Source organism: Ornithodoros turicata, chromosome 1 (genome assembly GCF_037126465.1).
Source record: "Ornithodoros turicata isolate Travis chromosome 1, ASM3712646v1, whole genome shotgun sequence".
NCBI lineage: Eukaryota > Metazoa > Arthropoda > Arachnida > Ixodida > Argasidae > Ornithodoros > Ornithodoros turicata.
This window is the reverse complement of record NC_088201.1, coordinates 163645199-163717287: the sequence shown is the minus strand read 5'-3', so window position 1 is coordinate 163717287 and position 72089 is coordinate 163645199. Positions and strand designations below refer to the sequence as shown.

At 45.5% G+C, this 72089-nt stretch overlaps 1 protein-coding gene across 1 annotated transcript; it reads right to left on the bottom strand.

Moving 5' to 3' along the window:
- Window positions 1-16752: 16752 nt before the first annotated feature.
- On the bottom strand, window positions 16753-43986 carry LOC135372330 (uncharacterized). The gene is made up of 3 exons (XM_064605969.1): window positions 43892-43986; window positions 18841-19245; window positions 16753-17171 (listed from the first exon to the last, which is right to left on the bottom strand). The coding sequence occupies exons 1-3, from the start codon at window positions 43983-43985 to the stop codon at window positions 16969-16971; spliced, it is 702 nt and encodes a 233-aa protein (XP_064462039.1). The 5' UTR covers window position 43986; the 3' UTR covers window positions 16753-16968.
- Between the last annotated feature and the right edge of the window lie 28103 nt (window positions 43987-72089).

The window sequence follows — 72089 nt, the reverse complement described above, 5'->3', positions numbered from 1 at the left end:
GGGCCCCTTGATAACGGGGTCCGCTCCCTAGTGGGCCGTGTCGTCGGGGCAGCATCGCTTGCGGAGCTGTTGCCAGGAAGATTTTTGTTAAAATCTGCATATATTCTCTTTCAAGATACTTCTATTTAGTTTCAATGTTAGCTTAACTTTGCTCACCAACGTATATTACTGGTGTAACGCGCACCACCTAAAATTAGCGGAAATTAGAAAGAGTTCAATGTATAAATAGGGTTGTCAATCGGGGTATCTCGAATCCCGAAATCCCGGGATCTCGGCCAATTTTTGACGTCCCGAAGTACCCGGATTCCTTCCGTTAAATTTGTGAGAGCCGATATGACAGAAAAATCCAACACCTGTAGGCCATCAGGCACAGACTCACTCCTTCAAAGGAAATGACACTTCTTATGGCTGGAGGTGGCAGAGGACCGCTGCCTACACATGCGTACAGGTATCTGCTGTCTGTCGTTTCTTCCGGTGCAGAAGCTGATCAGACCTTCAGTTCAGCAGCCAGTATTTGCACAAACGTTCGCTCCGAACTGGGGGACACCACCCTCGAAGCTCTGTACTTTCTCAGGTCGTGTGTTAATCGTTGTACAATGGGATAAGCACGCAGCGACGGTGTTGTAAACCGTTTAATGTTTTGTTTCTTTACATTCGTCTTTATTGTTGATTTTTATTTTTTATTTTTGTTGCTGTTCGTCATTCAAGTGGAATGTGATACTGTTTGAGGAAATTATAAAGTAATATTTTCTGTTACTTCAAGTGTAGTGAGACTCACCTTCTTTTCAATTGCAAAAGGGAAATGCGAATTTATAAAAAAGGAGTGGAAAAAAAAAGGAAGAGAAAAAAGAAACCATTTCGCCGTTACTGCCTTACATGCTTAAATGCTTTCCTTCAGGAAAAGGTAGAATTGACAAACCGCACATGAACTGCGCACAACATGGCGATATAGTCAATTGAGGTAGATGGACTTGGAAGTAGACTTCCGCACGGCCCGCGGGATCTGCGTGCACCCACGGGTGACCCGCGGCGGCGGGTCTACGTTTTCGGTGTCGTGCGAGCAGCGGATCGGCTGAGGTCGTCGCATCTTAACAAACACTATTAGAAAGCACACCGAGTTGCTCAATCTCTTACGCGTCTGTACTGCAGTCGAAATATGACGTAGAACGCCGCTAACAAAGGTGGAACAAACGGTCACACTGTTAAGGTGCAACAGCGCCTGTGTGGCCTTCCTTCGTGTGGCGTTTCGTATGATCATGCCTCAAGTCACAAGCCAACACGCATTTGCACCTTTTTGCCTCCTGCGCTGATGTCGTATACAATAAACTATGCACACAGACACATCTAATCATAAGGCGTTGACCAGGGAGTACTCTCAGTTTACTCGTGAACGTTCATCGTGTTGCGGGTAGTGGGTCGGCTGCGGCTGAACTTCTGAAAAAGAGAACAAAAAAAGAACATGGGGCCTGCGGGCGGATGCTGGTCTCAATTTGTAAAGGGTTGCGTGTCGGGTGCGGATTTGAACCTGCGGGTCAGATAATTCTGACCCGCACAGGACTGTACTTGGAAGCACCACCTGAGCTCGTCAGAATCCCGAAATCCCGTCCCGGGATCCCGGAACTGCAAAAATGGCTCGGGATTGACAACCCTATGTATAACGTACACTGAAGGATAACGCCCACCAGAGACCAGATGATCCCTACGATGTACTATTGAGCAGGAACTGAGTTCTACATCGCCCTTCATGTATACAGTAATCAAAATGTGTTATTGTTTCAAATCAAATCGTTTATTGCGTCTTAGCCGCAAATCACACTTTACCTCACCCTACGCTAACTCACATATGCCATGTCGCCCTCAGTCAAGAACAATAGCTCTGCTGCAGAAAAATATCGCTAAAGTCGCTACCCATGAAAGCCCAGTGTCGTTTTCTGTCAGAGGTAAACCTCCTCATAACCTCCTAAAAGATTGACGCAATTAACTCGTTGAAAAAGAGTAAGGAACCGATCTATTTTGTAGTCCATGATAAAAGCGTTAAAACTCGGTGCAGGGGAACTTAAAAAACCATGTCGTGTCGTCTTTTTGATATTCCCCTGCACTGAGTTTTAACGCTTTTATATATAGTTTACGTTGCCCGGCATCCTCGCGGAAAAACTCCGATGTATACATAATACGCAACGGTTGCTAATGAGCACTGCCCTTCGGTTTTTTCGAGGAAACATATCGCAAACCGATGTTCTAGTCGTTACAATATTCAAGACGGATTCTATCTATTCTTGACAACAAGACCACGGGGTGAGGTGTTGAGCATGGCGATGGGGTAGAGCACTGGGCTGTTATGTATGTTTCGCGACTCGAAGGCTTGAAGTGAACTTATGCTTTATTGACTAATCGATAGCTTTGAACTGGCACATGAATTTTGCGAACTAGCTCTGGGGGAATGGAATATTTTAAATGTGAAATTGTTTGGTTTAGTGAGCGATAATTTCAAACTGATATACCAGTTTTCTTAACTAAGCCGTAATTTTGCGATAATTTTGGTACTGTGCCTTCATCCTTTGGTGTGATGTGCAAGAAGTTAAAGCGATATATCGAAAATTTGAATTTATTGACTACAAGTGTCGCAGTACTACAACCGAGTCTTTCACGAAAATGCCCCAGCTGACGCTACCGATTTCTTCTTAGTAAGCATATTAGAGTCGTCGGTCAAGAGTTGTCCAATGAGATCCATATTTGAACATGCTCGTTAATTCAATAAAATTCTTCAGTTTTAAAGTAGCACAGTAGTCTTTTTTAACACCCAGTTTTCATCCTATAAAACTGTTATGTAGGCCAGTAAGATGCACCATGCGAAGTAATTTACACCACAGTGTCATAATTATCGAAGAAATTGAATTTAAAATACGCCGCAATAAGCGACCGCGCGCAACGGTGGTGAAGAGCAGTACCAGCCTGTGATCTGCCTGGAACCTCGCGCTGACGCTATAAGGGGAACGCTCGCTGATTGGCCTAGAGAAATGTTGTCTGCTACTCCGCTGCCGTCTGCTACTCAGCTGTTCGGGGTTCTGATAAAGCCTTCTTCCTTGCTCGGTAAGCTTCGGCCCCTCCTTCTATCCCCAATTCTCCCGGAGAACTGGCAAAACAGGTTTACGGCGGCAAAGGGACAAGGCGCTGACCCCCACTGACCGGTGAACCAGAACGAGTCTCCTTATACAGTCATCGGTGACGTGGCATCATACCTCCTCATCCTCGTTATAGCTGGAGTGGCGAGTTAAGGGTGAACGCGCGGAGCTATGTTTATGTGAGTTTTTTTTTCTGGGAAACAAATTGCTCACATCAAAAGCTTTCGCGCTATTCGGTATAATGACACACACACTTTGATCAGATGTCTTAATATGATTTTTTTTTTGATGGCCCTCTGTACTCCTTTAAAGTTTACAGCTGACGCCTCCTGCAAATCGGACGTTTAGCGAAACCTATTCCAGGAAAAAAAAAACGTTGCCACATGCCACAAATTCTTCACCGAGATGATTATTAACAATGGGAATGAATCATATCTCGCTATTCAGGATAAGGCCCACCATGCATTCACTCTATGCGGGTATTTCCCCTTATCTACCTTGAGTGAAGCACATCGCCCGCTTATCTTTCGAAGGAAGCGTGCCTAGCGGGTCGTGACCAGTGAGATTTCCGGTCATGGCGCGCTTAAGTTGTTCTACGCTGGCATATCAATGCATCCGCGTGTAACCTAAGATAAATTTCTGAATACCTTGCTGCTTTGTAGACATAGAGTGTAGTAGTAGATATCAGTCTATGCTATTTGTGCAACATCCCATCTTGATGGTGCTTCACAGTTTGTAAATCCTTTCCAGCGGATCTCTGCGGTATTCCGTTGACCAGGAAAATGAGCTTGGAGCAGCGCCTTCCTTCTATAGATATCCATTCCCGTTGCAAGGAAGAACATTATAATCACAGAAACATTGGCAATATTGGCGCAAAATGGGCTTGCCAATATAGGCAGCCCATATTGGTCTAATATGGAGCCTGGTTGCACTCCCCATATTGGTCCAATATTGGCAGCTTTGGCTATCTTGGCTATTGCAATCTTGACAAATATGACTACTGCTAATGTGGCAATGAACTTTTGTCATCACATACTGTATGTTTAATACCCCCAGCTTGATGAAATTCTACACGCAGGGTATACCATTTAAATATTGGTTATAAAGTGCCTGAAAGGTTTTTTTTTAAATGCAGTTATAGTCTGAACATTCGTCAATGGCTATGAATGAACATGAACGGTACAGGACTAAGTTACTTATAAACACAAGCTGTCCATATTCTAAGTCCACTTTTTCGTAAATAGGAACGAAATGAGGGAAATTATGGTAAGACGTACCTCCACCTAGTATCCTGGGTATTTAAAGCCTGTAGTAGTTTCTGGGGGAAAGGCTTGGCGTATTCTATTGGTCGCACGGGCCGGTATAACCACTTTCTTGTTTTTTTCAAGTTTGTGCCGCACCCATCTCACAAACTGTTGGTATGCAGTGTATCTGTATTTCCCGTATGAGACAACGCAAGCTTTGAGCAAAGCTAACGCTGGTAGGACGCCGAGTATTATTTCAGCTGCACTCTTTCTGAATCAGTGACGAACAATGACGAAAAGTTGAGAATAACTATCTTGTATTGAAACCCACCAGCATAAATGTGCATGAGACACGCTTCTTACTTGTGAATATGAGCGCTCATAGGTTCGTGCAGCCCTGTAAATATGGTACTTTGAGGACAGCTCCTTGCAGCATAAGCATAAGCACTCGACCTCTTTTGACATTATTATGCATGAACCACACCGGCACCTTAAAACGACGGAGCCGTCAAACGCGAATTTTACACAAACTGTTTATGTGTTTCATCATGATAAATGCTGAAAGCTCGTCTAATAGATTGTTGTTTGTTGTTTACGTTGTCTACTTCTTACGTGCCCGATGCGTATGAAACTTCTTCATGCTTAAGTCGACTCTTGACTCAACATTTCAAGAGCAAGGCTTCCGAACTCTGCTTCACGTAGCAACACTTCCCTCTGAGTTGCTGAAAAGTGCCTGAAAATCTGCCTTGTTGACTCCGCTGTGCTTCCACCTTCGACGTCTATGTTGAAAAAAGCACCCAGAAATACGGAAGTTGCGGAAACCACCCGAACTTCCGGTGTGGACTTTCCTCCAATAAACGTCGGGGGGTGGTTTAAGTCATACACTAAGGAAGACCTATGCATAATAGCTCGACTTTTGGGCTGATCGGACGAATTAGAGTTGAAAGCGAAACCGCTTTTCTGTTCCTTGTTTAGAATAGTTCGCGGCTCCGCAGAGACGAAACGTTTCAATTGTAACTTGGAGGCACCATATATAGGTCCGTTATCCTTGCAAACAAAAACATTTACCAGGTTCTGGTAAGAGACCCTGTAACACACGAATATTCCTTGCGGGACGAAGACCCTCCCGAATGCAGTCACTGTGGGGAACAACTCTCAATCTTTCATATCCTCATTGTATGCCCACCATATCAGCATCTTCTTCAACGTCATTTTGTATTATTCCTTAGAAACTTCTTACCACTGCACCCGGCGCCTTTGCTGGATGAATTAAATTTTGTACCCTCCGAAAGGTCTACATGTTTCTTCGAGATGCCGGGTTTTTAAAGGATTTGTGATTTTAATGGTTTTAGGGGTGCGACACAAAGACAAGTTTGGGAGACGGCGGCCTAATGGAACTGCGCACACTGGGCAACTATGGCTGCTACCCGACCGGTATTTGTAATGTAATGTAATGTGAATTTATTTCCACAAAGAAAACTTGTGGTGGAAGCTGTGAAAAAAAGTCACTATAGTGACATCAGGGATTCACAGCTCCCAGCGACATATAATTGGCAATGATGATACACTGCAACATTCGTAGGAAACGCGCATCACTGCATAACATATATGCCGGTCAAAAAAAAAAAAGACAAATGTAAGTCAGTATAAAACATCAACATAGCTACAGAAACCAAAATAAAGTTAGTTCTACACCACACAATAGTACACACCAAAAACAAAAAACCGTACTCTTGACACCTTTACCCCTACTATTGATCATTGATAACTACTGGACAAAAGAATTAACTACAGAAATCACGAATGCATGTACGGGACACATTTAAGGGATTGAAAGGGCATTCATTTAATGACTGCGGCAAGCGATGACTGACCCGCTGTTCCTCGTAATTCGTCCTACAACGGGGAATGTTCCACTGCTGATGAGCGCGCGAAGCATAGTGGCGTGAAAGCTCTGTGAGATCGAACATTGACAAGACACCAACCAGTGATTTCTTTACAGCCAATTTATAATAACTGAGAAGTCTGTACTTATACAGATTGTGTATGGGAACCAAACCGTTCCTTTCGAAACGACCATTTGTCTTGTGGCATTAAGGGAGGCGGTCCAGAATTCGTATGAATCTTTTTTGCAGACTAAATAACCTATCCAGATTCGTACTTGTTGTGGTACCCCATACCAAAAAGCAATAATTGAAGTGTGCATATATGAGTGCATAGTAAAACATCATGACAGTTGCCCTTCACATATAACTGCGATATTTGAATAAAAAGCAAAAAGCACAAGATGCATTGGTGTGTACATGACCTATGTGCAACGACCAAGAAAGGTTCGAGGTAAAGGTTACTCCAATAATTCTAACACTATCAACAATGCTGATGACTCAGTTACTGAGCAATAGATTAATTGTGGATGTCACAGGTTCATTTTTAGCAGAAAAGAAAAGGGCTTTGGTCTTATTGGCATTAATTCTCAAGCGATTTACATCGGCCCATGAGTTGATTTTTTGAAGTACATGGTTAGCGACTGCAATTAGTGTGTCAGGGTGGGAGCCGGAGAAAAGAAGACTGGTGTCATCAGCATAAATGATAAAGTCAGCCTCCTTAGTAGAGACAATATCATTTATGTAGATCGAAAAAAGGAGTGGTCCCAGAAGACTTCCTTGCGGTACACCACTTTTAATTTTGCTAAGGGTGGAGGAATAGCCATTGACAACGACCTTCTGATGACGACAAGACAGATAGGAAGCGAACAACGACAGTGCGATACCACGAACACCGTAGCCAGCGAGTTTTTGCAGAAGTACAGCGTGGAAAATCGAGTCAAAGGCCTTGCTAAAGTCAATTAACACGCCTAAGGTTAGTAGCTTATTCTCAATGTTTTTCAGGATGATTTCTTTCTGCGTTAAGAGAGCGAGTTCAGTGGAGCTATTCTTCCGAAAGCCGAATTGGCGTTCAGAGAGCAAGCTATATTTTTCAAAGTAAGTCACGAGCGTCTTGTGTATTATATGTTCAAAACCCTTTGGAAAGACAGGTAATATTGATATTGGTCGGTAATTAGAACGGCAGGTCGCGTCACCACTTTTATGTACCATGATGACCTTGGCGCACTGCATGCCGTCAGGAAAGGATCCTGTTAGCAAAACATAAATTGAAGATATGCACTAGACAAGGTGTGATAACGTCCATTATCGTTTTAAAGGGTCCAATTTGCATGTCGTAGACATCCAACACTTTACTGTTCTTAAGCCGCATAAAACTATGGTAAACTTCAACCTCATCAGTAGGGGAGAGGAACAATGAGTTAGCCCTGACCTCAGTTAGATTCTCACAAGCCAAATGAATGTCGTGTGCACAGCTACCCTGATCAGATGAATGGACTAAGTATTCATTAGAAGCGTTCGCCATGTCCGTTCCTTGGTAGCTAACACCGTCTACGATTATATGGTTAAGTTGTCGGTTGGGTTTTCTGTAATTAACAAGCTCGTTTATGTTACGCCAGATAGCTGACGCATTCCCTCTACACGATAACAAATTGTTCACGCAGTAGTTTTGTTTGGCTCGTTTTAGCATCACGTTGACACTATTACGCAATTCCTTAAAATCCTTAAAACTATCAGGATTTCTATGATTCAGAAATTTCCTAAATAACCTATCACGCTTTCGCATAAATTTTAGGATGTCCCGCGATATCCATGGTTTCCTGGCTGACCTAGGTCTCACCTTGTGTACAAAAGGGAAACATTCCCCGTAGATGTCATGTATCGTGCTAAAGAAAATATCATAGGCTGCATCTGCGTTTTGGCACTGCAAAACATGGTTCCAATCTGTGGTACGTACTCTTTCCCCAAACTTCCGCAGATTGGCTTCATTTATAACTTGTTGTTTGAAGGTCAAATTAGACCTACTTCCACGGGAATGACAGCTAAAAAAATTTGACCGGCAATACTCGTTTCATGGTTTCGGCATGGCTCGTTTGTGGGTGCCCGATGAAACGCAATATCGCAGCGTGCTCACAGAATATTACCGGAGGTGCTTCAGGCAGAAGTTTTGGCATATTGCCTGACACTGTATCTAACATACTGCCTGAGTATAATGAGCAAAAAGAAAAAAAGGAAAAAGTAAATGAAGAAATACACGAACAGACGGGAAGAGAGGGAAGTTCGTTCGTCCTATTCGTGTATTCCCTGAACTCTCACTGGAATTTAAAGCGGGTTGAATTCAGGTGTTGTAGAGGTAATAGTACCTTCCCTCGTTTCCAAGTCTTCTTTTCTTTGTGACGAAGACAATTTAAAAAGTAAGACTAATTTGTCAATATTTCACGAAACGAATACCCAGGTAGTTCAAACTCCCCGGGCTGGGAAGATTCACTTTCTTAGAGAACATTTTGACACTGTGCAATTGTTGGTGGGGTGCGTTTAATCGGAATGGCAGCGTATAAGAAATGGCAGTGCCCTTAGTTGTTTGCATCGTAGAGCAGCAGCGAGGTGTCATGAGATTTTTTTTTTGTCGTATAGTTTACAGACCTCGCAAAAGACATAATGGAATGTTGCAACATAATTGACGTGCCTGCATTGGGAATGAAACCTGGGTGCGTCATTATGAGCTTGAAAATAAGAGGCGAAGACGTATACGAATACATTACAAAAGGATCTGAAGGCCTTCTTCACCTTCATCATAACACACGCCCTCTCACGGCTGCCGCCACGGCTGACACCATTCAGAGATTGAGATTTGAGACCTTACGCATCCTGCCCCCCTGTATTCAGGTACGGCCTTGCTCCATCTGATTATCATGTGTTTGGATTCCTGAGGTCGAAGACTTCAATCACATAGAAGTGGTACATTTGCAGGCTGGACGCACAACTAAAAACATTTTTAAATGTGATAGGGTTTTTTAAATGCACTTTTGGGCCTAGGTGAAGCGTAGCGTCAGTGGAGAGGGGTCCTTTCACTCGCACGATGCGGTGTCTCCCCTGTTTGTTTCTTTATTGCGCGCCTCGGCTGATACGAGACGTTTCGGTGGGCGGCAATTTAGTACATTGGAAAGTGTTTACGACAGCAGTTGCTAAAACACGAGAAGCGAAACACCTGATTCCTTTGAAGTGGCCGACATCATGTTGTGGATCTTTCGCTTGACAGTTTCCTTTATTGTTGGAACGTAATTCTTCTGAGGCAGGAACGCACAAACATACAAACACGAAACCAAAATATTTGTCGGTTTTTGTTCCCCAGTCTCGGGTGCTTAAGTTATGGATCTTTCATCTGTTCATTTATTGTATCGTTTTCGTACAGCGCTTGGGACCTACTGAACCTCTAGTGTTCTTATGGGATATGCACGCATGCCCGCAAAAGGCTCCCGCACCGAGTGACGCGTACCCTAGCGATGCCACTGACTAAAATACACTAAATTTCGAAATACTACCGTATACTACTCGTTACCCACCTACTCTTATACTGCCAAACCGAGCCGCGGAACGCACACTCCACGTTGTCGAACGTAAACGACTGCGCGCAGAAACTCAGTATGAGCGCCGAGGGCGCAGGAGACGTTCAAATTGAACATTGTAGGTAGGGTGGCCCGGTCCAAATCCTGAAAGGTCACCAACTTGCCCTGAGAAAGCAGCTAAAAGTAGCCAATATACCGTGTATGTAGCCAACTGTGCAACCGGTGTCGTGTACGCATCATATCACATGGAATCAGCACAACTGCTCTGTTGTAATTGTACTGCGAAATATGTAAGTAGAACACTTGTGCGGTACACATTGATCAGTTAGCAATTCGGGTCGATATCTTGAGGCACACGATATTTTGAGAATGAAAAAAAAAATTACCATGGCCGTGTCGACATGATTTATGTAATGTATGAAACATGACGAGGAGAACGAAACATAACTGGCGACTGCCTAATCAAGAAGAAAGCTTATCGTAATTCGTATAATGATAACTGGCGGCCTTACATTCGCGAGAGAACTATGATCATGAGAGACACCAAAGCGAAAAGACGGTTCAAAACCGGGCTGTTTGGTAATAGGTCATAAAAGCGATAAAATACCCCAGTGTTTCTGGTGTACTTTATTGTTTTTGTCGTCGACGTCACAGCGCACAGTTAGTGAACGGTGATGGTGATGTGATAAAGAAAAAAAATGGGTATGTGAGTTCCGACAAAGTCGAACTGGCTACCACAGCACGGTTACACACATAAAGTAGAAACAGATATGATGAACAGAGATGATGATGAAGTTCAACATCTAGCGAATAAAGTTCACCCAACCGACGGTTCTTTAAGTGCGTCTAAGACCCCAGCTCAGAAAGAAAGTAGCCTGAAGGGCATCGTGCCGGCGAAGAGATGGCCTATAATTATGAACGTACTTTGACATTGATGCGTTGCCAAGATGCAACCTGTTTTAGGTACACATAAGTCCCAAATATAAGCGCCAAGGTGTATTCGCAGTGTAGCCAGAAAATAGCCAAGTCGCCATTGCCCAAACTGCCCAAATTGCCATGACTTCTAGAACGTAGCCAATCTGGTAACTCTGGCCGTGGGTGATGTGAATGTGCCGATCCCACGCCACGGCACAACGTTAGACTGTGTGTTCAGGAGGAGTGTTTATGTGCGGTACATGAGCTACATCTCCTACTACAGTGTTCACAAACCCATTCTCCGCGTCGCAAAAACTGAAGATCAACAAGACGAAAAGGAATCGTACGAGCGATCGTGTACGGTGACAGTCACGCGTTCAGGTTCTCGCAGCCGCTTATAGAAGAAATGTGTTTTGTCATTCCTACATCCAAAAGTCTGCAGCATCAGTGCATTGTAACAACATCATGTGGAACGTTGAGAACGTAGCTGCTCCAATTTGCAACCTGGAAGTGCCCCGACATCGACAGCGGCGGCTCCTGCGTGCCGTACTTTCGATTTTAGACTTCTAGATGCCGGCCTAAGTTGTGCCAGTCTGTCAGAATCAGTGGCGTAGCCAGACCTCCAAGGTAGGGGGGGCTCGATACGAAAACTCGCCCCCCCCCCGCTGATCATGTGTCGACAACACACACACATACTTGTGCACACTGCAAACTGAGGATTAAAAAAGGAACGAAAATAGTTGATTTAGACGTTCACAGTAAGATTACATGTATAGGCTGTCATGACCAGTGGGGTGGTGTCACGAGATTGGAAGTATTTTGAAAAGCTCATACTTTGAAAACCATTCAAGAGTGCTTCTTAGATAGACGCAATGAACTGCAAGAACTTTCGCGATCGTCACACTGGTCCCCTCCCCCCGCCCCGCCCCCATATATATTATGTTCTCGTATTTGCACGATTTGTGTGGGTCGGCCCGTGGCAGGTAGGGGGGGCTCGAGCCCCCCCTAGCCCCCTCGTGGCTACGCCACTGGTGAGAATGCAGACGCAAGGAAGAAGGAAGCACACGAAGCTGAATGAAAGTTTCGGTGAGTGAAGTCCCTCCAACTACACAGGGTGTCCCAGCTAAATGCGAACTGCTTTTTAAAAGTATATATATATCTATCACTTTTTTCGAGATGAAATCAATGGCAATATACCTAAGGCTGAAGGGCACTCCTTAACAGGGCACCAGCAAACTCCTTAGGCATTGTCCAAATTAACTTTCAATAATTAACTTTTTAATTATAAAATCTACGAAGTTTTCCCAATGAAAACATCTGTCCCTTCGGTCACCCGATACCGTAGCCGTTTTCAGAACAAAAATCCGTTCGATAGATCGTCCGCAAAAGAAATTGTGAAGGAACACCATTTCTTTTTTATTTTGTTCATTGGGCATCTTCGGAGACGCGTCTTTTCGTCACCCCAAATGTGAGAGGCTGAAAGAGCACCCTATGGCGTCTTGTGTCCTGGAAAAAGATTAGAAGAAAACAAAAAAACGGCAACCCAAGATAAGGGCAGCTCTGATAGTGTAACCCGTCACATTTGTTTTTTGTTGTTTCCGCAAGATAAAGCTCATCGTCGACACATGAGGCGGCGCTGTGCTCCTTCACCCTCTCACATTGGGAGTGAAGGGAAGACGTGTCTCTGCAGATACCGTCTAGTGACGCCCAAGAAGGCAAGTGTTAAGACTTGGATGGGGAGTTGGAAGTTCATCTGAGCTATAGTGACTAAGAAGATACTACGGCAAAAAGAAAAAAAAAAGGGCGTTGTGAACTTGCCGTCGGTGAGTAAATCAAAGAGTGATATTAAACGGTAGGAGCAACTTATTTCCTTACACATGGTAAACAAGACATTCGTGCATGAGACTGCACTTCTTCAGGTTACAAAAATACAAACATGGTGCAGGCACTCGTATACACTGTTGACGGGGAGTTTTGGCATGAGAGAGAGAAAGGGAGAGAGAGAGAGGGGGTAACAGGGTGATGGAAAGGATGCAAGTAGAGGAAATATCGAAAACATACATACAAAAGCAGCGGTATCAGAAGCACGACATAACGCGAGCCCAAGGGATTACACAGGAAGCGAGAACGCCCCTGTGTCCTCATTCCGTCGCCATAACCCCTTTTTTATCCTTAATTCCTCGAACGTCACCTACGCGCGTTCTCGCTTCCTGTGTAATCCCTTGGGCTCGCGTTATGTTGAGCTTCTGATACTCCTGCTTGTGTATTTATGTTCCTTTGATTTTTACCTGTAATTGCATCCTTTCCATCACCTTAATTGTTACCCCCTCATGCCAAAACTCTTCCGCCAACTGTATAAAGGCTGTTTCACGAAAATCCCCGGGCTGAATAATTCGTGAACAGGTGTCGCTATCGAAGAAATGGCTTTTTGGTAAAGATTCTTGGGACATCGCCCATGAATTGAGTAGTGAGTGGCGCATTTGCATACGCTCACTAATTAGCGAAGCATCTTAACTTTTAACTTTTACTTCGCACGCTTATGGAACCTCTGTTTTATGCATCGGGACCTTCAGCGAAAAATATTGCAAGAAAAAAACCGCATCGGCACTTAGTGATTTTTTCGAGTAATTAATCGGTTTCGGTATACATATTTCTTGCGCGGAGCAGTGCACCAATGCGCTCTTTGGATCAGCTATCCGGTTGTCAATTTCATGTTCACACCGCCTGGTTGACACACGGGGTTGACGGAAGATTAGGAACAGCCGCAAGAGACGCTTTGATATTCCTTCTCAAAGCGACTGGTAAACAGCACTGCCGCTTCTGTCGTTCCGTAGGTGAGATAGCGTGCTGTTATCGTGGATGATGACGAACGCGCCGCGAGCTCTGTGAACTAGTGGGCACACTGTTAAAAATTAACTGCACCAAATAAGCACGCTCCTAGCCAACCGTCATAACGAATGACAGCGTTCTCGCCCAATTTGTTGAAGACGGGAGGCGGACCCTATTGAAAAATACTTCAGAAAATCTCATAGAAACATAGCATTCCTTCAGAATTTCTTACAGAAGCGTCTTCGTCTCTCAGAATTTCCTACAAAGGATGCAGATTCGTATACATATCCTCACAGGCACACCAATGTGAAAATATCCTGTGGGATAATTCAGGGTCTGGCCTTGTGATTTCTATGAGAAAACAGCGTGATTCAGAAACAGCGTTTATTCCAACTGCCAGCAAGTTAGTTAGTCTGCTTTGAAACGATGAAGCGCATGGACGCAGCTACGCATCTCAAGCAAATATCGCCTGGAATTCAGGATTTTCGTCGCTTTTGAGGTATATAGTACGTGGGTGTGTGTATATAATCGTCCGTACTATGCATTCTCATTCTTTATGCGTCTTTACCCCTGTTCGCACGTATTCTGTGGATCGGAAGGTAGAATGCAGTGAGATGGTTATAGCAACTGTGCTTTGGGCAAACGGTATGTTACATATTTCTATGCCTATCTCTCACGCACACACATGTTGTTTTAACCGTGCTTTTTAAAATGCTGTTTCTTCTAGGTTAAACTCGGAAGAAGCGGCAGCCAGCGGGAATTAATGTTGAATTCCAATGGCAGATTTGGAGCGCCTCCGGAGCAAGTTTTCAACCGCAGATTCAGTTCAGATTCAGAAGGCAGATTCAACCGGAACTCTATGTGACGTGTCACTTGTCGCTTGTGTTTCCTATTTCCTGCCTCTGCTTTGCCAACATGGCCGCTTCGCAACGCGTCTTCGCCGTGACTAGTCTTTCGCGTTGTACGTTGGCGATTTTGTTTCATGAACGGAGCGATAAGTCAGACATTACAATGGCAACGTTAGGAGATTAGAAGGACCTTGATGTTGCAAAACATGGCGTTATAATGGAACATGAGTACCTTCTTCTTCCTCCGTCTCTGGCCGTCATCTACCAAGGGAGATTGTCCAGGGCTAAACTCCAAGTTGGGCGAAAGTGTTCCAGTCGCAGATTCGGATGACTTGCTCTAGGCCAGATCAAACTGCTCCATTGCAGAGTCTGCCACTTGCTCCGACTCTGCCATTGGAATTCAACATAACGCATTGGATCCGAGTTCGTGGTCGTAACCCATTCTCGTCTCGAGAAAGTTGGATGATGCTTTTACGCAAGAAAGCCTACGCGTTCCCAATGTGCGAAACATAAACTTGTCATAATCACATGAAGAAATTTCTTGGTCGTCGCATTGGACACTTCAAGTACGTGTACAATGCGTTGGGTCATGCCTTTCTGAACTTATTGGCTGGGCCATAAATGTTCTGCAACATTCCTTACAGTGACGACATGCGACTTACTCTGAATACTTCTCAGCAAGTAAGTATGGGATCCTTCAATTATCATACGTGGCAGTGCAGCTTTCAAAGGATGTTTCTTGCAGGGTGGCCCATTACACTTTCTCAGAGGCTTTCTTGCGGGTCTCGGGGCCTGTAAGAAATCATGTGAGAAAGCCTCACAGGCCACCGTGTAAGAAGCCCTGTAAGAAAGCTGCATTGCCACTGCCTGTAAGAAATCCTCCCTGGAATCCTACAGGATCCCTGTAAGAAACTCTGAGAGAAATTTTGTAAGATTTAGTCTCATCACCTCATAGAAATTCCTTCAGCAGTCTGAGAGGTTTCTTTTGTAAGATTTTCTGAAGTATTTTTCAACAGGGGAGCCTTCTTTTTGTCCTTATGTACGGCATCACCAGTACAAAAAAAAGAAAAGAAAGGAACGCGTACGCCACCCGTACTTATCCAATCCAAGGAGAGAAACGTTGTCATCCGGGATGATGGTTGGCTAGGACAGTGATGTGTGGTGAAGTTCATTTTAAGAGTGTAGATAAGGAGACGGAACACCAAAGCGTCTCCTGCGGTCTTGCGGCTGTTCCTTATCTTCCGTCACCCGCGTATGTCAACCAGGCGGATGAACACGAAATTTACAACCGGATAGCTGATCCAAAGAGCGCATTGATGCACTGCTTCCAGCAAGAAATATGTAAACCGAAACCGATTAATTACTCGAAAAAATCCCTAAGCGCCGATGCGGGCTTTTCCTTGCAATATATTTCGCTGAAGGTCCCGGTGCGTAAAACAGAGGTTCCGTAAGCGTGCGAAGTAAAAGTTAAAATGGTTATCTAATTAATCAGCGTATGCAAATGAACCGCTCACTACTCAGTTCATGGTCGATGTCCCAAGGATATTTACCGAAGAGAAACTTCTTCGATGGCGCCACCTGTTCACGAATTATTCAGCTGGGAGTTTTTCGTGAAACACCCAGTATACCATGTGCATGTACCATGTTCATATTTTTGTAATCTGAAGAAGTGCAGTCTCGTGCGCGAAAGCCTTGCTTAGCAGGTGTAAATAAATAAGTTGCTCCTACTGTTGAATATCACTCTTCAATAGCGACTAGTTCATTTTTCATATGAACATGCTACATAAAAATGTGTTGCACTTCCAGATGACGTGTTAGCGTTATAATCGAGGCGCATCTTTTCATTTTTTGTATTTCTCTTTTGCAATTTAAATCATATCCTGAGGGAGGGATGTCGTGGGCATTGGAGCGGTCTGCCTGCCTAGATTGGCGGCAGTTGCTCGGGGAAGGGATGAAACAAAGTGCTGTCGTTTGAAAAACAGAAACAAATGCATTAATAAAGTAACTAAGACATCTTGTATCATTCTTTGTGGCGACACCTAATTTTCTGGCATATTAGAACCTCCAACCGGTTCCGAACCGGTTTACAGCCGCTGAACCAGTTATATGAATCGATATATGTGAACTCCGAAACTGAACCGGAACTGAACCTTCATGGCTGAACCCGAAACAAACCAAAAAGAAAAAAAACGTTTCGGTTCGACGCTCTGGCCAGAAGACTTACCACTTTCTCGGTGTTAGTAGCTAAAGAATGCTTCGCATTATAAAATACTCCCTCAGTAACATAATCGTAACGTTTCTAAAATACACCATTTCAAATACTGCACCAACATTGAAATAGAAGCTTCGCTGTAACATTATATTTGTGCATGAAACGTTGCCGCAACGTCTGAACATTTGATCGTCAAGCGGCATCATAGCAAATGGTGTCATTAATGCGCGTGGACATCAGGAGAAGGTACTAAAATTTCATTTTAGGGGGGACATTGGGGTTGCCCATCCCTCCATCAAGACATGGGTGCTCGATTTTATTGAAATACAACACCCTTTCAGGATCCCTTTCAAGCAATAGGCATGAGCACACTTTGTAATGCTTCCTCCAGGGTCTTCCGGAATTTTCGAAACAGTACGGAAGAGAGCTTGCTTTGTACGCTTCGTCTCAGTGTCTGCCTCACGTTGTCTGACTGGGCGAAGTCGAACCCTGTATCTTTGAGCTTCAGGTTCATCTTTGGAATACTGAAGTTATTCAGCACTGGTGTTCCATCTGAAACAGCACAGTTTAGAACAATTATGAAATGAAATCACTCCCGGACAAGGTGGGGCTCGACATAGAATGTGCTTATCGCAGAGTTATCATCGCTGCCAGATTTTGATGCTCGAGTCTGTCAAAGGTTAAGAAACAGAGCAGGTTAGAACAGAGCTCCAGAGCATTCCTTCGTCAAAGTGACGCGCTAGCAATGCATAGCACCGTGCGGACTTGCAAACAGGCAACTGGGTTACCTAGGGACGTGTCTGAAAGTCCGTACGGTCCCATTCGGTGCTAGCGAGTCGCTCTGAGGAAGGCATGTTCCGTAAACTTTTGTCCAGCCCCGTACTTGTGTGCAGGGTGCCCCTAACAGCGGTCTGTATTTTGTACAGTAGGTAGTTAAGTTGACCAACTTGTGACCGTACGAGCCACCTTCTAGGACGTTGTCCAAGAACAAGTTCTGTGCAATGGCAAGTGCAAGCGTAGGTAGTATTGATGATGGAACGGCTTGCAGTAGTCAGCCACGCTGAGGCGCGCAACGTGACGACTATTGCGGGTGGAGTCGTGCGTCCTGGGCCCACTTTACGGGGGACTGTACCGACGTCTGTCTTTAAATGTCACAGGAAAACCCACGGAAAACATCCGGTACAGGAACCAGAACGACATCACACCACATCAAATGAGAATGAAGAATTTTTGCGCGATGACTCGCGTGCCTGAGGCCGGTAATGCCCCTGATAAAATCGTAGCAAAAGCCACATCCTAGGTGCAACCTGTGCGCATAGGAGCATGAAGAGGCTTTTGCAAAGTAGCTGTGCGGTGTGTGCATTGTTCCACTCTCAGTGTAGGGGCCTGAACTCCACTCAAAGGGCCTGAAGTGGATCGAGGGACAGACACTGACCCATTCCATAGAAGTTCCGTTGCTGCTTCACGGGACAAGTTAGTCCCACTTTTTTCTCGGCTGCGAAAAAGTTTCTCAGCGTTCGGGTTTTTTTTTGTGTGTGTGTGGATATATAAAACGCCACCAGAAAGGCAGTGGGAGTGTTCTTGACGATGTGCAATGGCACACTTTCTAGTGTGCAACAAAGGGTATGGAATGACGTCACGCCACTGGAGCAACACCATCTAGATAGAGAAAGCCTGCTTACTCGTCGACGTGACGCAACGACTAAGAGTCAGCTAATCAGGATCGTGTTTTCAACTGCGGTAGCCAATCACGAACGTGTTTTCGGGGGTGGTAGCCATGGAGGGAAACCGCCCCCGTCGGCGAGCAGTGATTGAACATCCCCGCGTACTAAATGAGAAATCTTTCAAATAAAGCGCAAAACGGTCTCAAATATTTATCAAGGCTGATTTTCAGGAAAGCGTGTTGCACTTCTTGTCTACAGGTTCCAAGTTAGTTACGATAATTTGCAAGTTATTCTATTCGTGGAACGGCGACACGCAGTAGCAGACGAATTTTGACTTTATATGTGCACGTAGAGAAGGAGGGAGGGGAGGCATTAAGCTGGCCTTCTGTATCTAGGTGGCGTGGGCTAAATCCTCTGAGGCAGCAGAGCTGATCTTTAAAAAGTATCGTCTATTTAACATATGAGCACAGTTAGTCGTAGGCATCGGCCGGTCGTATCCGTTTCACAGATGGATTTCTGGATGCCACCGTCCCACTAATGGGTCCTCCAACACTTACCTTCTTTGCTGGTGACTCGTACGACGGCGTAAGTGTTCAGCACAATCAACTCCACAGAAATAGTCTGCATCTTCCCGTCCTTTCCGGGAGCTCTGTAAGACCCGTTGTAGCTGACGCTGACACCGTCTAATGTCAGCTCGCACTCCAGAGTGACTCTCTCAGCTAGCAGCCTTGGACGTGTGCACTGTCCATGTCGGCGAACCTTGGAGGCCAACCCGATCAGTCGTCCACCAGAGAATTCAACTGTGGTTCTGTCGGTGGGGACGTAATAGTCAACAACGTCAAAACGAATATCGGCAAGCGGGAGAGGATCTTGCGAGGCGTTTCTCACAAGGTCAGGAAGGAAAGCCTCCAGAATGATGTCCAGAAACAAGTTGGAGTCTTCGGTACTGCCGGCAGCTACTCCTAATAACCGAAATACATTATGTTAACCCTTGCAACACAACAAAACAATTTTTTTTACATAATTCGAAGCATTTATTGGCTGACGCACCAAAAGAAGTTAACAAGCATCAGGACAAACGCAAAAAAAAAGTTATACGCAGCGGAATCACTAGCGTAAGCAAGTAATAGACGCCGCATCATATATAATATTGTGTCCAGTCGTCTATCATCCACGAGCCGTCCTCATTCTCCTCTTCGTGGTATCGACGCGGACGCCTACCGCATGCACCGCTCTGGGTCTCCGGATGAGAGTGATGTGGCGGCCCGTGGACGACGACGACGCTCCTCTGCTGCCGCGCGCTATTGCGCCTGGCAGCCAGTTCTACCTGCACCGTCCTAGTGTGAGGCCACGCACATCTGGGACATTCTGTCACCGCCGGTCAGGACTTAGGCAGAGGAACATCACCTTCTCTACATTTGGTAACATTTGGTGCGAAAAGGAGGTACATGTACGCTTAAGAGGCTATACCAGTCGGAGAGCAACTCCGATTAGCGATTTTCCCGATTCTAGATGGCGCCACGCTCGTCCTTATCACGCCGTTCGCCGCCGACTCACGAAATAATCCCCATTGTGCATGGTTGACCTCGCGAGTTTCAGGCGGCCCGCGCCCTCTGCGCTGTTTGCCGAGTGGTAAAGTGCCACAAAAGGTCCGTAGTTCGATTCGAGACATTCACGTCTTTTTGCTTGTCTCCTATTGCTACATGAGTACTTTTTTTTTGTTCTTATATATTCATGCTGCAATTATTGTTTTCACAAGTCACTACCGCCTGTACTGACTGATTATGGAATTTTTAGTTGCTCTTCGTATTGTTTTACTAGTGCATACTTACTGTATGCCGACGTACAAGTGTGATCGGATAGTACGGATGCCGGTATCTCGGAGGCTCTGAATTGGATCTACCAGCGGCTGTAAATTAGGCTATAGACCACTTTCTGTTTACAAACATGTTGCGTCCCGAGAAAACCGGTTCGAGGTTATATTTTGCCCTGGTTGGCAAGAAGCGGGAAAAACGCGTCTGCTGATAGGCCGAAAAGGCTGATAAGGTTGATAGATGCCCACCAGCATGCTTTGCGCGGCGGCGAAACGTAATCGATGACGTAGGAGTGCAAGTGGTCTATAAACATTGCCTACACACAGCGCTTACAATGCCAGTCTGGAAAATCTGCTCGAAACGGTTTTCCTTTTTTTTTCTGCACTCGCTTACATAATAATAAGAATAATAATAAATAATAATAATAATAATTTTACTCAAGAAAGCAAACTACAAATAAAACAGGCCCGTCTAAGCGGAAAAGCTTGTGGCACTGGGCCTGAAGCAGTCAGCGGCATACAGTTTGACAGTACATGAACATATAAAGGTACTACATCCCATGATAAAGTTGCCGTAGCGCTTTTTTTAGTTTGTACTTCGATTCCAAAGAAAAACTGTCGGAGGGGAGCTCATTAAAGATACGAGGTAAATAGCATTGCCTGCGACAAAGTCCATATTTTGTGCGTGAGAAATGCAGAACAGGGCAGCATTCGCTAACCGGGGTCCTAGATGAGGGGTCCCAAAAATGTTTTTACAACATGCAATTTACCTTGATAATAACTATATTATTCATGCAAAACTGACATTTTGATATGTATATTGCTGGTAAGTAAGCATTATCAAACATCTGAATTCATTTACAAGGCGTTCGTGCAAAAGACTTTTCAAAATTTCCGTCGTAGAACAGACTTCTTATTATTACCCGAAAACTTCAGTAACATATTTGAAAGGCTCATTTCCTCCATGTTCTCCTTTCTTTTTCTTTCACTTTATACCCGCTCAGAAAAATGATGTCAGTCGACAACCCCAGTGACAGGGGACTCCCTGTCTTCTGGTGTACGAGTTCGCAAAACCGTACGAAGGAGGTGAAGGGCGATAAAGGCTTGGGGTCGACACAACCAAAAAAGATAGGGGAAGGTCGAGCGGTAAGGCCTTGCAGTGGGAGTCGCGATATTCCCAACACAGTCTTTTTTTTTTTTCCTGAACGCCAAGAGGAACGATTCGACAAAAAATAAAAGGACACATTGTAGAAAAATAACTATGGTCACCTGACAACATAACAGGTTCTTGTTTGAGTGTGGCAAAAAAGTACAGTTCGGCCTCCTTATTATGTGGGACAGGATAATATATGCCTTCTTTTCTTTTTCAAGAATAATTTCTGAAGCGTAAATTTTTACTCCAGATTTCGTTGTGTTGGATGCTGAGTCTCAGTTAATTCAATCTAAACTTGAAAACGTGAAATTCGTTCGTGGAAAAGCTGAAGAACGGGACACAATAAGAGCCAAATTTATGCGTATTTTAGGAAAGGGAAATTTTCTATTTCCAAAGTGCTGTCCGTTGACAATACAAAAAAGCTATCTGCTGTACACCTAACATTTTATTAATATTCGCGTTGCTCCACACATGCGCATTGCTTAGAACTCAGTTGATGTTGATGTTGACGAAAAAAATAATAGGGAGAAATAGGAAACTCAGTAACATGCCTCATACCCTAACGACCCTCGTTTTGTGGTTGTACCAATATAGCAGCTGTCTATGAACCAATCAATGTCAATCAGTATTACAGGTCACTTCTTTTTATTTAGTTATTTTTTTCCTATTCAAAGAAGTACCCGTGAGGTACCGCGTTAGCATCGTAACAGCTCGTTGTGTATGGTTTTCTGTTGGATGTAACGGCTCGTTGTGTGTACTGACTTATGGATGTATCGGCCAGAAATTGAAGTAAAGTCTCGTTGGATGTAACGGTCGTTTGTGTGTAAGAGCAGGGTGGATGGAACGACTCGTTTTCGGATGTAAGAGCATGATGGACGTAACGGCACGTTGGATGTAGTGGCACGGAATCGCTCTAACCTAGGTTCCCACCGGGGACGATTTTTCCGTATCCCGGAAATTACAGGAGCGCCGTTGTGAACAGCTGAGGAAACGGATCATAGCCGATCAAGTGCTATCACATTATTTGCTTAAATTGGGAGACGGGATTTTTTAAATTAACATGCATGCTAATGCACAGTAAAACCACTGAACAAGGAACATAAATGCGGTTACACCCACTGCGCCGCTTGCGTTGCGCCGATTACATCTGTTCTTTCTGTTCCTCTCTCGCAAAGTTTGCTGAGTGCAGACAATGCGGTAAGATTAGGAAGGGATTCTCCAACAACAAAAGAATATTGACTATGACACGAGGTGATTCATCAGTGGTGATTTTCCAAGGTCTTGCTACCTTCTACTTATTTCTGGCAGATCTGTAAGCCGCGTTCTTTTATAAAGGGGAGTACTACAGAATACTGAGCGCAATGACACATTACCTTCTGTATTCGTATCAATGAAATGAAACGCAAATGCCCACAATCCTAAGGCTCTGACTTCACGCTCGTTGAACATGGATATCGTCGGACGTAGTTCCCAACTCAACTGGAATACTGGTATTTTCATATATAGTTCTGTTTTGTTGTTGGTGGCGGTCAGACAATGATGTTGTAGTTGTTGTCTCATACTTTCTATGTTGATGAACCGTATTTTCAATGCAATCAAACCGCAATGAAACACCTGAATAAGTGGGTGTAGAGCTTTTGTAACCCATAAACATCGGCCCGGAAAAAGATGTAAGCACAACTGTAAGACCTGTGTCTGACTGACAGTAGAGAAATACTATAGAATCCGGCGAACGATATCGCTAGCGAACTAATGCAGCAAACTATGTATATCCATTTTATGTTGCTTATTGAATGGAATGTAGATTTAACTACTTATTATTAACAAATAAAAAAGAAAAAAAGCACCCTATGTCTCCCAATTTCAACAAATCCGCAAAGCGAATGATAACATTCGGTCGGCTGTGATGTATTTCATCGGCTGTATAGATTTCAGTTCTTACTTGCATCTATATTCCAGGGGCTTTTAATGCACAATTATCCTCACTTTACCCACCACACACTTTCTTTTCGTAGTAAACATATTGTATTTTTCATATTCGCTGGCTAGTCTATTTGCGAGCACCAAATGCTATGCATTCCAGTTATTTGATTTCTAATACAATAGCCACAAAACTTTTTCATAATCTACACCATCCCATCCAGTGGTCATTCACTGTTGTGCTCACGCGGTGTCTTTTTGGCCTTTCCATATTCAGCCTTCTGACAGTTCGGCGTCATGATTTTCGGTCTTTTGATAGGCTCAATCAGCCTAAATAAATGCATTGCATTTAGCAACACCTGCAGGTACCTAGCAACACATCTAGGTACATCTAGCAACACCTGCAGGTACCCGGGTTCGAATCCCGGTGCCGGCTGTGCTGTCTGGGGTTTTTCCTGGGTTTCCTCAGACGCTTTCAGACATATGTCGGCACAGTTCCCTTAGAAGTCGGCCCAGGACGCACATTCCCCCAGGGCGTCAGTCGTGACGTTGCCCACCTACGTGAGGCCGACAACGGCAAGCCCCTTCGCCACCCACCACCACCACCTATTCAAAAAAATGAAAAAAAAGGAGAAGGTGGAAGCTCCTAAAACCCCTTGGACTCCATCTTTATGTATAAATGAACAAGATAAAATCAAAGGAACTTGACGCGCGACGAGGTCTCGGAGCACGATTTCCGTCTCATAATTGCGCTGATTATTACACGAAAACTTCAGTACTATATTTTTAGACACTGCTTGGTTTTCACAGGGTACTTCACATTACATTTACACCAAACCTTTCGTTCGGCGTAGACACTAGTTCCGCGGAGGACCCCCAGTGACCCGGAGCTTTTCCTTATCTTCCTCAGAAGGCCTCAATTTGTGCGCCGTGCAAAGACAGACGGGTACAGGTTTTGGGTCATCCAACGTGCAACTAGCAAGGATTGTCGAAAGATGGAAAATCCAGGGAACCGGTCTCGAAAAATTGGCCGTATCTCAAAATAACGTGATCGAAGTCCCCGTTGCAAAATAAACTACTGTAAATAAATGTTATCTGGCTGTTACTGCGCGGAAGCTGGCAAAGCCCACTTAGACTAACCTGAACATGAAAATGCAAACACCGAACTTTTACTAACCTAATAATCAACTAACTAACGTGCTGCTCCGTCGCGTCAGTTTCATTTATCTCCTCTTTGTTAATTTTATTTATTTATTTATTTATGTATTTTTGGAATAGCAAGCCGACGTCCCGTTTGGCTGACCTTTAGCCCGTTTTTTTTTTCTTTTCGTCTAATAAATATATCCCCCTCCCCCGTCGCTGTCGTTGGTTGTCGTTGGTTTTCTTTGCTACGCGAACGTGAATTTGGGTTCCGGAACAGACTGTTGCTCATTGCGTGGGCGGAAATAATTGTGCAGCGGCCGCTTGATCGATTTTTCTTATTGGTTCACGTGGAGCGTTCATGAAAAAAAAAGAAAAAGAAAATAATAAAGATAAAAATAAAAATAAATTGATCAATAAAAGAAACAAAGAGAAACAACAAATAAACCTGCAGTTCTAAATACCGTTATCCTAAGAAACATTTATCTGTGTGTAATCCGCTTGCTGGCTGTTTCAACATTACGAACATTACAGGGCAGTCCTGTTGAACGTTACTGGAATGTTTGTGAAGTCAGCTTTCCACTAACCGTAAATACGAGAGATTCTCGTTAGCCTTATGAGACAGTTGACTGAGTAAGCACAAACCCGAAACGGCAAAATCGAGCAAATTGACGTTTCATGTCAAGCTAACAAACTCATCTCACTTCTCTATAAGCGCACCGAAAAAAGAAGAGGTTTATTGGTCTCGGTGGTCTCTTACACGGGCCGCGACAACGCTGGCTCGTCTACCCAACGTTCCCTCCCCCCCCCCTCCCGACAATGCTGGCTGACGATAATCCCTTTACGAGCAGCTAAGTAAACTTTTGTTCTGGTCCCCAAGGCCATGCTCTAAGTCCGCTGTCCATGAAAGTAAAGAGGAGAGAGGGAGCACTACAGTGCGCTTGCGCGCCGCATGGTCGGCGGATGGATACGGTCAAAATGTTCCGCGCGGTTTTTCCTGTGCTACGGCTAGAGGGCGACACAGAATGACGCGGTTTACGGGGCTTTGAGACGGTATTTATCCGTACTCACTTTTCATGCTTTTTTATAAAAACGGAAAGTGGTAGACATATAAATTTGATGTCTATCGATTCCTGAAATAATTCCAGAGAAAGTAAATGGAACGTTTTTTTCGAAATGGCTATAGAAGTTTAATAAAAGCTGTTCAAAGAGGGAGGAGAAAAATTATGTATTTTTTTCGCATTCGTGACGTCGCCGTAAAATACATACGGCATATATGAGAAATCCTGTAGCGTAAATATTTTCATCTCGTCTTCCTCTTTATGATGAAAGCACCCGCGTCAAAATCTGCGCGGCCGTTACCGAGAGAAAGCATAAAAACTGTTCCATAGGAAATACATTGGGACGGAGAGCTGGTATGCCCTCTTAATAAAAGTGTCTGGAGGTGCTGACAATTGGTTTCCCAGTCGCTTCTGTGGCAGTATGGGTGGCTGTTGTGAAGGGCTGACTATTCCCTTCAGGACTACAAGGCCAGGTATTCGCACAGCGACGGTAATGCTGCGTTCATCTCCTACATATGAATGTATTGAAGAAAATGAAATCCAGAACATCAAAAACGAATTTTTGACATTTCGATTTTAAAGGTTGGTTTGTCAGCTGCAGCTGAAAATCGCTGCTTACACCCCTGACGCACGCTTGAAATTTGCTTGTTGTAGCCGTTACACTCATTGTTACATTACGTGCGTGCTTACCGTCGTTAAATTCGTTAAATTATGTACACACACATAAAAACACAGACTATTAGACACAGACTTTCCGCTTTCTAAAGATGTTTTAGAGCCAGGCACATGCACATCCAGCACTGATAGCGTGCGTCATCTGCTAGCGTAGACACGGAAGTCGACCCTTTTCCCATTATTCTTAGAAAGTAGCGGTCACCTATTGGCGAAAGAGTTCGACAGAGGATGACCGGTGACTCGAAACTTGAAACTCGTACTCGTGTCTCAGTGACTTTTCCGTAGTTTATAGACAGTGCAAGTAGGAGGGATACGTACTGCTCCACGCTGCAACACAATAAATTAGATGTGACTGAATCGGTGAAAAAATCACAGCTGTCGTAAAATATATAGAGGAAAACATCGCCGGGCGAGGAACATTGCATGGCATGATCGCGATATCTTTTTACAAATGTATCGATGTGCGGCTTCAAAGATAAAGAGGGATCAAGAGTTAGACCTAAATACTTGATTTCTTATGTCTGTTTAAAAATATGACCGTTAAATGTGAACGCTGTGTCGCTCATAGATGGCTTGTGACAAACAACACATTTTGTTTGTTTTGGTCATATTCCCCGATAGGTGTTTAACTGTAAACCAAAGGGCGAGTTTTTGAGTTTCACTACACATTATGTGCGCTGCCTCTGAAGCACTTTCTGAACCAATAAATAAACAAGTGTCATAGGCATACATGTATGTTGCTATTTTATCAGAAACTAGTGGGAGATCGTTAACGTAAAGTGAAAACAGTATGGGACCTAATACAGATACCTGAGGCACGTTAATACTTAACGGAAACTTCACAGAAGGCACACCGTCAACCCTTGTGTACAAAAACAGCGACGTCAACAAAACTTTGGAAAAACCCTAGCTATCTCCACGGACACCACAGCAAAACAATTTTTTGCAGCAATACACCATAACCAACTTTATAGAACGCTTTTCATAGGTCGACAAAAACTCCGATGGAGACGTGAGGTTTATCTAAAGCTAGATTAGTTTTATCAGTAACAAAGAGAACGGCGGACCCAAGCGGCTCGGAAACCGTGCTGGGCGCTACTGATAACATTATGTTTCTGTAAGCATGATGAAAGTTGGTCGCAAATTATTCTTAGTAAGCTATTTATTACACTAAGCACTGATATCGCTCTCTAGTTTTATATGTTGTGCCTGTCACCTGCATAAAAATAGAGACTACACGCGCAACTTTCTTTTGATCAGGTTACACTCCTGCACAGCAAGCATGGTTGAAAATGCGATGCCAGGGCACAGCGATGATATCAATGCAGGATTTGATTACATGAATTGAGATGGCATCTGGTCCAGGGGCTAAACTGTTGCTTATTTTATTAGCCGTTGAAACAACATCTTGGATAGAATTTGGGACCATCAAAATAATTTCGTAAATGTGTCTTAGTAAAACTTGTGGGAGCGACAGAACATCCATCTGCGAAAGGAGAAGCAAGATTTGGACCAAATGAGGTGAAGTATCTTGTGAAGTCGTCGCATATGTGTTTAGTTGATGCCTTAACCGCAGGCAGTATATTTTTTCTGCTTGTTAGATCTGACAACCTAATTTATGACATCCTACAACTTACGTGTGTCTCCTTGGGATTGCAAAAAATGATTAGAATAGTAGTTATGTTTCAACTGGCCTGTAAGTTTCGTTGCCTGGTTACGAAAATATCGAAAATTCGCCTCAAAGATAATACTGAAGGACGACGTTTGCGCCTTCTACACCAATACGTTTTCAATCTCAACCAGTCTAGTAGTTGTTTATTCATCCGTGGCCAAAGGGACTGGTCATATTGTCGACGAAAGGTGATATAAATTGAACTGCGAATAGATTTCTGAATAATTTCAATAGAACTGTCGTATTCACGATTGACGTCTCGATCCTAAACATGGGCCCTATCGATCGAGTTTAGAAGAAAGCGGAGAGTTGAGTGAATAACTCTGGTTACAACATCGCTTACAGTAGCGAAGACAGCGCTTCGTCCTACGTGGACAGCAGAATGACAATGATGATCACTACTAATAGGAAAGTCCAAAACACGGCAGGTAGGTGCGGTATTTTCTCGTGTAAGAACATGATCAATTATTGATGGAGAATTTCTAGAAATTCTTGTTGGTGCTTTTATCATATCGCACAACCCATAATGTTCCAGGAAGGAGGTATGGGTATAATCACGGTTCGTAGACTTCATTGGATCTATATTAAAATCGCCCACGTTCATGAATTCATCACGGAATTCATGCGCGAAAGGACATCCTCAAAGTATTCCACAAACAGCAGGCTTTGAAGTTTTACGACTTCAGGCTGTGCAAACAGGCTGCAGGCTTTGAAGTTGTACAACAAAGCCGTGCAATCTCTGAGAATGAGCAGCATAAGGGAACGAGGAAAGCAAAAGCCAGGGCCAGTTTACTATTGTGTTCTAAGGTCCACAAAAAACGCATAAAAAAAAAAAAAAAATCATAAGCTTTTCATGCAACGTAGAACCCCTTATGAAAATGAAATTTTCCCGTCTATTGACATATTTTGGATATTCTTTGGCTTCTTTGCCTTTTCTTTTGAATTTGATTTCCTATAGACAATGATACAAACAATTGCCATAGACGGTCTTTGGTCTTTCTTCTTCCTGGAAGTCTAAAGTGGTCACGCCAAAGTAAATCTATTGACTGCCTTTCGACTTCCCGTTTCTTCATTTTCAAAATACCAGTCAATAGGTAGTCCAAAGACCGATCCAAAATTGTGGTGGAACTTTAAAGTGAGCAAAGTGCTGCGGCAATAGATTGCACGATAAGGGGTTACACATTCCTAGAGTAGGAAACAGAGAAACGCCCGGGGCCTCCACGTGATAGCACAAACGTATATCATCCCGTGAATGGGGCTGAGTATGATTAAAGCTCAGCTACACCGATTTTCGAGTGTTACAGAATGGAATGGTACTCACACGATGTGTTCATAAGGGAACACTGATTATGTCTGCAAAATAGTTATCTCAAACTCCTCGCCGTTTTTCCAAAAAGCGAATTTTTAGTTTCACTGACATTCCATCTTATGGCCCGCAAACCCTGTGTCGACGACATATTCGTGGTCTGTCCGTGCTCCGGCTTGGCATGATTTTTGGCTTGGTTTCTTCCACCAAGCCGCCCAGTTTCTTCTGCCGAGCCGTCTGCTGCGCAGATTGACATTGGGGAAGTGATGAACAGTTCGCTATTAGGAAGCCAGTATATTTTTGGACTTCACTGAACCCACGAGGGACGTGAGTTTTGCTTCCTTCGACTGCAGAGCATTTTCTAGGCCAGTACAGACTTCCAGGTGTGTTTCGTGTTCTGTGCTGCGTGCCGAGAATGCGTGAGTGTTTTGCTCCTGTCTGCAAGAACACTTCAGCATGCAGTTCCAATGTTTCAAACCACAATTTTCCGAAAGGCGAAAGAAAAAGCTATTGACTGCAACAATCGATTACAACTCCGACTGGGTGCCACCTTCGAAAGCAGCGATTTGATCTGTTCATTTGGCTCATACGAATGTTACGGAAGCAATGCACAACATGTTTCGCACGAAGCCGAAGATGTCTTGTCCGGGATGCTGTGTCAACCTTATCTGCGGCAGGAGATTGCAGGGGCAGGACTAGGCAGCAGATAAAGGTAAGACGCGTAATGTTAGAGAAGTCAGTCATGCGGTGCAAATGCCATCACATAGAAAAGAAAAATACGATCTGTCAGTTACTGCTTCATCCTTTAGAGATTAGGCCTCAGCGGGTGTATTCTCAGTACAGATTTGGAATTGCCTTATTTGTTAAATGATTTCGCAGGCATTCTCGCACCACCGAAAAGCTTGCACTCCACGTCTCAACTATCACCGTCGGGGTTTCAAACTGAAGGCTGTCACCAGTGCCAACCAGACGCCCCTTCAAAGTTCATCTGTTTATGTTGGCGGAACAGTGACGCCTGGTACTGAGACATTTCATTTTCTGATGAATCAAGTGCATTGCATCACTTGTGCTCGACTTCTTTTATTTGTATACCCTTGCTGTTGCTCGATAGCTTAGAGCAACCATGCCTGAGGTGTTTGTGTTCTTACTCCAGCGCTTTCAGAGTACATTTAAGCAGTATCATCGTATCTTATGCACGGCAGCACACGTCGTGTGTGTTTTGAGTAAGGTATGAATTAAAATGTTGGCTCAGCTGTTGTATTTTGGTCACAAATAAGGTGTTCTTCCAGAGCGCTCAAGGGCAGTTCAAGCAATTTCATGTGTGGAACAGCACATACCTTTTCTCCGTTTTGAGTGAGGTAAATCGAAATCTTCCAGTTGATGTGTTTCGGTCATAAATTATGTTTTTCGAGACGTTTCAGGATTACATTCAAACAGCATCATGTGTGCAACAGTACCTTCTTTTTCTCAGGTAAGTAAGGTAAATCTATCCGCTGTTGTGTTCTGGCAATGGAGCAGAAGCTTGTTTTGCATTCAAGTGCTATCATGTATACAAAAACGTGTTTTATGCATTTCTGTAGCTGCTGTACTAATATTACGAATACAGAGACATTCCTGCAGAACATATCGGAGCATCTTGTGTGCTATTGTGTGGTATGATCTGCAGCCCTATATTGATAATGTTAATTATTCAATGACTTTAGCTAACATTTACATTCGTACTTCCAGGTAAACCTGTCACGCAGATGCCCTACCCTTTGGTATGCTTAGTTCAAGATTGTACCGAAACAATCCACCTGGAGCATTATTTTTCAATTGGCAGTGGCATTACTATCACAACACACCACACACTGCATGTCTAAGGTGCGTGTACAATGCATCGAATCTATTCTCAGGTACAGGCAAGCTGGTACGCAATTACAACATGAAACAACTGAGACAGAGATCGTAAAGTCATGCCGTTTCCTCCACGCCTCGGGTTTCATGTTGTTATCCTCACATGCAGGTCATTTCGCCTGTGCTGTGCAGCATGAGCAGAAGCGCATAATGTTTGTGGTCACATGACACGGGACATAAATACAGTGAAACCTTCCTATGCTAGACACCCGCGGTGCAGCCGAAGTGTGTCCTACTTATAGAGGTGTCCGAGTTACAGAATATGAGCGGGACAAAAAATGGAAAAGATCACAGCTGTGTTGCCAGAAATGTCCCCCTTCTTCAATTTATGGTCCTTAGTGGTACCTGGTGATGGTGCCTGGTAGTGGTACCTGGTGGTAGTGGTACCTCTACCCACTCTTCACTGATAATTATTACTGATTTTAGTAGATTCAATTCCGTTCCACTCAATGGCTTACCTGCGGAGCTTTTCGAGCAGCAAGGACTTGTCTCTGAAGCGTTAGCCCACTTTTCATTGCTTTGGTGCAGTGCGCGTTCAAAGCGTCTAGACAAACCGAAGACAAGTGCTTATACAAAGAATTACAATGTAGACTGACAGCACTTGTTTTTTGGACTCTAAAAGCTATAGCAAGAAAATGCTGAGACCAATATAGGGGGGGAAAGGGGCGAAAGTCAAGGCCACTGGCTCATTCTGGGTCTTTTTCGTGCAAAGATGGGCCGGTATTGAGGTAATTTGGCCAGGGTTTTGCCCGGCTCAGCAGGGAAAACCCTGTCCTACTTCCAAGATAGGGAGGTGTCCGACATAGAAAATTTCGTCCCCATGTAGTTTCAATGGGAGCCTGCCCGTGCAATGAAATTTTGTCCGACATGGGGAGTTGTCCGAGGTAGGGAGGTGTCCGACTTCGGAGGTTTTACTATAAAGCATTCTACATCATGTAGTCTAACAGTTGTTCACGGTTGGATATTTTAACCATGGAATTTACCCTCCATGCACCATACTGTGTCCAAACACGAACAACTGCTAGACAGCAGCATGTACTATGGCATGCTATGGCTATACGGCAACATGTTGCTGTATAGCATTTGTGACTTGCGTCCTGTGATCGGAAACAGCGGTATCTTTTTCTGCTACAACCGGTAAACTACAGTAAAGATTTAGAAATACTCTGTCATACCATAAAGCACTGTGGGAAATGGCAGTTTGAAAAACTGGGGAAGACTGTCATTAGAACGGGGATATGTTCTACGGTGAATTTTTTTTACAGTGTGTGCTGTACCATGTAATGCACTGTAAGCCCACCACAGTATGGTAACGCTCTGAATATTGGTTTGCTCAAAAAAGGAATGTGTAAGTTTCTTGTACTAACTTCCCCTTACGCAAAGTAGTAGAGAATACATTTCTTGCTTCATATATTTGTGTCGTGGCAAAGTATGTAGAGATACATCTGTCTCAACATGCAGGTGCCAAAACTGCTCTTTGTGCCTAAAATATGACAAATAGTTGTCTGTTCAACACAACTAATCATGTGCCGGCCTCCACGATATGTCTGTGACATTTCAAAGTGATTAACATGTCCCATAAATGTGTGCAATGCTGAAGATGACTGTGTACCTTCTATGAATTCTTGTTTCAAGAAAAGTGCTGTGTGATTTGCTAACAGCGCCTGGTTGTACCTTCATAATTCTACATAAAAAGATGTAAAGTTTCCGGAAGGAAACAACATGAAGGTCCATAGCGAAAAACCCTGAGACGAGGTATAGGAAGGGACATACACAATGTATCAACATAGTGTGTGTATGTCCCTTCTTATATCTCCTCTTCAGGTCTCGCCATCATAGACACTATCACCAGCTCGCTTACTGTTCAACTGTTCTTTCAACGATAAAGGTCACTCTCATGAACTGGATGGCAGCCAGCATGCTGTCAATAAAAAGAATAATGGCAGGAGTGACTCCCCCTATGGGGTTACTTGATGTCCGTAGGAGTCAAAACAGATCCATGGAAGTGGGAGTCAAATGACTCCCCTTGATGGCATCAAATGACCCCCTTGCCTTGATGGAGTCATAGTGACTCCAGGAAGGGGAGGGTATATATGTGTAGGTATGTAGGTATATACAAACACGGTGTCTGTGTTTGTCTGTTATCGTCCCTACCTCGTCTCGGGTTTTCAAGTCATAAATTCATAAATGTTGTTGAGGTGAGTTCGAAGTTGTCGTTTCCATCGTTCAATAGTTCTCGGGATTACCTCGGACGAAACGCTCACTGTATACGGCCGCCATAACTGGGTCTCCTGGCATACGCGAGAAGCCGCCAGGGAAGTCGGAGAAAGCCTCAGCCCCCCGCCCCCCCCCCCCCCGACAAAGGCAGATCGGCGAGCACTCCTGCAAGGCCGGTACTTCATATTTATTTGTGCTGCATTATAAAACACCGCTTCCATTAATTATATAATTATTCCTTTAATTATATTTTTATTATCCCATTAATTACAATTATGATGTTTTTCAGCCTTTTTTTCTTCAATATTGTCATTTTCAGCGTGCGCATTTCCTGCTCCATTCCTCGTTCTTCGTGACAGTGAATCACGGCGGGCAACATTGTTTGCTTTCCAATCCAAGCCAAGCCACTCTTTACTCGCCTGTTCTTTGCCATGTCTACTTGATAGCGTCGTGGCGCCATTTACAAGTTCTCTGGTAAGTTAGTTTTTTTTTTCGCGTTTCAAGTGGATTTTTGTTTGTGTGAAGTGGCCGGATGTGGGCATGCTGGACGTCTATCTGATCGAAAACCTCCAACACGTTGGTGCGGGTTTACGGATATTGCAAAGCGTAGATGATTTTTGAGGACAGTAATTCGTCGTCAAGTGGATTTCCGACTAGATTCATTGACGCTTATATTGTTGCTACATGTGAGTCTCCTTATGTTTTATTTATTTCAACATATAAAAGTATAAAAAGTATAAGATAAAGTATTTGTAGCTGCTGCACGTAGTGAGCTGCAGTGCACGTTGTTCTGAGTTCGCGCTCAGCTCAACTTTTTATTTTCCAAGCGTGCACAAAGCATTTCAATCGCATACTTAATGGTTGACAGCGGCCTATTTTTGGAGAGGACGCCTAATACAGTTGGTGGACTTGTTTCTTCCACTATTTGTTACGATGATGGAATGACATAACTGGTGCGTAATTAATCTATGGAAGTGATTGTAAGTGTCAAGTATTCGGCACTGTTATGGTCATCTTTGTCCCCATATGGGGGTAGGGACAGACTTGAAAATATTCAGGATATTCTATGTTTTCAAACAAATGCTGAAAATTGTGATTTCCTTACAGGAACACGGTGAAGGTAGACAAGCACCAGACTATGGGAGACCAAAGAAAGCCTCGCGTCAATGCTTGCGAAAATGCAGTGACTCAATGTGGTAGTGGTACACCTATTCACATGTGATTTTACGTTCCTGGCCCTTAATACTTCACAGCGAATTGAATTAAATTTGTGGCCAAGGCAACCAGAGACAACGTAGTATGTGCAGGGGGGAGAAACTAGGAAGTAATCAAAAGAAAAGTAAATGACTTTCAATAGATCTTCAAAGCAAAGCATGTTGACTTTCAAAAGGAAGTCCAAAGGAAGTCCAGACGAGAAATGTCTTTTGAAATCTTTTGAAGAAATGTCAAAAGGAAGTCTGTCGCAAATGACCATCAGTTGTCCAAAGCAGTTCCAAAGGATTTTTCATATCAAATCTATATAATTCCAATATAATCCCTGTTGACTCTTTTGTCATATTTCTACAGAAATGGAATAGAATTTCTATAGCATGGACAAATATTTTTTCATAAGGACTATCTCTGGGGCTCTATAATAAATGAAAGTCATGAGCATTCTAGATTATACATTTATTTGGTTTGGTTATTATGTGCTGCAGATTCGACAGATATACAGGGAGTTTAACGAAAATTCCCCGGCTGAATAATTCAAAAACGGTAATAATATAGGGAAATTTATTTTTCTGTTAGCATCCTTCATGCGTCGGCCACAAACTGACCAGTCAGCTTTTGGTTTTCATGCGCTCGTTAATTGAATAAATTTCCAGCTTTGTTTTGCTTCGCTGGGCTTTCGCACCCGAGCCGTGGGAACTCCGAGAAAGTGCCCAACCAGTAAACAATGCATCGACTTTCAATTATCTTTGGGGTAATTAACTAGTTTCGGTTTACAAATTTCTTGTGCGGAGCAGTTCAAGGATGCGCTCTTTCGCCCAACTTCCTTGCGCTCAAATTCCTGTTCATCCGCTTGCATGGGTCGCGGGGGTGCCACAAGATAAAGAACAGGCACGAGCGAGGGTTTGATATGACTTCTCGTTGTCTACCGAATTCGTAATCAGGATCGCAGTCGTGTCATTGGAAGGGCAAGATTGTGCGCGTTTATCGCCATAATGACAAGCACGTGTCAGTCGCGATGAAACTATTTATCGCGGGACAAAAGTGGGTTGCTGTTAACGTGAGAAGCATTGTCGTTGAATGAGATCTTGTGCACAATTTGTGGGGAAATAGCATGGAAATACATGGATTAGACTTTATAGTGTGACTTACTTCGCCCCCTTTCCTCCTTCGGCGGAACCCAAGAGCCCCCAAGGAGGAAGTTCTGAGTAAACTACTGAGCGAATGCATGGCCATTCTACCGAGGTGGGGAAGATACATGCGACGTGAACGTTTGAGGCACTGCTTTGTCTCGCTTTAAAGAAGCTGTGCAGAAAGCGCTGAACCGTTAAAAGTTATGCACCCATGACATTGTCGAAATATTTCATTATTTCTCCCTGGTTTTCTTTTAAATTATCAATCAGTCAATCAATTGAAATATGTCACTCATTCTTTCTTGGAAGCGTACGCGCGATACTAGGAAACACCGTGAGTAATGGGCGGTGATAGCAGTACGAGATGCAGTAACTGAATCCGAATCATTCAAAATGTCTAAGCAAACCATATACATGCAGGATCCGCCGAGAGTGGTTCGTGCTTTGGATAACGCGACTTGTAACCGATAAAAATCTTTCAAGAGGTTTATGAATTAAGAGTGGAGTCCAAGTTGAAATTCCCCATTAGAACGATAGCAGTATCACGTTATCCCGCACTGGCTAGGTACGGATTAAACTGGACAATGCTCCGAATATGTACAGTGAGGTAATCGGAGGCAAAGCACTGTGTCCTTAGGAGCGGTGAGCCCGTATTTTACAAGACTCCAATGAGAAGACACCTCATGTAGCCAATGATAACCTAATCCGCACAAACCATCTAAATGTCCAAACATATATGTTCCAGATTTCTGTACTAAAGAAGTTTTGACTCCCATATTCGTAGCTTCGGAAACCATCATGGATATGTGACGGGTGGTCATAGTGCTGGCTCCACTCATTACATAAATCGCTACTTCACCGACTGCGATACCCTCCCGATTAAACTGAGTGATCTATTTGAAACCGGAAATATCGTACCCATCACTTTCGGGAACTACAGGGGACTTTCGTTCCCTTTAGGAATTGATTGACCTGTTGTTCCGGCCACCGCAATGCGTTACCTAAATGTTCTACATTGTGGGTTAAACGTGGAGCCTTAGCACTAGCAACGCATATTTTTCTACAAGAATTCCCAGACTGAACTGCGACTTTTAAGCAATGCGGCATCCGATGAGCAGTCGACAGAACTTCGCCGTATAACACACTCAATATATGTTGCAGCGCGCGGCATCCATCTTTCTGGTAACGCGATCGCGCAGAGTGAGCATGATTTTTAATCTAATGCTTTGGCGAGGTTGAACCAACCCCACCCCGCCCTGTTTTTCTGAATCTGCCGCTGGTTACACGCGGAACAATCGACCGGTCGCGTTGCTACAACGCTGTGGTAGCCGACACTATTGGGCCAATAAAGGTGCTTGAGTGATCTAACGTTACAACATCCCAGAGGACGCCGGGAGATTTGACTGCGGATGAGCACAATCTGATAAACAAACTTTGCCAGGAAATGCGCGCTTTTTCAACACTGAGCCCTTGTGTATCGCTTGTGTGCTACCCCACATCACCCAACACGCATAATCTGACCCCTAAGGGGTCTGCATGCGAATATCAGCACTTGAGGTGGAACACGTGAGGCATTTGGCCGCCCGTTTCGTTCATAACGACACTCTCTCTATTGTGAAGAAGAACAGCTACGGAAGTCTGGGGGGGGGGGAGGAAGACGAAACGACCTCTTTTCATTATCTCGAGGTTCTCAAGTAACAATTACTTTACGGGCTGGCTCAAGCTGTAGCACCTCCCTTACAGTAGCGTGCTAGTGTAGCAGCCCGCATCGCCATCGTTAAGCCGCGGCCTGCACGCTGCACGTTTTTCCACTTTCGTTTTTTGGTGCCAACCGCCACTGGAATAAACCCTCAGTTCTTTCCCGCAAATTGTGGTGTGAACACCGTGTTTACTTCGCTCCACAATTTCTGGTGACCCGGAGAAGAACACCGCTGCTATGAACCCTGCTGGCGACCAGCAACACCCTCCGCCTGGCGCAACCGCCCCCGCTGCTGCTGCGATGCCTCCCATGTCCCACGTCGCTGTTCGATTGCCGCCATTTTGGCATCGAGGACCCCACATCTGGTTCCAGCAGGTCGAAGCCCAGTTCCTGCTCGCTGGAATTACTTCCCAACTCACCAAGTACCGGCACATCGTCTCTTCCCTACCACCAGAGATAGCCATGGACGTTGCCGACTTAATAGCAAGCCCTCCACCTCAGGCGCCCTACGACCAGTTGCGCACTGCTGTTCTCCTGCGGACTATGATGTCAGAGCGGAAGCGCCTGCAGCAGCTCTTGAATGCCGAAGTACTCGGTGACCGACGACCTTCGCAGCTACTTCGCGCCATGCAGGCCCTCCTGGCGGATCGCTCAGCCTCTTTTGACGAAGCACTGCTTCGCGAGCTATTTTTGCAACGGCTACCCCCAACCGTACAGATGGTTCTCACTACAGCCGCCAGCTTGCCACTTTGTGACTTGGCCGGCCTTGCCGACAAGGTCATGGAGGTCGCTTCCCCTGCAGCAAGCATAAGCGCCGTCGGCCATAACCACCCTACTTCCTCTTCAGGCCTTCTGCAGCAGGGCACGGTGCCGCCGCTTTCACCTGCCGCCTTTGCGAGTACGAGCGACATGGCTGCCGTGAGAGCGGATATCCAACGCCTCTCCGAGACTGTCGCTGCCCTGCGCTACCCCGATAGCCGTCGCCGGTCTCCCAGAAGATCCAGCCGCTCCCGTCGTTTCCGCCACTCTCCGCGAAGACAAGACAGCCGAAGCCAGTCTCCGTTCGACGACTCCAACCCACCACCTTGTTGGTACCATGAGCGCTTCGGCGACGCCGCTCAGCGATGTACGCGCCCTTGCGACTGGCCGGGAAACTCACCCGGGAACCGCTGATGGCGGCCGGCGTTTCCCCTCCTCAAGCTGCAAGTCGCCTATTCTTCGTTGTCGACCGTTCCACCAAAACTAGGTTCCTTGTCGACACCGGGGCCGCTGTTAGCGTCTTGCCCGCATCCCTTAATGAGCGGCGTCGTGAGCCGCTGTTTCACTTGATGGCCGATAATAACACTACCATACCTGTCTACAAAGAACAGATCCTCAACGTTAACCTCGGTTTACGAAGAGTCTTCCCCTGGGTGTTTCTCGTCGCTAGCGTCTCACAGCCGATACTCGGCGCGGATTTTCTTCATCACTTCGGCCTTTCTGTGAACGTTTCCCGCCGCCTTCTCGTCGACGACAACACCCACCTTCACGTCCACGCCATATCTGCCGCACAACCTTGTCGCGACCTCTGCGGAACATCCCTTCCAGCCGTTCCTGCTCCCTATGCTGCACTTCTCCGCGAGTACCGATCGCTCACGCAGTCTCCGGACTGGACGAAGCCCGTGAGCCACGAGGTTGTGCACCACATAGTGACGAACGGCCCACCAGTGTTCTCTCGACCACGCCCCTTGGCACCTGAGAAAATGAAGATTGCCAGGGCCGAGTTTCAGCACATGCTGGAGATCGGCATCGCTCGCCCTTCTTCCGCCAACTGGTCCTCGGCTCTCCATATGGTCCCCAAAAAGACCGGGGACTGGAGGCCTTGTGGTGACTATCGCGCCCTAAACCTAGTTACCATTCCTGACCGCTATCCCCTCCCGCGTCTTCAAGACTTCACCGGCAACCTCCACGGCATGAGAACCTTTTCGAAAATTGACCTTACGAGGGCTTACCATCAGATACCCGTCGCCGCCGAAGACGTGCCGAAAACGGCCATTACCACCGCGTTCGGCCTTTTCGAATTCGTCCGCATGCCGTTCGGCCTTCGGAACGCCGCCCAAACATTTCAAAGGTTCATAGACACCGTTACCAGAGGCCTGCCGTTCGTCTTCGCGTACATAGACGATATCCTTGTTGCCAGTCGAGACCCTGCCGAGCACATCGAACACCTCCGGCTCCTTTTCTCACGGCTTGCTGCACACGGGATCATCGTCAACGTCGCGAAGTGCGAGTTCGGAGTACCATCTCTAGAGTTCCTCGGTCACACTGTCTCTGCCGAGGGCATATCTCCGCTTCCGCAGAAGATCGCCGCCATCCTCGATTTTCCTCAACCTCAGTCCGTGCGCCAGCTCCGGCGTTTCTTAGGACTCGTCAACTTTTATCGGCGATTCGTCCCACACTGTGCCCACACGCTGCGCCCCCTCGAAGAAATGCTGTCCCAAGACCACGTTTCCCGCGGTCGCAAGAGCCGCAAGCGGAAGTCCCGGGACACTTCCTTTCCGCTCTCTTGGACCGACGCTGCTTCTGACGCCTTCACGTCCATCAAGTCGCTGCTGTCATCGGTAACCCTTCTGGCCCATCCCACGCCCGATGCAGCCACCGCACTTATGGTCGACGCCTTCGCAACAGCTGTCGGCGCCGTGCTGCAGCAGCACGTCGGAACAGGCTGGCGACCTCTTGCTTTCTTCTCAAAGGCCCTGAAGCCCGCGGAGACGCGGTATAGCACTTTCGGCAGGGAGCTCTTAGCCGCTTACCTCGCAGTCAAGCACTTCCGGTACTTCCTGGAAGGCCGGGATTTCACCATTCTAACTGATCATAAGCCGTTGACATACGCCCTGCGATCGGCCAGCAGCCGCTATTCTCCTCGTGAGACGCGCCACCTCGCTTTTCTAGCCGAATTTACCTCTCGCATTGAGCACGTCTCCGGATCGGAAAATGGTCCAGCAGACGCCCTAAGTCGCGTAGCCACCGTCCAGACGCTATCGTCAGAAGCTCTAGCCCGCGCCCAGCACAATGACCCCGAGCTTGAGGCCCTGCGTAGCTCGACAACATCTCTGCGTCTTGACGACTTTCCCGTTCCCGGCACAGACCTTCTACTCTCCTGTGACACCAGCACCACTCCACCTCGTCCTTACGTGCCACCCGACCTCCGCCGCGCAGTTTTCGACTCACTACATGGCCTGTCGCACCCAGGAGCGCGCCCAACACAGCGACTGATTGCTACCCGCTTTGTATGGCCGAAGATGCGCGCAGATATCCGATCTTGGGTAGCCGCCTGTTCCGCGTGTCAAAGGTCAAAGATCACGCGGCACACGTCTGCACCACTGGGACGTTTCCTGCCCCCGGACTCCCGCTTCGAACATGTCCACATTGATATAGTCGGACCCCTCCCCATCTCTGCTGGACATCGATACCTCCTAACTGCCGTCGATCGTTTTACCAGATGGCCAGAAGCGGCCCCCATGCCCGACGCCACCGCCGCCACTGTCGCCTCGACCTTCCTTTCGACCTGGGTTGCCCGTTTCGGAGCCCCAGCTGTCGTCACCACGGACCGTGGCGCCCAGTTCGAAGCGAGGCTTTTTGCCGCTTTCCTCCAACTCCTGGGCACGCGACGGATTCGCACCACATCCTACCATCCGGCCTCTAACGGTATGGTAGAACGCCTGCATCGCCAGTTAAAGGGTGCCATCATGGCCCACGAGGACACCGCCCACTGGTCATCTGTCTTACCCGTCGTCCTCCTCGGCATCCGCGCATCCGTCAAGGCCGACCTCGGCTGCAGCGCGGCCGAACTGGTGTACGGCACTACCCTCAGGCTCCCGGCTGACTTGTTTGACGTAACAGAGGTCTCCACTCCCCCCGGAACTTACGTCGACACGCTTCGTCGCGCTTTCGCAAACGTCCGTCCTGCCTCACCTCGTGTTCCCTCGCCCAGATCCTCCTTTGTCCCCCAGCAGCTGTCTTCTGCCTCGCATGTCTTCATGCGCCGTGACAGGCTCCGCCGCCCGCTTGAGCAACCTTACACCGGCCCTCACCCCGTTCTCCGGCGTTCGGACAAGTTTTTTACCATCTCGGTTGATGGCAAAACAGAAACCGTGAGCCTGGACAGACTCAAGCCAGCCTTTGTGGAGCCACCCGAGCCCCAGTAGCCCTCCCGCCTCCCTTCCCCACTCAGCCTTCTCTGAGCGCCACCAGACATGTCACTTGGGCTGACCGCTCCTCTCGGAGTCTGGGGGGGAGGCAGTGTAGCAGCCCGCATCGCCATCGTTAAGCCGCGGCCTGCACGCTGCACGTTTTTCCACTTTCGTTTTTTGGTGGCAACCGCCACTGGAATAAACCCTCAGTTCTTTCCCGCAAATTGTGGTGTGAACACCTTGTTTACTTCGCTCCACACTAGCACAATTTATTATTCGGTCAGATGATCCCAGAGCACGAGGGTAGAATCTGAACAAATCGGCTGTTATCTCTCAGTCACGAATACCAGGATACGCCACATAGTTCGAGTTAAACCTGTCGATGGCACTACCCAAATAACCAAATGTGTTTCATTTTCGCATTTGGAATAATGGCTTTTTAGATAGTAGCTTCCCATTTTCATACAGCCAGGGGCTGATTAGAGGGAAGGGAGGGGGCACCCCCCCCCTCCCATGAAATCAAGGCCGCTCTCGCCACATCAAAATGCAATGGTTTTCACGACCCATGTCGTCTGGACTTTGTACACGTTTGGTTCAGCGGAAAAATAGAGGCTCAATTGCTTCTGTGCAACAGAGAAATGTGTCATCTTCAGTAGTCATTTTTCCTTCAGTTTATTTGAAGTAACTTGAATTCCTTCAATTCAGCTTCGAAATTTGGCTGGTCAACCCCGCATCTTCTCGACAGAAATGAAAAATCGATGTCAAACTGGCCATGGACATCGCTCGTAATGAAGTAATGCAGTCGTTTTTGTATGAAGTCCAAATGACATGATGCGTGAAACCCACTGTAGTGTGACTATTTCGCAATATGCTCGGGAACTTAGCGTTCTACCAGTCGATGTGCTCGGCGACTCACAAAGACTTCTCCTTACTTTGCGAGCACTAACCGACCATGAGTGCTCTCGAGGCTGCTTCTTCAGGTTATGAAAACGGATTGTGCATATGCACGTAAATCGCATCTCTGCTGGCCTATGTTTTTGTGGATTCCACGATTTCTTGAACCATTGTAAATGCGACGCACCTAACTGTCCGCACAAGACCTGTCACTAGTCGGCGCCCAAAGAACCGAGAACCGCAATCGCAGGACACAACACGAGAAGGTCAATTGCGGGGTACCCAATGTACGCTTAGCAGGGCCACCAGGTAATAACACACAACTGAAGCGTCCATTCGAAAAGAGCGAACACCTGACAAGAGGCACCATTCAATTTTATTTGGTTCATCCCTGCGGCTAATACCCTCTGCAGCCTGCTTATTCAGCCGTTTGGTCATAGCTGCACTTCTGTCGGGCTGGGGTCTCTAAACGAGCATAAGTTTTGAAGGCACACGAAGGAGACATGCCACCACGCTGCTTTGATCGGCCTTTAGTTTCTAGTCGCATGCGCCATCTGTCCTAGTGACGCGAAACAAACAATTTGTATTTTTAATTTAAATTTTCTCTTTTGTAACGTCATTTCTACATTTTCTCTTGGTCTTCTAAGAGTTACGAAATGCAAATAAAAATGTTCGCGCTGAAAGGCGTTTGCAAGCAGTCCTGTTGCATAGTATACCCTTTTGCCTGTGGCCACTGGTCCCGCCTGATATGAATTATGCGTACACAGTCAACCCTCGATTTATGAACACCCTCGGTTCCCCGAAAAATCGTTCATAAATCGAGGGATTCATAAATCGAAAATTCAGTTAACTGAGTACTATCGAGCAAATGGAACAGTATTTCCGAGTTGGGATTGTGTCTATAATGCCAAATATTGTATAATTTTGCTTTTGACCATGCCTTCTGCTGTATCAATCTCACAAAGAACAGACGTTAGCGCATTCACACTCGTTTATTATGCAATACTAAATTGTTTAATTTTGCTTTGGACCATACCTTCCGCTGTGTCAATCTTGGAAAGAAGAGATGTCACCACATTCGCACTGGACTGGTCTCGGATTTCCTCCGGGATTTTTAACCTCCGTTTATTAATCTCCGGGTGACAGCGACCACCTTATTCATCAACTGAGGTCACGAACACTCGGTCGCACCTTGTGCGTCCCCGGAAAACCCGTTTGTTGTTCCGATTTTGAGGGGTTAAGAACCGAGGTTGCAATACCTGGAAAACGTTTTGTCCGTTCAGGCGTCATCCATAAGACCACGGAATTATCCCTTTGAAGGTTTCTGTTGACCTCGGAACGATCTGTTCATATATTGAGGGCAAAAACGCTGGGCAACTTCTAGTTGGTTCCCAGAAATTCCGTTCATTATTCGAATATCGAGGTTCATAAAACGAGGGAAAAATTAATGGAAAAAGTTTGGTTCCCCGTGCTCGTGTTCATAAAACGAGGGAATTCATAAATCGAAGGTTCATAAATCGAGGGTTGACTGTATATGGTCAGGCCGAACACTGAGTGTCCCCCCTCCCCCATACGGAAGTGTTGAATCCGCCCCTGCTTACACCCGAAATAATATTCGAGCAGTATGATTTGTATGAAATGCACTAGCCTGTAAGCAGCAGCGCCGCGATGACCACTCGTATAGAATCCATGAAACCCTTCCTTCCTGATGCAGTTCTGATCCCTTCTAGCGGAAACCGCATTCATAAACGACATCGATAAAACAATCAGGACCATAGGCTGTGAGAACGATAAGGGTTGAATTGGCTCTCTGGAGATTACACTGTTTTCTGCGAACGAGGTCTGCGTTATCAGGAACAGAGGTATATCTTGTTACCGAGTGGGCATACATCTCACAGGCAATTGTCCCATTATTCCAACGTCCATTTCGTAAGCATATCGGTATCAAGGCGACAAATAAAAGATAAAATTCGTTGGAAGGTGTTTTAGCCTTTCATCGATTGATTGCCACATAGAGGCGTACTCAGGCGTGATTTCTTCAGTTGCTTGGGAAGTCTAGTACACGTGATGCATCCGGGTATTGTGTATTTACAGAAGGCACTCAACGAGCTGCTGCATCGCTTCAGGAAAAATGTTTGGAGGACTGACCTTCGGTTCCGTCACATTGCCATCCACCTCAAGTACACACAAAGAAAAAAGAAGCAAATGGGGAGTAACTGCAGCTTTTCCTCCTCTAGACTGCAGTTACTCCCCATTTATTCCCCTAAGCCCGACATGTATTCCCCAGTACTGCAAATTGTCACTAAACTTCGCGAATGGTCTTCGGCATGCAACGACAACAAAAACAACGACATGAATGTTTATGGGATGAGGTCAACAGTCGCATGCAACAGTCTACGTAAGTATGTGCTCTTGGTCAATTTGATGTCATAAGGCTCTATAACTCAGCCAACATAGAATTTAATGTTTCCGCCCATACAAAGTAAGAAAGAGTTAGCGTTTCTTTCTTCGCAAATTGTGCCCTATTTATGTCGCAAGGTTCTGATATCACTCGATATATCACTGTTGTCGGTTTGATTCAAAGTATTTTCATGCATGCACACGAATTTTGCACGTGGGACTCTTAGAACAGAACGTGAAATGCAGTCTCACCTCTGTAAAATTCATTTACTCCCGTCGATTTACTCCTGAAACGGACTATTTTCAGTGGCAACGCATTTAGTCCCGAAGAGGCGTAAAATCACTCTTTTTTTTAGAATGTACTTTCTCTCTGAAAGAGCTGATGCCGATGCACATCAATATGATTACGGCTGACAGCTGCATATGTGAATGCGCGCCTTTGCAGTGCTGATCACTCTCTCTTTGCCGGCGTCCTCTAGGTGAAACGATAAGGCCGGCCCGCATGGTCCGTGTTTCTGAGAATATCGCGCTGCATAGCACTCTACATGGCCACGCACCGTGAAAAAATACGCCTGTCAAACCGCATGGGGCGCAAATCCCGCTGCTGCGTCGACAGCGGGTTTCGAGTATGTGCTTTACGAAGTCCTTCCTCTACCATCCTGAAATTGTTGTTTTTGTGTGCGTTCTTTTGTAATTGAAGTTGTTGTACTTGGAGATGTCCTTCAGCTTCTTCGTCAGAGCGGCCATTGCTAGAGAACGAAGTAGAATGCTACGTCAGAACCAGAAGTGACTTGCTGCGCCCTGGCTGGTTGCTCTGGGCGCCCGTGGACCGACTGGTGGTGGTGGGGGTCGTATGATGTTCTAAGGAAGAGGAGTGAGGAACGTGAACTGACTGCTGCGTGAAATATGAAACCTGCTCGGATGCAGTGAACCACGCGATACGAGCAGCTGCGATGTACACAAGTTCGCGCTGGGCGTGGAAACTCAGCATTTACGTAAGAAAAACGCACCATTGGGGCCGGCCTATAGTCAAGGGCACGTAGTCTATCTAAAATGACGTCGAAACGTGTCATCCCCTAAATTACTATGCCTTCAACTGCCTTTTACTGTACAATACGATATGCGAGCAGGTCAGATGTCTGCGCAGCTTCCCAATGTCCCACTTTCCCCTATATCCCATCGGGTTACAGCAAACGGCTCTAGGTTACGAAGCGCCCCGTTTCTTTTGTGGATCCATGCGGGGAGCCATAACGAACGAATACCCCCTTATCTCAGCCCTGTGATTGGACAGACACTATGTCACATGCTGCCTCCAAACTTTACTCTCCAACCCTGCCGCAGAGTCAAGGTGTCGTAGTATATTCCTGTGACATAATGTTCCCTAGCAGAATGCGTGCTGAAAAGTGAGGACATCTGGAACGTAAAATTTTAGTCGTGCATATTTTTTCCTAGAGATGCCGTAACCGCTATAGTGAGCATTAACTTCTCAGAAACGATTCATAAACATAGACACGAGACAGAAAGTGAGAAAATAATCTGTTGATCTGAAAACGAGAATATCAACTGAATTTCTCATACAGGGTGTTTCACGAAAAATTAGCGAAAGTTCTAAAAAAATGGTTCATCGGACACCTAAAAGACGGACTGTATAGTGTTACCAGTGGTGCGAGGAAACTCAGATTATTTTCCTTTTGTAATTAATTAGTTAATTAAGTGAAATTGATTAGTTAATTTTTTAATTATAATGATTGGAGCCAAAATGTCAATAAGAAACTTGTAGCGGGCGATAAAACAACGCGAAACTTGTTCATTGCAACATTGGGCGAGAATCATGCCAGTGCAACTCTCATCTCCGAGGCAAAGGCCGTGGCAGCTTTCGTGGAAGAAGGAAAATGGCTGGCATGCACGCACAAGAATTGCAATAACAACGCCCGACATGCACAGGCACACTATATGAAACTCGCTATTGTTTCAAGGTTTGTTGCAGCGTACAGATACTGTGGAAAAACCCAAATACACGAGACACTCACACAACCGATATCCGGAGTTCGCTTCGAAGCCAACGTGTGACCATGAAGCTATTCGTTCTCGTGGCTCTTACTATTTGCTTGGTTTCAGGTGAGTCACGTTATCATTATTTTAGAGTTTTAGAGGTTTTTGCCACCTCCTCATGTGAATGTCCTGTAACGTAAGTTTAATTATGTAAATTTTTGCGAGCTTAAGTCGGAAATTTGCCTGGTAAAGGTCACTTTAACCCCACCAATATGAAGAGCGTGTCTAATTTAGTCAAATTAATGATAATTGACAGGGATATTCAGGAGCTATCCCATCGGAAAAAATAGCCGAACATCATGATCTACGGAGGTCGCACAGAATAGCGCACGATGAATTTTTCAGCGCAAACTTTGTCAGTCCGACGACAGGAGGTTGGAAACCCAGCCCTTCCCGACATCGCGGAAAGAGATAAAAATAGGCACGGCTTATCACGTTCGACTTTCGCTGTGATAATGCTTTCCCTCTCCCAATTTTAGGAACAGTTACTTTTTCTACTATCACTCTGTGGGCTGGCTTCGAAACCTCCTTTCGTCGCACTGAGAGCGATTGCGCTCAAAAAGTCATCGTGCGCTATTGTCCGGTTCCCCGAAAAGCATAATATTCGGCTATTTTTTTCGATGGGATAGCTCGTGAATATCACTATGAATTATCATGAATTTGAGTGAATTCGGCACGCTCTTCATATTGCTGGGGTAAAAAAGTGACGTTTACTTGGCAAATTTCCAAGTTCAGTTCGCAAATATTTACATAATTAAACTTAGAGTACATGACATTCACATTAGGAGGTGGCAAAAACCTAATAAGAACAAATGCTGTTGACCGCATGATTCTAGGTGGCGTAGTTTTTTTATTATAATGCAATGACACGTTTTCTGGGACACCCTGTATATTCACTTCGTATACGCTTCGTATTTTACCACTATTATTCCCACATGTCTAGTTTTTTATCGGCCTCTTTCTCTCTCTCTAGGTAACAGTCTGCGAAGCTCTATTAAAAGTCATGTCAAAGAAGTGGTTGTAATATAGAGCACATTATTCCGACAATAAAAATATTAGGCACGGTGTAGACGAAAGAGCAATTTTAATCTGTTACTTTCATCCGTCCGTTGGTGGTAACCAAGGTCGTAGTGAAGACTGAGAGGTGGCGGGTTCAAATCCTTCCACCGGGTCTGATGTCCGAGGTTTTTCCTGGGTTTATCGGCAAACTTTTCGGGCGAATGTCGGCACAGTTGCCCTTGAAGTCGGCCAGGTTGTTTCGCCGCTTCGCAAAACGCAAACGCTCAAAAAAACGCAAAATGCTTCGTGTCTTTCTTTTTTTTCTAAGTGTGGTCCGACTTCGTTGTGACACCCTGTACAGGGACGTGCGCTTCTCCAGGCGGCGCGCCGGACACTGTGGCGGCAGCACCACAAGTGGGACAATTTTAACTGTCCGATCGCTCTATATGTCGCCTTTTCCTTCCTACCGACTTCCTTGCGACTCAGGTAAAAGCGGATAAGGGAAGCAAACGAAATGTGGACGATTGTCCCGAACAAAACACGGCCGCTGTTCGTTTGTCGGCGTTCCTTTGCGGCTTCTTTCTCCGCTCCGAAACTTTACTGCACGTCCCTCTATTGCTATTGCTGCTTCTATTATTTGACCCCTCATTTTCTTTGTACCAATAGCGGATCGTCCCAATGCCTGCTACATGGCTCCTGCTAAAGGCCCGTGCAAAGTAAAAAATCACGAGGTTATACTTCAATCCAAGATCTCTGGATTTCCTGAAATTTATCTACGGAGGATGTGGGGGAAACGCCAATAATTTTGCCACATATCAAGCATCCATGAAAACGTGTAAATATAAGTCAATCTTACTGTGCTATAAAATAATAGCTTTTTTTTTTGTGGTTGTTGTTAACTTTGTAATTGACTGGGCATCGTTCGTTTCGGGACTCTGCAGCTCCTTCTGTAACATCACCTGACCTTGATCTGGTGTCTAGAAAACCTGATACGCATTCCGCTGACAGTCTCGTCAATTTTTCAGCTACAGGTACAGGGTGTTTCACCTAAAGTGATAAAAAATGGCGACGTACTCGCCGGAGGATTGTGGAACTTTCGGCAATTACCTTCTGGGAACTTTTGCCGACATTTAGGAAGTCTTTGGATAATTTTTAATTGAGGGAAATTTATTTTTTCAATCGAACTTTCAAAATTGCCAAGTGAACCCCACTTTTTTTTTACACAACGATCAAGTCCCCCACGGAGAGCCAGAGACCCAACAAAAACTATGCGCAGCATCGCAACAGAAATCGACAAAAAAATAGTAAAAATTCCGCTTTTGGCCCCGCCTGCTTGATTGTCGCAAAGAAGAGCGCACGGAAGGTGCTGGGAGAGGAGGAAGTGTTCCCGCCTCTTGTTTTTCCAAGTGAGTGATTATGGTCACGCAAGTCTCAATAAACATGATAGCTTCTAGAATACCAGCGGTCATGACAATACAGTTTATTGCTATCATGCACATATAGCTATATATATATATATACTGACAATACAAGGTATGAATAAATGCTAGCGTAATGCATGCTACCCAAAGCAAGTTCTTCCACATCCACCCCACCCTCAGAAAAAAAAAAAAAAAACCCGGGTCTTGGGTTTGCCTCTGGTAACATGATTGAACTAGAATACAACTGGGGATATGCGCACTCATTCACATTTGCAAGGGAAGCACGACAATTATTGCGGTTGCAACAGTCATGTCAGTAGGTCACGTTTTGACACATAGTTCTCCCATGACATAAAACTGCAAATTACAAATGATCGCAAAACACTGTTGCCTAACGTGAATAAGAGACTGTAAATAGCATAACTGTTGCCTAGCTGGAATATGAACTAGACGAATATACAGATATGTGTAATGCTTATTTGTTGATAATATTGCAATTATTACATGTGAGCACAGAGCATGCGACACCACAGAATGAGCACTGAGAATACGACTATACGGACACTTTTATGAGTGGAACATGTTTCATCTAACTTTCTCGGGGAAAAAAAAAGCCTCAGGTTCAGAGCTGCCATGATCTCGAACAGTTTGTTCGTCTGCAGGGCGCCATCCTCATCACTGGCTAGTCGGTAGGTACAGGGAGATGTCACGTCACACAAGCTCAATGTCGTATATATAGTACAGATTACTGCTTGTACAATTATTTTTGTGCTCCACCACACAGGTGCTTCTTCCTTTGAGCTGCAAGCTCGAACGGGCTCTACAGGTTAAGAGAGTAAGAATAATGTATAACCCTATCGAAAATGTGTCTAAGAGACCTCTCAAAATTTCCTGAGAGATCTGAGAGGACCTTTCAAGAAATCTTGAAAGGTCTGCTAGGACCTTTCAGGCAGCACAGAGGGGTCTGAGAGGACCTCTTAGAGAAAATCTGGAAGACGTTGTAGAATCATTTATGTAGCCCTGAGGGGTTTGGGGACCTCTCACACAGCTTCGCGACAGTGCGTCGTGCAACACCTCCCAGAGCAAGTTGCTACATGTTTTCCGCGCCGCGGGACATGCTACCTCGTCCGCTTTGAAAAATAGTTCGCAAGATTTCACATGTTTGTGCATTATTCCTCCAAGGAACACGTGCCGTGATAACCTTGTGTTGCTGTCTCCCTTGAAGGTATTGTTCTTGCAATCCGTGCATTATTGCACTGCACGTAAGTGGAAGCGTTTCGGTCAGTCGCCAGCGGTTCAATCAGTCTGTTTTGAAACGTTGGAGTGTGTGGACGTCGGCCGCGGATCTCAAGTAATTTGCGTTTTGTCTTCGCGATTCTAACTGTTTCTGAGGTATGTAGACGATGTGTCAAATATGCTTTTGTTAGTGACAGGCATTCCTGTTCACTTTACGCTTTTACCATTGTTCGCAGACACGCATTATGAGCGCCGATAGGGAGATTACCAACCACGTTAGGTTACCAACGGCGCTTTGTGCCAAAAGGTATGTTATATATTTCGATGCCTACACACTGACATTTTGAAATTGTATTTCTTACAGATGAATCTCGTACGAAGCGACTGGTGGTGAGAACCCAAGGTGGTGAGAACCCAATCTCGCCAGTTAGTTGGCGTCTTACGCAAGCGAGGGAAACTAGACGGTGCATCGCGAGTCCCCAAGTATACGTAAAACAGACGAACTTGATCACCAAGAAGCAGAGTTCCTCAAGAATATTTTTCATCGCCGCTGTACGGACATTGCGATATGTGTCCCATGAGTTGACGCTTTGTGGAACGCAACAGTATGTGTTGATGATGACTGTATGCTTTCGTAGACATGTAAGTGGTAAATCTAGTTTCAGTTGCTGCTATTTACCGTTTCGTGTAGTTTCTTGCGAGCGATCCTTCAACAAATATTAGATATTCACAATTCTGCAAGACATTTGAAATAGCTGTTAGATAATCTGATAGCAGTGTGCATGCCTTGAGTGTATCTGTACAATCGAAAGAACTCAACATATGTGGAGTTTTGTGACATGTACTTGTCTGTATCTATCTCTGGTGTATCATAGCACCGTATGATGGTACCGCTCCGACGACAGGTGCAGCGTAGACGGCGAAATTGAACATTGATGTTCCGATGTCAGATCTGGGCATAAGCTTCTGATAGGTCCTGAGAGGCCCTGTCAATCTGAGAGGTCAGCCTGAGAGGTCCACCAGCCTGGGAGGCCCTCTTAGGCTGAGAGGACCTCTCAGCCCCATAACACATTAGACCTGAAGGGTCTTTTCACTTGGGACTTGACACATTTTGGCTTCAGTTCAATACATTGCAGCAGGCTTTTCTGGCAGCCATTAGCGCACTACTAACTCGCAACTGCAATGTGGAAGATTACTTACCTTGCACATGTGCAAATTGGTCATGAGCATGAAACTTTTCGTGAGGGTGATTTCACTCCACAGAGGCGAAGCTACAAAAAAGACACAACACGCTTACAATGTCAATGTAAATGTGACCGACCCTTTGAAAAACCCTCTCAATACAAAACCACAAAGAGAAAGGTGTGCAACTCTGGCTCATCAGTAAAGATAGCCTACACACCCCTTAACCTGAGAGAAATGCAAACAATGTCAATGAGAATGAGGTGTGCAGCTCTGGCTCATCAGTAAAGATGGCCTGCACACCTCTTATCCTGAAAGGAAAAGAAACAAAGTGAATGAGAATGAGGTGTGCAGCTCTGGCTCATCAGTAAAGATGGCCTGCACACCTCTTATCCTGAAAGGAAGAGAAAGAAAGTCAATGAGAATGAGGTGTGCAGCTCTGGCTAATCAGTAAAGATGGCCTGCACACCTCTTATCCTGAAAGGAAAAGAAACGAAGTCAATGAGAATGAGGTGTGCAGCTCTGGCTCATCAGTAAAGATGGCCTGCACACCTCTTATCCTGAAAGGAAGAAAAACAAAGTCAATGAGAATGAGGTGTGCAGCTCTGGCTCATCAGTAAAGATGGCCTACACACCCCTTAACCTGAAAGAAAAGGAAACAATGTCAATGAGAATGAGGTGTGCAGCTCTGGCTCATCAGTAAAGATGGCCTGCACACCTCTTATCCTGAAAGGAAAAGAAACAAAGTCAATGAGAATGAGGTGTGCAGCTCTGGCTCATCAGTAAAGATGGCCTGCACACCTCTTATCCTGAAAGGAAGAGAAAGAAAGTCAATGAGAATGAGGTGTGCAGCTCTGGCTAATCAGTAAAGATGGCCTGCACACCTCTTATCCTGAAAGGAAAAGAAACAAAGTCAATGAGAATGAGGTGCGCAGCTCTGGCTCATCAGTAAAGATGACCTGCACACCTCTTATCCTGAAAGGAAGAGAAACAAAGTCAATGAGAATGAGGTGTGCAGCTCTGGCTCATCAGTAAAGACTTGCACACCTCTTATCCTGAAAGGAAAAGAAACAAAGTCAATGAGAATGAGGTGTGCAGCTCTGGCTAATCAGCAAAGATGGCCTACACACCTCTTACCCTGAAGGAAAAAGAAACAAAACTCAATGCGCGCAGTATAGCATAGCCAGGAAATGCTTGAAATCCCATTTGCTACTAATGACAAGAAAACACTAATTTGATGCAGGTAACATATCCCAAAGCTTGAGGAAACAAGCAGAACAAATGAAAGAAGGTGGACGCAAAAGAAGAAACGGTCATCCTGTGCATTTTTGTTTTCCGTGTTTTCTCAGACTGAGGGATACGTTACATGCATCAAGCTCTACACACCAGCTTGCTTGTGTCCTCTTACTATGTTCAACACTAATCTAACTGGATTTTGAAAGAGTTATCTCACGAGTTATCAGAGTTTATCTCACACAAAGAGTCAAAATTATTCCTGGCTATGCTACTGCTGGCCAATATACCATGGCATTAGAAGGCGTGTAGCTGAGGGTGGTGGGAAGAACGGGTTCCGCACAGCCAGCACATTTTCCTGTTGTGGTGACCATGGTGGAAACCTGGTGGTAAGCTGTAGCTGCATCTGTGGGACTTGCCTCCGCCACGGGCTGGTTCCCAACGCTGTCGGATTGTTGGGACTTGTGAATCCTGCTGCAGTTGCCATATGTGGAACTGTCATGGCCGGTTGTGGGGGCATTCCTATTGGATCCCATGTGGATCTCAGCATAGCAATTCCAGTAGTGGCAACCGTAACAGGATTCACATGTGCGGCAATATGCCAGCAGGCCCATGGTTTGCACTGCCACCTCGTGGAGGTGCTACTGGCAGCACTTGCTGTATACGTCCTGTGGTTGGTCGAGCCATTGGTGCACGAGCCCTGTGGTCCACTCTAGCAGCCCGATCTACTCGTAGCTGTCGCATAGGCTGTGCTGCTAGTTGTGGATGTCTTCCTTGCACTAAAGGTGCCTGTGCTGGTACAGGTCCCCATGCAGGAGTGGCTGTGTGGTTCCCAAACGCTAGGTGAGGCGCAGGCAAGGGTCGTGCAGCAGGTGTTTGATTGACTGCAGTAGGCAAGGGAGCTTGTGCAACTTGTACCATAGGAACTGGCACGACAGCAGGGTTACCAGCCGCTGGTTGTGTGGCTTGCACCACATTGCGAGCACGGGGATGCCGACGTGTTCGTCCAAGCCGTCTCGCAAACAGATGTCTGCTGCCCTCAGCAAGAAGATGTACGAGATCCTGAGATGCATCAAGAGAGTGCACCCTCACGTGTCGCCGCCATAGTTGTTCATTCAGGTAGTCCTTAAGATAAGCTCTGCGAACCCCACCTGTGTGCAGGGAACGTTTCATGGCCCGCCACGTAGACTCGATCGTTTGAGTGTGAATGTCACGGTTTACTCCTGTGACAACTTGAATCCTGTGGTTAACAACACGGTGCTGATAGTATGGCCGCTGCCTTCGAGCCCCTCCAGAGCAATGGATTTTCTTCAAGAGTAGGAAGTCTTGCATATGCTGCCCAGCCGTCGCTTATGATGGTAGTCCCACGCTGCACGTTCTGCTTGATAATTGGGATAAGAGTAGCCCGATCCCGCTTGTTGTTCGGACATATCACCATAAGGAGCTTCCCGCCACGGGGTTTACAATCTGGGCCAATCTCGCTTTCCACCATACCGAATACCCACTGGCCCTTTGTGATTCGTCCAACGTTGTTCTTTCTCCGCTCTACAAGAGTCTCATCAATCTCAACGATCTTGCCGGGCCCTCTGATCTTCCCATCAGCTGCTAGACGTCTCTGCATAGAAAAATAAATTACTTTGCGCAGTTGCGCGAGCCACCTGGCAACTGTGCGCTTGCTTGTACGCCTGTTGTCTCTGGATGCCTCACGTATTAGCACACTATGCTTAGTTAGTCCATGAGCAAAAAGGTACATCAACGTCAAAGCACGATCAAGTGCCATCTTTGAATGGCTGAAGATGCTCCCAGATCTCACCCTCTCAGACCAGTAGTGACCACGGTTCCGGCAGATAAAGCTAAAAGGAATCCCATTTCGGCTCTGCAGGTATGTTGTCCCACCACAGATGTCACAACGCCTCTCCGTATGAATCAAACCTACGTCCTGAAGCCACCTGATAACAGCACCTTCACCTAACACAAAATATGACAAGTTCAAATATTAGTCAATGGAACATGAACATAGATATTGATTGCACTAAATTGAAGTGACATGCACCCCACCAAAGGGAGTTTCAGTGAGTCAATTATTCCCGAACCATAACTGGTTGTGCTGATTCTGAATGTTCTGCTAATAGTAAGAGACATAGACTTGCATCATGCTGTGGAAACCACGGTGATAAAACGGCAAGAAAAATGCATGAACAAGGCCACGGCAGGTCTCACTGAAAAACAGGTGTGTCTTATCGCCGAATCAGCGTGGTTCGGATAACGCGTCGAACGTATAGAAATGTAATGAAATAAAATGTAATTGCACCGCTGTGCACGCAAAAGTTCTGTATCATGTAGTTTTCATTCATTTCTGTGTGATGTCACGTACAGCAAGGTTGAATGTTGTAGCTGTCCCTATGTTCACCGCTCTCGCCTAATACGAGTATGTACCAACCTGCCCAACTGTTGCTTTGCTGTATTGAACACGTTGTTGCAACTTATTGCAAAGAAATTGCGTCCTACACAACTAACAGTCAAAAATATCAGTTTCAGTACTGACAGCACACAAACGACACAAACAGACGCCTTTTTGCTTCGCGATGCCAATTAGCTGGACGTAACGTAATCGCGAAATAAAATGAAACAGCACAAATCGCGCTCCCGACGCTTTCAGAGATTCGTGGCGGGCATTCGCGACGCTCAAATGTATCGAAAATAACTCGCTAAAACTCTCGATGAAATGAGTCATGCACTGGACAACAACGAAAATAAATGACAAGATGATGACGCAGTGGTGTCTGCATGAAAAGTAGAAATGTTGCCGCTATCAGTGGGCATAGCAGCAAATATTACAAAGAAAACATACTACCTCGAAGAAAGATGCGTACAAGCATGAAGAAGTGAACATTCTGGAACCAAGACTTGCTGGCATCGTGGAGACACAACTCACAGTTCAGCGAAAACAGGGCGCGCTTTCCAGATTGGGCGTTTTATTGCTTTCTGTCCTCGCCCTACAGTGTTACTGACCCGTAGCCTTCTCGAAAACCAAGTTTCAGACAACCTCAAACCGAATTGTCCAATAACAGGTTCCGCTGAAGGACAGTTGACACACATTTGAAATCCACCGGCTAGCTGAATCCCAATAATGTGCCCCAAGTACAACGTCATACTACATGATGTCATCGAAGACTTCGGGTTGCTGCACTTCAAAAGGCCCGCACGCTTCGCCACAGACCCGCGGGTACATTGACATTTCTGGACTTTCAGGTTGTTACAGTTAAATCCCCACGCTAAATAATTCGCTTACGGGTGCACCAACCAAATTACTTTCTACTGCTCCTTTTGGGACCTTCAGTGGACATCTTTTAGAGAAAAATCTGACACCGAATCAGGCCATTTGTTGTAGTAATTAATTGGTTACGGATTACATATTTTGGCCGCGGTGAACCGCAAAAGGACGCTCTGTAGGACTTCGCCAAACATCTGCTCGATTTCTCCGGCACGGTATTCATCTTTCAACGATTGTATCTCATTACGGCCGAAGTCTCATTACGGCCGATGTCTCAATACGGCCGAAAGTCTCAATACGGCCGATAATCCTTTAATCCCCAAGTGTCTCATTACGGCCAAAGTCTCAACACGGCCGAAGGCAGTCTCATTACGGCCGAAGATGTCTCATAACGGCCAAATGTGAAAATGTGTATTGTAACCTGCATTGATATGCAGTGTCGCAGCCAGGTATGGATATATTCAGCAGGGTATAAGGCATGCACTGTGCCCTTAGGGCCCTTATCATATTTATATCCACATATTGCGAGACTAACGGTATGTTATCATACCACAGCACAATGCAACATATTGTGTAATGTGTACTCCCACAAGGTAGTGTTGATGTCGCTGTGAAGCAGGCTGCAATGTGGAGTTAGCTACTTGTAGAGAGCCAGATGAATATTGGCTTTGTTGTGACGCTTTTGGAGCCATCCTACAGTCACTGGCCAAGACGGAACACCTATCTCAGTCGATGTCAGTTTATTTCCATTCGCCTTACAATTGTACAATTCTTGCTTCTGGAATGAATAAACCTGCAAGAAGCGAAGAGCAACCATGAATAGGCTAGAATATAAAAAACAAAACAAAAAAAGCAAGCATTTGTCTCTACATGGCTGGTTTTAATGTGCACAAGCTGCACATGTGTTGATACGTGTCTGTTATTTCATACAAGGTTAACATAAATCTTCATCTAGACAAAAGAATGACAAGCCTTAAAAATGTGACTTCCAGGTAAACACAGAGCATGACCATTATATGAATATAGGTTCAGTAGTTCATTCCCTTAATGGAAACATGTGAATATCAAATAGTGATACATTACAATTCATGAAATGATGCATGCATAACTTTCCATTTCTGGTTTCTTTTTTATAAAGGTAGTGCACGAATTAACATTCGTGCACTACTACAAAATTTCTCACTTCACAACAGAACCTTATGATGATCTTAACAGCTCACCTCTTCGGCCAGGACTCCCTGGGCAGCTACATCCTATTAGCCATGTTGTTTTTCTTTTTCGGAATCCTCCGTGCAGCCACATATCATGCCTGGAATGGAAAACCAGCTATCAATAACAATGTATTTGAATGACTTCCTCTTGAAGTATTTATTTATTCTAATCAGATATGCTTTTGTGCCTAGTATGGTGCGCGAAGGCACATAAGTACAACATTTGCAGACGTTCGACGTAAGCAGTTCAAGGAGATCAATTCAAGTACGCCGACTTGCGCTTTTATTTTTGAAGAAATACGACGACAAATTTTAACAAATTAAATATGGCTCACAATGATACGAGTAAATGCTGCTGTACGGTGATGCACTGTCGGTATCTTATCGTCTTCGAATAAATTTGTTGTTCCTAAACGCGCAACCAACTAGAAACAACGCAAACCTACGAACAGATGCCGAGTTACATCTATTACAGGCACTTCGGCTGTTTTGATTCATTTAAATTACTCGTATGAGAATCCAACTATGTGTGAACAGCACACTACTAATTCAGACTTGGACTTGGTCAACACTGCGCGATATACGTACGTTGGGGCTGTGGCGATTCATTCAACTCGATTTGTACCGGAACAACAGGCGCTGCTCGAAAGACAACGACGGAAAATAGAGAGCCGCTATAAAGTCCGCTAATTTGCACATTACAGCACTACAAATCGATATATGAACACGTCGTAAACAGCAACCACTCGCTCACACAAGAAACGAGGTACCCAACGTTGCTAGACACCATCCGAACTCCAAAGTGAGAGCAGCAAAACAACAAGATATCAAAACACGAAAGGAAGAGTATTGATCCCCCTCCCTTCTATAGCATGCAAAACGTGATTTGCGCTGAGATGAACATATATGTTCATGACGCGAGTAATTTTCACTTTTCACTGATCCAAAGGAGGTCACGTGGGATTGCTTGACGGTTGCGAAATTAACAGCAATGAAAATGGCGAAACGAAACTTGTGAATTGCATTTGCTCTTCATGGTAGCTGCCAGAAAATCGAATCAAACTTATGGGACACTGGATTACAGGTATGTTGGCATCTTTTTCATTCCTGCATATCATTTCACATTACACTATACGTGAATACATGGTGTCATGTCTCACGATGCTGGGGAAGTAGTTGCATGGGGAAGTGTGCATGGTTGTAGACTTTTAATTTTTGATCGCGTAATCGAAATATCGGCACCTTTCGCATTGTGGCTTGCATGTGACCAACCAAGTGCTGTTCCCTTATTAGCGCTTCCTGCAAACGACAAAACGAAACATGTGGGAATGTATATTTTTGATTACTCATATAAAGCAAGAAAATGTATCGTTTTCAGGTTGCTGCCACTACTCCATGTGCCCGCAATTGTCTTGCGTGTATGATTACACTAACGACGTCGCCCACCACGGCGGAAGTGTTTTGCGTACACGCGTTTCAGCATGAAGCCTGCAGGTAACATCTGATGCTTACCCTTCTGGTATTCTGAATTTACATATTGTAGCTTAGAGGAATTCCGAATGCCCAGAGTGACACACACTTATAACATTGTGACATCAGTGCAGTGGCATAAGCCCTAATGTAGTGCCCCACGAAAATGAACGAGCGGCAGTGGTTTATCCAGAATCCCAAGCACGAGAGGGGTGTTGGAAAAAATTGTGGGGGGAGGTCATCATTATAGTTACGTCATTACAGCTTAACATATCATTACAGACGTATCTGAAGCTGAAATCACAAGGGCACCCCCTGTAGTGGGTGCACAGGCAAAAAAGTTAGGGGGGTGTAGGGGGGTCTGGGTAAAGCACTGACGAGGGGGACTCCTCCACCCCATGTCAAGCCTCATAAAGCACCTCCTGAAATATTTTCCTGGCTATGCAGCTGCATCATTATGACGTAATTGTCATTGTTGTCCATAATTCTTGAATATGTTTTGAATATATGGAAAAAAAGTCTGCTTGACAGCATATGTCTCATGGTCATCATCAAACGAAAGCATATGTCATTTTGTTCTGTGCCTTATGTAATTTTTTTTTAAATTTCAGGTGGACATAAAGTGTAGAAGGCAGCTAGTGGGGGAGAAGATCATGGTCATAGGTCATGTGGCTCCTGGAGCTCCCAGTGGGCTCCCTTGTGGAGTTCTTTTCAGAACACGCACACAGTTCGCTCACAGAACCAACGAGTAGGATGTTGCTTGAATACTGAGAGAAAATGGCGTAACACATACAAATATCGTGTGACACATATGACAATAAAACCATTTTTCACGAGGGATGCATGAAACACTGTCGCAATATTGTGTGCATGAACCATTGTGTGTGACACAAGCCGTGGGGGCACACCGCCTTGGACACATTTTGGGAAGCATAAAACACAGTATATACACAGCTAATATGGTGGATGCTTCTTTTTTCTTTTTGGCCGTTATGAGACATCTTCGGCCGTAATGAGACTACCTTCGGCCGTATTGAGACTTTGGCCATAACGAGACACTTGGAGATTAAAGGATTTTCGGCCATAATGAGACTTTCGGCCGTAATGAGACTTGGGCCGTAATGAGACTTCGGCCGTAATGAGATGTTACCCTTTCAACTGATGCTTCAAGCCAACGCGTCCCTCACAGCGAAGCACGGAGTGCTGAACCGCAAGGTCATCTCCCTCGTCAAGAAAGAGGCGAAACCTGGAGTTAGGGTTATCTATATAGAGGTAATTCCTGGCTTCCGTGTTCCACAACGGCATGGCTGCCGTCATATTTTAATAGCATGATCGATACCTGTCTGAAAGGGTGTTCTCAAACCAAATTTAATTCTAAGGGGGTTGCAGTGCTGCTATACACGGCCGACTATGATGGCCACTGAGTACCTCAGTATTTTACCTCAAGTCTGGTGAGATGTACTCTAGTTGTATGTGTCCTACAGTCGCATTCTGTGCCATGACATATTTCCACGCAGACTGCTGCTCAGACCAGCAGTCTGATGCTTTGCCTTTGCTGCCCTTCATTGGAGCAGCATTTGTGTGCTTTTTCTCAACATATGTAAAAATTGTCATATAATCAACAAATAAATGTTACAACTGTAAGAGACATCATGCTTTCCTTGTAATATATGTTTGCTTGCACGTATCACCCATACAAGATGGAGCTCGTATCCATAACGTGTCATGAAAGCAATTCACATTGTTAAGCAAATTATGATGTAGAGTGTAAGCATTTGTCCGCAACTACTTGTTGTCACAAACGACTTACTGCGCTTGTGCCGCAGTAGAGATTTTTCGCGTTCATGGTGCAGAAAATGATAGCAACGTGACATAATAATGACCAACAGCACATGCCTCACGGGAACGCTGCACTAATGTAGGCGCTACACCTTCCGACTAGTCAGTGATGAGGATGGCGCGCACTAAACGAACACACTGTTCAAAATCATATGGCAGCTCTAAATCTGAGGCATTTTCTTTCTTTTTTTTCGAGAAAGTTAGATGAAACGTATCCTACTTATAAAAGTGTCCGTTTAGTCGTATTCTGGGCCATGACACATTTCCATGTTAAGCCTTTCTCAGAGCGTGCACCTGCAGACTATTTGTATCAATATTAGGTAATTTCATTAGAGACGCTACATACGCTTTTTTTTCTAGCACTGTGATCCAAGACTAATGTGGAGAACGACTGGTACACACAAAGGTGTGCACTGCATTCGTTGTTCCTATTCAGAATGGGAACAGTCTGTGTGCTCTTTCTCAAGCATGCACTACGTTAGCATTTATTCACACCTTGTCATACTGACATTAGGGACTATCATGTTTATTGAGACTCACTTTCCAATATAGCAGATGACCGTTGACATTGGGATTGCCACAACACTTAACTGGATCCCTATATTAGTAACACCGACCACCACAAAAAAGAGAGCACTAGAATTTGACTGAAATTCGCCCAGTGATTCTGCAGCCATAAGGTGCTTATAATTTATACAGCGCTGTAGTGTGGTAAATCAAAATGTTTATACTGCAGTATTACTACCTGCTAATTAAATTTAAACTAGTATGTGAGAATGATACTGAAGTGAATAAATACATGAAGCAAATAGGGAACAACTTTCCTCCGCTCTTGCCTGAACATCTGCAGCAGCATCAAAATAATATTGTGCAATTCTGGAGCCTGCTAATATACCCGCTCGAGTCGCAAAAGCGCTATCAGGCAACTAGAAGGAAAGTATCCAAGGCTAATATATAAACGACGAGATGCACACGGCTGTTTGTGAACGAACTGGTTCTCGAAAGCGCCCTTATAGTGCAAAGTGTAGTAAGACGGGAAGCCATAAAAATGTGGCGTAATTTACCGTGCACGTCCTTTTGTTTATATTTATTTATTTATGCTGCCGTATGCCGTATGCGTGCCGTACACACCAATCTCAGAACATAGAAATTGAGCTCTCAAACCACAACCATCAGTTGAACAATAAATGGAGCGAAAACCATTTGCCGCCGACGCCGCGTATGAAGTTAATATCGCGGTCACGAGGCTATAACAACGCCCGAGAGCCGCCGCCGAGAGCGCCTGTGTGTCCTGTCACCCGCAGCGCCACCACAGAAAGCAGAAGGGCACTCTACTTCGCATCGCCATCCTGTGCGTCCGCTGTCTCTCACCATGCTCCCCAATTGAGCAATGACGTCATCCACGGAATGCGACAGCAGCGGCCCCTAGTGGTGAAGCGCCGCTCGTAGCGCCCTCTAGTGGTGTACCCTACACAATGGCTAATCCTTCTATTCATCGGAGATTATCCGTCTATTGGGGACTGCATTGGAAACAACACCGGCAACATGACCTTGAGTGTGAGGGCGATGACGATGAGGGACGGACGAAGGAACAGACACTTCGCCCAATAGAGTTAATATAGGAGGACGCTAGAGAACGGACTTGCCGCGCCGTGAATGAGATTTTCACATCCCAGAGTGGTGACCGCCCGAGCACAGTCATCCGCTGGTCGTGGACTGTGTTAGTGAATGCATTTCTGACCCCTAACTACAGCCGATCTGCTCCGTTTGTTATCAACCCTGTGCAATCACGAGGGATAACAGACGGCGAAACGGGCCAATGGAGGGAACGGGAAGTCCAGGGAAGAAAGCGAGGCAAGCCATGTAATTGCGCTGATTACGCACGACCCTTTTGGGTGCGTGCAGAGCTGAGAAGTGCTATCAGTAGAGATATTTAGTACACCGTACGGTGTCGATATTGCGTACGTAAGGGATAGCGTTGGTGGTCCTGCGCAATGCACGAAGCTCCCTTTCTGTTATGGGCATGCGCAGAACAATCAAAGCTATCCCTCACGTACGCAAAGGCGATAGCGTACGACGAACTAAAACTCTGTAGTATTACAAGGTAAACGTTGCCATATCAAACGTGAATCATATCTTATCTGTGAGATCCTCTGCGACATTGCCAACCCTTTGCTTTCCACCGACACCGATGAACATGTTTACCGCCTATGACATGTTGAAGCGGCGTTTGTACCCTTTGCGAGCGAAACCAATCAATCGTAACGAATGTAGGCATGTATTTCCGAAGATAACAGTAATCTCAAGAGGAGTACACACGGTTAACCGTCATCTTCATGCTGCTCCGAGAACCAACGACAGCTAGAACTGAATAAAACAAAACCATGCACCCGCCATTCTGTACTCCGGTCAATCGAGTTTCCCGATCATAAAGTGACGAACGAACGACAGCGCACAAGGAGCACACACGTGATGTAGTGGGAAAATATTCACCGGTTATTTGTGTAACAAATACGTATGAGATACGCACATATAGTATGCTGAATATCGATTGTAAGTGATGAATTTAGGAAAACGAGCACGTCAAGGCTAGCGGAATGAAGCAGGCAACGGAAGGCGATTCCTTCCATGACCAGCGGATGACAGCTCCCTTATGGCAACGCTTTCTCGAGCGAGCTCGACACCCCTGCTTTGTCCATCCTGTCTCGTCGTTGCCCTCAGACTCAAAGTTATTTTGCCCTTGCTACGATTACACCAGCTTGTTTGCATTGTTTTTGACGTTAACAAATAATATGTGACACAACGTGATACGTGTTTAAAATTCGTGGGGCAATCGGGTTAGTCCCAAACCGCTTCGGAATGAAATCACTCGGCGGAATCGGATTTAACCCGAACATTTCCTTTCCTTTCTTTCGTTCTTTTCCTTTTCCGATTTTCTTTTCATTTTTTTCCGTTTTCGGAATAGCAAGCCGGCCTGGCTAACCTTTCCTTCCTTTTTTTCTTAATAGACATATACCCCTCTCCTTCCCGGAAGATTCACACACTAGTTCAACTCGCCATCCCAGGCGTCCCCACGGCGAGCTTTAGGCTCACGCTCCCCATATTATTTGTTGGTCTGCGTGGGCTTTCCACTGTATCCACGCCCCTCCCTCAGGGGTCCATAGGGTCAGGGACGCTTCAGGGGCCCTTCCATTACTACTTCAGTCACGCAACTGTCTCTGTGGTACGATGTCACTGACTTCTGTTGACCTGACCGTTTATCCCACAAGAATGTCGGCCGTAGTAGTCCGCTGTGTTTGCAAACTCACAAGTTTGTAGCAAACTCATTACATACACTGTAGAGTCTGACAATTCTGCAGAAAACTCATACTAGACACTCGACGACAGTTTGTAGGTGGTTCATCAGTGTGAGAAGGCAAAGGGAAAAGGCATCAGTAAAAATGCGCTTCGTGAATCAAAGGGAGGCCTGCTCTAAGCATCTCGGAGAACAAGGAGCAGTCTAAACAGGGACAACGACACAAGAAGACACACAAACAGAGGCTCAACTATCAACAAGTTTTTACTGAACAACACAAGCACATTTATAACGAATGGTATGGAGGGGAAAAGGGGACAAAAACGGAACACACGTGGGGGCCATAAAAACACGAGGAACAACCGGATCTACCTACTCACTTCCAGCTTTCAGTCTGCATTCCAAGAACCCAAACTCTTCCCTTGTTAGCGATATTGACGGCTCACTGACACATTTATCAGACCCATACTTCATTATCAAAAAGGCCTCGAAAATTTCTCTTTCATTCTTGAAGTTGAATCGCCCTCTAATCTTTGTTCTCGGAAACTCCGGAACGCAACCGCAGACCCTGACGTGTTCATGCAAGGTACCCCCACCCGTTTGATTTACACAATTCTTATGCTCCATTAAACGTTCATTTAGGCACCGGCCAGATTGGCCCACATAAACCTTACCACACGAAAGAGGGATTTCATAAACAATAGACCTTTTACATTCCACAAGAGGACACCTATGCTTCTTCTCGCACTCTAGTGATACCTGTTCTTGATTGGTTAACCTAACGAGTGAAGATAGCATAGAAAAAGACTTAAAAACTACAGGTACACCGAACCTTGCTGCCATTTTTGTAAATGATGCGACGTTGTATGAATATATGGAATCACCCCCGGTCTTCCTTCCATTCTTATATGGGAACTCTTTAGACCCTTAACCTCTGTAAGCAACCTACGGAGGATCATAAGCTGTACCAGCCGAGGAAAACCAGCTTCTTCAAGGCGGTTCAACTGTAGCACAACGCTTTCAGACATGGTATGCACACAAGATTTCTGGAGGGCCTTCCTAACACAGGTCAATCCTATCCCATTCTTTACTACTTTTGAATGGTTCGACCCAAAGGGTAACACAGGTTTTCTGAACTTTGTTTGTACTGCCAACATATATGTTCCCTTTAGTCAATAAGACAAAGCAACCATCCTTATCGGCTTCCAACAATCTCAAGTCGTCTTGCCTCAGCTTATCCGAAATACTCCTGAAGTCCACTTTCATTCCAGTCCTCCTTTTGTCCTCAGTCTTCACTAGGCACTCAACACCCTCTTTAACGAACCTGGTCCTCTTAAGGTCTGGAACCGAGAGGCATAACTCCCTGATCATAGAAACTTTCTTAACAGCCAGCACACTCCGCTGGGCACAAAACTTAGGCCCTAAGCCCAGCTGTTTCCGTTGACGAAGTGAAAACCAACAACACGTTGTCTGAAGTGAAATTCGAGTCAACACTTTCTATAGGGTGGATTACTGCAACGGCGTAAACCCCAGCGGGTCCTTAAACGTCAGAGACAACGTCGTAGTAGGCAGCATCGGAAGGCCTCTTCTCCTTAAAGGGACTATGAAATTTCCCGAACCCCCATACTTTTTTCGATGGAAACTGTTCTTCCCGCAGAGAAACTAATATGCCACAAATTTTTCCGGACCAAATCGCTCCACTCTGGGAGGAGCGCGCGCTGGAAATGTCTCTTCCGCGTTCCTCCTCTCCCGCGCATATTTCCCTGCCGATGGTGTAACTGTACGGACCGCTCTTCGGTTCCCCGTTACGTCACCGGTGTTGCACAATGGCAAGTAATGCCGCGAGCTCGCGCTGTGGCTTCCGCCACTGCCGAAATCTGCCGATCGCGCGAAAGCTGCTGTCATGGAGATTTCCACTCCCGATGAACGCATACGCCGGATCCTACGGCGCATGCTCCTGGCGGGATTCCTCGGCTCGGCAGCACGTCACGATGACGTGTTGCTGAGCCGGCCGTGGTCGCGTCAAGTTACCCGTTGTGTCTCCGCTCGGCAGCTCGTCACGACGCGGCGCCAGCTGTCCTCCCTTCGCCGCTCCGTTTAAATTCGCTCCCGAGAAATCCGCTCGCGCGACGAAAGTAAAATTTCGGTTCTAGACTCAGAAAAATGTCTTCTTTCGAACGAAACGAAGAAAAAAATCGTTTCATAGTCCCTTTAAAGGGACTATCGCACCCGGAGACATTGGTAGGAAATGGTCACGAGAATGCTTGGCATCATTCCGCAATCGATCTCACCGATTTTCTTCACTGAGGAATGTTCGTGTATTAAATAAACGATTTTTTTTTAAATCAGCGAAACCTCCGATGACATCATTGTGACGCAAGAGCCAACAAGACCAATGCGAGGGCGGCGCGTCGCCGGCGCTGTTCCCCCATTTTCTCTCGGAGGCATCGTCTGCTTTGGAGATGATGTCGTACATGGCTTCGTGTATGAAACAACCTATATCTTCGAAAGTGCTGTGAGTTTCGTTCAGTGGTGAAATTGCAACATGCCGTCGAGTTCGTGAACGCGTCGTGGTGCTCCTGAATGCAAAGAATCTTCTGAGGCTAATCTAGAATTGACATTTCACGAGCCCAAGGACAGGGACGCCAAACGAAAGCCGCAATCGCCGGCAGGTTTCTTAGCTGGCTAGAAGAATTGCACGTTCGGTACGTCTGTTCCTCGTATTACCGTCTGTTACCGCCCTGTCTACATGAACCTCAATGCCAGCTCTCCACAGAGCTGCTGAAAAGATAGCAAGAACAGTAAAAGAAAAGGGGCAATCAAATCTATTGACATAATATAGTCACCTTTTGTTTCACACTTTTAATATTTGTATCAGGTTTACAAAGCTTTCTCGTACGTGTGAGAAGATAAAACTGTGGTAGTATATACATTGGCACTAACCTCGATCCTTCATCGAATCCATGCTCAGGGCAAAAGGCATAAGTTCTTTTTTTTTCCTTCAAACATATGTGAAAAATGTGGCACAAAAGAAAGCACTCCAAGGTGAAGCTGTATAGGCTACTTAAAATATGTATTACACAAGTACTAGTACTTGTCCTCGTCGTGTGATAACCTTGGTTTGTACTCAAGAATGATTTGCAATGAAAATTACTTACCCACTCCACTGTACTCGCAATATCTGACAATAAGTATACACTGCTTTTGAGACATGCTTCTTGAACTGATACAAAGGGTTAAACATTTCAAAACTGTCAGTGCAAATACATGTGACTAACGCTATTACCAGTATAACAGCTCAATAATTTGTGACTTCACACTGCAACGTTTCGTGACCACAAACGGTTATGAAAAGCAGGAACCATCGATATTGTTTTTATTGTGTACACTGTTACGTCTTCTGAATAGCAAACCAGCTTTCATGAACATACAAATAATCACAATGACAGTAACGGCGATTCCTACAATGCAAGATATGCCTGGTTTGCATTGTACAGTGACCCACTCCACACTTGTTTTACTCGTATTATCTACTATATGAAGTTGATGGGTACAGCATCGTGATCCAGTGCACAGGGCATCCTGGTATCCGCCTTCGGTTTCTTATGCCAAAGTAACCATTAATCCAGCTTGTGCAAGAGCAATACGGAGGCGCGTGTGTGGTACAATAATAAAGAAGAAAAGTATTTATTTCTTGGGATGAAATTACGACGTATGAGAACTTTTTTGACACAGTACCTATTGCCAAGTGGCTCGAGATAACGCATGGGGTCGTCATCGCGACAAAAGATGGGTGTCTAAACCAGGCAGCCCCCTCCGCAGACAAACGTCATTGAAGAGCAGGTGATCGGCGACGGAACTCTCCCTGCACTGTGAGCTCTCTACAACCGACACCCGGTGTTCGTGAGACTCCAATGGAATACAGCTAATGCAGGGGCATCTGTCATTTCTGAGTGGACAAATGTCAAAATGCCCGACACTGCACAATCACCATGAGCGATAAGATATAATAGGCGTACCTGAAAGTGTCATCGCCATCGGACGTTTCGTTCTCACTGCCTGCACCTTCACCTGCGGCAGGATTCTGTGGCAGATGGTCTGTGGAGTAAGGGTCGTCATCTAGCACAATATCTTCAACGCGGTAATCCCCAGAATCGCTTGGAAGCGACGCGGCGTCACTTTTGTATTACGACGATTCTCACGACGCTGGCCGTCTGCTCGCTGCCTCGCATTTCAGACGCTCGGTGGCTCCACCGATCAACTGTGCGGGAAGGTGTGCTCTCATTGGCCCCGTTGCGCGTGACGATTTCAAGACTCTGTGGAGAGCTGGTGCAGAGGGACCCCCTTTTCCGTCGTCTGCTCTTTCGAGGTATTTCATTAGATTGCTCAGCATATACGCAACGTATTCACTTGGAGTTTTCGCTACTCTTATCAGAGACCACAGAGATATATTGTGGTACTGTTTGGTAGTTTCGGAATCGACCGGAATGGATGCGATAGTCCTTTTAAAACCAAATGGTCATCGACGGGTAGTATTTGCTTCCGACTTCGTGCAGCCACACTCATCGTCGTTCCACATCGTTTTTTTTTCTTCTTGCCTTATGGGACTTTTTCCCTTGCTCTGACCTGTGGCTGCACTTGTCCGCCGAGCACACGCGTCTTGAACATTAGTTTCCGACTAGCAGGATGTAGATGATGTTGCTGACCCAACGGTACCCAAAACAACAACCCACCAGGAAACTCCCAAGCTTGGAAGGTACATGGCGGCGAGTACACGAAAAAAAAAAAAAAAAGAGCTACTAGACAAGATTCGACCAATAGACATTACAGCGACGAAGGGGAACGGGTAGAGGTAATCGGAAACTTTTCCATCTAGTGATCTACAATCGCTGCCTACAACCTACCCAGTTACACCAACGCCGATTAACATTTGAACCGAGATCAACGGTCACTTAACTTGAGTTTAACGTTTAACTCTGCTTCACTAAAGAGGGTTATTGTCACTGAAAAGTTCATGACGTCACAGACTAACGTGTGTCACAAAAACGGACCCTTGATCTTGTTCAACGTTAACCACCGTTGGTGAAACCGGGCCATAACCTATGGGTTTTGATAACTTTTGCGCAATATTGCGGATTTTTATATCAGGATGGAGCAGGAAGTTGCACGAGTGGAACCACTGCGAAGGATTTCGGAACTGCTCTCGACGTCTAAAACGTAACTTGCAACTGTGAAAAGTTTAAGAATGTCACCCCGGGCCACCTACGTACAGTATTAGGGATCCTCGATCGCGAGCTGTCAGTGAAGTTGCAGCTGCTCCATACCACAACCTCTACAAAGCGTTGATCACGTACCGTCAGCAAGCTCACGATAGTCTGGTTCCCAAAAAAGGTGGAAGACCGACCGCATTACTCAACGCGCAATCAGCACTAAATCAACATGTGAAGAAACATCGACAAATGTATTCAGCGAAATGCACAGCTGTTCAGGATTGCCATGGCGACGTTTGACTTACAAACATATGCTATAAGTGCAGCCAAAGAGCTCCTGCTAACTTTTTTTCTTATACAAACATATGCTATAACTTACACGCGAGAAATTAGTTTTATTTTTCAACGTAATCTCCAGATTCACCAATGCACTTGTCCCTGCGTTTCACGAGAGCTTGGATGCCACCAGCGTAGAAAGTAGTAGAGCCATGATCGGACCGCATTGTTGATCTCGTCGTCTCAGCTGAAGTGGCGGTCCCCAAGGAACGCCTTCAGTGGCCCAAAGAGATGGAAATTGCTGGCGGCGAGGTCTGGACTGTAACCGGGATGTGGCAGCAACTCCCAGCCAAGTTCCTGTAAGGTGCGTGTTGTGAGATACGCGGTATGCGGGCGTGCCTTGTTCTGTAGGAGGAGGAATCCTTTGGTGGTGAGGCCCGGCTTTCCGAAACTGGAGGTGTTCATGAATGACAGTGTTCAACGTTCCCACAGAAAGGTCCGTCTCTCGAGCCAGTTCGAGACATGTTATCCGTCGGTCCTTGAGGATCAGGCGCTCCACAAGTTGGGTGTTCTCGGAACTCTGAGGCTGGGCTCCGAGCCGCCCCGGCCGGGATCGTCCCGCACTGATGTGCGGCCGTCTCCGGACCGTTTGCACCACCCAAACGCTTTGCTGCGGCTAAGTGTACCATGGCGATACTGAGCCTGAAGTCTTCTGTGAATTTCAGATGACTTTACGCCTTCATTCACGAGACACTTCACGACAATTCGCTGTTCGATGTGCGCGCTCACCTCGTCGTCGGCCATCTTGTCTAGCACGTGTCTTCTGTTTTGCACAAGCTTTTGACCCCTACGTGGTGAACGCCGAGGCCTGTCGCGTGTGAAAATGATGAAAAAGAAGTAGCGGCAGTCATTTGTACACTCAGGAGACAGAAAGTCCCGGTTTGACTTGAACGCCCCTCGTATATATATATTTTATCCCCTTTTCCCCTTATACACCTGACTGGCTTTGCACTGGGCTTTCAGAGCTGTCTTAGGACACCCCGACGGGAGGCATCACGTGCCACGTGACCGCCTGACGCCAACAACTTAAACGTTGCCTGGCTGCGTACTGCTGATGAGGTCCAAGAAGGTCGAAACAGCTGTCCAGTACTGGCATGGCGACGTTTGACTTACAAACACACACACACACACACACACACATATATATATATATATATATATATACAGGGTGTCCACGCTAAGTGTGAACAGATTTTTAAAAAATATATCAATCACTTTTTCCGAGATGAAATCAATTGCAATATAGCATATGCTGAAGGGCACTCCCTAAGGGGGGCATTAAGAGACTCCTAAGGCAATGTCTTAATTAACTTTTTAATTATAAAAGCTACGAAGTTGCTCCAATGAGAACATCTGATCTCTTCGGTCATCAGATACCAAAGCCGTTTTCAGAACAAAAATCCGTTCGATAGATCGTCCGCAAAAAAATCGTGAAGGAACGCCATTTTTTTTCTTTATTTTATTCATTGCGCATCTCTGGAGACGCGTCTTTCCCTCGCCCCCAATACGAGAGGATGAAAGAGCACACTATCGCCTCTCGGACAGAAATTTAGAACAGCTGCAACAAACCTTTGTCGGTCGTCAGTATCCACCCGATCTAGTTCAAGATGCTCTCAACAGAGCTCGCAAGGCAAACCGTCTAAGCTTACTCGAGAAAAGACAACACAAATCAGAAAGTAATGCTGTGAACTTAACCGTAACATTCGCCGGAAATATCCCAAACATTAACAACATACTTAGCCGCGACCACAGTATCCTTCTCCAGTCAGAACGCACGAAAAACATATTTCCTAATCCACCACGTGTCGCTTACAGACGTACACGTAACTTACAAGATAGCTTGGTCCGCTCTAAAGTAGGCAAACCCACTAGCCCTCCTGCGGGCTGTCATCCATGTAATGGCAGGAGATGCCAGATTTGCAAGTTAATGCAGACCGCACAAACTGTCAGAAGTACGAATTCCAACTTTACCGTCAAGATCAACGCAATCTGAATGGACACGACAAAGATTTGCCGAGGAGCCACGAGTTGCGTGCAGGCGCGCCCGCAACTTCAAGATAGACTAGTCAACTCCAGAGTTCCCAAACCATTAACACCCGCGGCGGGATGCCATCCATGCAGTGGTAAAATATGCAAAATATGCAAATCAGTGCAAAGCACGGCATCGGTCAAGAGTACAAACTCCGACTTCTCCCTTAAAATCAATGGCAACTTTGACTGTAACTCAAGTAACATTGTTTACGTCATTCAATGTACAACTTGCTCCGCGCAATATGTAGGGCAAAGTAAAAATTCATTTAGGTTCAGATTCAATAACCACCGATCGGATGTTTCGAAAAAAGGTAGCCCCCCGGTTTCCCGCCATTTTAGTCAGCCCGGTCATTCTATTAGTAAGCCGCACTATTTATTTTAGACTCAAATTTCACATCCGATCGCTGTGGACTTCCCAAACGTGAACTTCTCTATCTATATACAACATCCTGGTTGCTCGAACCTCTATTTTGTAGCGTATATATATATATATATATATATATATATAGGTATTCAATAAAGATCAGAAGTGGAGACGGTGCTTCTACAGGACAAGGAATAAAAGGGGGACTTTATTAAAAACTAAGAGGGGGTATTCGACGTTTCGACAGCAGCGCTGTCTTCAACAGGAATGGGATATTATGGTGACGCAAGACA

What these genes read in the sequence shown, in the direction of transcription:
- LOC135372330 (XM_064605969.1), bottom strand. Translation starts at nt 43,985, where the DNA reads ATGCGGTTTCCGCTAGAAGGGATCAGAACTGCATCAGGAAGGAAGGGT. An exon ending in CGCGGCGCTGCTGCTTACAG is followed by an intron (nt 19,246 to 43,891) that starts GCTAGTGCATTT and finishes TTCGGTTATTAG; the next exon opens with GAGTAGCTGCCGGCAGTACC. An exon ending in ACGAGTCACCAGCAAAGAAG is followed by an intron (nt 17,172 to 18,840) that starts GTAAGTGTTGGA and finishes GTGCTGTTTCAG; the next exon opens with ATGGAACACCAGTGCTGAAT.